This window comes from Mus musculus, chromosome 12, assembly GCF_000001635.26.
Source record: "Mus musculus strain C57BL/6J chromosome 12, GRCm38.p6 C57BL/6J".
Taxonomy (NCBI): domain Eukaryota; kingdom Metazoa; phylum Chordata; class Mammalia; order Rodentia; family Muridae; genus Mus; species Mus musculus.
The window spans coordinates 78,674,274-78,735,221 of record NC_000078.6 but is presented as its reverse complement, the minus strand read 5'-3'; the positions used below and the strand labels follow the sequence as shown (position 1 = coordinate 78,735,221).

General features: G+C 39.9%; 2 protein-coding genes across 54 annotated transcripts in view; both read right to left on the bottom strand.

The window, feature by feature from the left end:
* Positions 1-702: 702 nt before the first annotated feature.
* Fam71d (family with sequence similarity 71, member D) lies at positions 703-43,738 on the bottom strand. Of its 31 annotated transcripts, none has more exons than XR_001780483.1 (11): positions 43,430-43,733; positions 39,179-39,383; positions 36,004-36,069; positions 24,796-24,952; positions 22,959-23,158; positions 19,723-20,302; positions 15,589-15,827; positions 12,950-13,092; positions 11,270-11,412; positions 1,017-1,051; positions 706-916 (listed from the first exon to the last, which is right to left on the bottom strand). XR_001780483.1 is itself a non-coding variant. In XM_011244172.1 (11 exons), exons 5-11 carry the CDS (start codon positions 24,949-24,951, stop codon positions 833-835), a joined length of 1,323 nt encoding a protein of 440 aa, XP_011242474.1. In that variant the 5' UTR covers position 24,952; positions 36,004-36,069; positions 37,325-37,429; positions 39,179-39,383; positions 43,430-43,734; the 3' UTR covers positions 706-832. The 31 variants fall into 31 exon arrangements, 19 of the variants coding, with proteins under 19 accessions (NP_083345.1, NP_081873.2, XP_011242474.1 ...); XR_001780484.2 differs by having other exon boundaries at positions 706-913; XM_011244172.1 differs by lacking the exons at positions 11,270-11,412; positions 12,950-13,092 and adding exons at positions 6,958-6,986; positions 37,325-37,429 and having other exon boundaries at positions 43,430-43,734.
* Positions 43,739-50,449: 6,711 nt separating this feature from the next.
* Gphn (gephyrin) overlaps positions 50,450-60,948 on the bottom strand; it is a 467,448-nt gene continuing 456,949 nt past the window's right edge. For 19 of the 23 annotated variants that reach the window (XM_006515899.4, XM_017315079.2, XM_006515903.4 and 16 more), the window contains 3 exons: positions 54,828-54,931; positions 52,408-52,504; positions 50,458-51,444 (listed from right to left, as the gene is read on the bottom strand). In XM_006515899.4, coding sequence (XP_006515962.1) covers positions 51,311-51,444; positions 52,408-52,504; positions 54,828-54,931 — 335 coding nt within the window. In that variant the 3' untranslated portion in view covers positions 50,458-51,310. Of the gene's footprint in view, positions 51,445-52,407; positions 52,505-54,827; positions 54,932-60,948 lie in introns of all 23 variants that reach the window. The other 4 variants (XM_006515901.4, NM_145965.2, NM_172952.3 and 1 more) reach the window with 1 other exon arrangement.

Below are 60,948 nucleotides of genomic sequence, written 5' to 3'. Positions count from 1 at the left end.
CTGGGCTGCCTTGTATGGCCTCAGTGGAAGAAGATGAACTTATTCCTGATACAACTTGATGTACCAGGGAGGGTTGGTACAAGGGGTGGGGGGAATAGGACAAGGCGGGTGGTAGGATGGAACTGGGAGGAGGAGGGGAGGCTGCAATCAGGGTGTAAAGTGAATAAAGGGAAAAATACTCCCTTGTACCACTTTGCAGTCATTGCCCTCCTAGCCAACTGTGCCACAGATAGCCACTGACCTATCTTATAAACGAGTTGTTTTCTTTAGGTATTCTTTGACTATTTGGCTTCTTTCAACATGTTTCTATGATTGCAGTGTTGAAGTATTTATTAGTAGTTTGTTTCTTTTGGTTACTAAGTGCTATTGCTCTAAGAACATACCACAATTTGTTTAACCATTCATCTGTTGATGGGTAATTGGGTTGTGTCCAAGTTTTTTCTGCTACAAACAAACCAGTATAATCATTTGTGTGTGAGCCTTGTTTTGAACTTACATCTTGTTGTGGATGTGCTTTTCATTTTTCTTTGGTCATCTGATAAGAATGTCTTAGGTTTGTAAGAGTTTTCTGACCCATTTCTAAGGTCCTGTTCAGTTGCCTTTTGAAGGACCCTTACTAGTAATAACACGTCATAGTTAAGAGTGTCTTTCCTAGTTTGTCACAGATAATCTATAGCAAAGAAATAGTTTATAAAAGAGAAGTCATTTCCAAATTGCAAAATGTTTATTTGTACTTCAGATTTTAACACATCACCAGTAGTAAGTAGTCTCTTGCTGATGCCATGGGAGTCTTTTTCTTGATGTGGAGGTAGGAAAGAAATTCTTTCCATCTTTAGAGCAGCAGGTGAAGGAAGACAAATCCCCTGGGCAGTGAGCCAAGAGAGTGGATAAAGGATTGTTCTCTAGAGGAGCACTGCTAAACAAAAATATGCATGAGTTTGTGAGTTATAGTTTAGCTTGGCTATAAGCTCTTATGTTCAAATCCCGTTTCCACCATTTTCTAGAGATTCATATACCTTGTGCAAATATCTTCCAAGCTTCAGTTCACCATCTGCAATGAAGGGAGACAACGGTACTCTATGGATTGCTGTGCAGATTAACTGAGATAGTATATGAAAAGCATGCTGTAGAATGACCAGCTGGTTTTAAAACAATTTAGTAGTAGTTTTATTTTTAACGTGTAGTAGTGTTTTGTCTGAACACATGTATTTATGTGTTCTGCATACATGCCTGGTTGCTCATGGAGGCCAGAAGAGGGTTTCACATCCTTTGGTACTGAAGTTACATATGGTTGTTAGTTACTGTGTGGTACTGGGAACTGAACTCAGGTCCTCTGCACGAACAGCAAGTTCTCTGAACTAAAGAGCCATCTCTCTAGTCCTTAAGTGGTAACTTTAACAACTCTTCAGGCAAGGATTGTCTGTAGTTTCCTGGTTTTCCTTTTTGGCTTTGGGGTTGCTGTGTGTTAATGTCAGGGTCTTACACATGCCAGGACAGGCAGGTGCTCCTCCAGTGACCCACATGCCCAGACCTATAGTTTCCTTTAAATGAATTTCTTATAAATCTGTTTGCAAATGACACTCAGTAAATTGTCACTTAGAATCATGTGTTGCCAAATTATGGACTCAATAAATACTCCTTTAGCACCAAGTATTCAGCTAGGACACAAATATCTAAAGAACTCAGTCCTCACCACCAGGGACCCCAAAACAAACAACGCAGGAGACAGAGCGGGGCTGGTATTACAGGAAAGACACAGAGAAGAGCAATTTGTCCTAACAAGCCCAGATCAAAGATACCTTATAAACTGAGTTTGTAAATTGAAATCCTTTTAATTTTCATAGCTCTGTAGCTTCTTTTAAAATACATATCCACAAACAAGGAAAAAAACATCTAAAATAGAATTTTAGAAAATTAGATTGGCATGGGTTTGCATGGAGTGATTAGCCTTTATTTCTGCCACACAAAAGCTTTGCTGTTTTCCTCTTGCAGAGATTGCCTTTTTCTGAGTTGGGTTTTGTTTTTAGTTTAGTAGTTTGTACTGATCTGACAAAAACCAAAAAAGTCACATTATTTCAAAGGTCTGAAATACAAAATATATTCTTACATACAAAGTAGCCTAAAAGGTTTTACTTTGAAGAATAACACTACAAATTAATACAAATAAGCAATTAAAAAGTAAAATTAGAAGTGGGAAGACACCTTAGCTGTTATGAGCTTGCTGCTCTTGCACAGGACCTGGGTTCAGTTCCCGGCACTCCCATAGCAGTTCATAACTATACTATACAGTAAATAGTACTATCTACTGTACTATAGTCCAGGTCCAGGCAATTTGATGTCTTCATCCAACCTTCAAAGGCATGTACATAGTACCCATACAAGCAGGCAAAACACTCGTACACAAAAAAAGTATAAGTAAGTCTAAAAAATATTAAAAGAAAAAAATAAAAGAAAAATCTTGGTATGTAGATCAGTAGTAGTACAGCGCTAATGCGTAAGGTCCTGCATTCATCCTCAAATGCTACTGAAAATAAAAGTAATGCTAAAAATAAAAAAGAAAACTATTTATAATGAGGCTTTTGTTTATAACTAAGGATCTATGCACAGGCAATGTGGCTTAGGTAAGGTGCTTGCTGGTAAGCCTGACAACCTGTGTTCAGTCCCTGGGACCAGATAGTATAAAGAGAGATATAACTCCCATGTAGTAGCAATAGTATGTAATCCTCTTCCAGTGCCCCACCCAAAGCCCCCTCTGTTCTGCCTCCTGCTGGAAGTGCCATCTGGCCTATGGTAAGAGTCTAGAGAGGCGTCCACAACAAAGCTCTCCACATTATGTCCTACCTCTTTATCTGCAATCGCACCTCTTTTGTTACTACAGAAAACATAATGAGATTTATGGTGAGTCAACTTTTTAGTTTTCTGAAGGTGTCTCATCTTCCATTTAAATCTACAGAGACCAATATTGAAAACTCACCTTTAGGCCATCCAACAGGTTTTTCCAATGTGACCTTTTCTGTTTTACTAGACTTGTGTGCACTCCCCCTGAGAAAGGGGGAGACAGATGGGGTACGAGGTTGGGGAATTAGAAGAGGGCTTGGAATGAGGAGAGCCAAAGCGGAAGAGGAGCTCCAGTACAGGCAAATGGAAGAGCTCATTGGAGAAAACGTGGGAGAGAAGGACGGCCCACGGCAAGAGAGAAAGGGGCATAAAAAAATCTGGGTCTCAAATTCAAACGATGTTCTAAACACCGCAGCAAGTTATCTACATTCTTTACAGCGGAGCTCACTGCTGGTTCACACACCTGGTCCCTTCTACGGGCTTCCCTCTTTTCTTTTCAGTTTGGGTTAAACAATCAGGGAGAGATGTGGCTGCTTAGAGCTTGATTTGTAGTGTTGAACAGGAAGATAAAAGAAACTGGTGGGGTGGGAAGGAAACAGTATTTCATGTATGATTTTTCCTCTCTCTCATTTCTTGAACCATTGTCTTTGGTCTCACTCTTTGTCATGTAGGAAGAATACTGTGGCATCATAGGAAAGCCTATGCCCTGGGCTCACTACAAAGAAATCAGAAAGGTCGAGGAGAAGAATAAAGCCTTGAAACGTGGGAAATTAAAAGTCAAGGAAGGAGAGAAGTGACTTGGGTCCAGAGACACAGGTCTAGCTTGGTATCTGCCATGTCATTACGTGGCCTTGCTTATAGGAGCAGTGTATTTGAAGTGCTGCTTTCCACAAAACATTGCATAGAAACCCCTTCAGCTGCAGAGGTGTGTGGGAGGCAAACCACATAATTTTGTCCTTAACTACCATTGCCTAGGAGGCTGGGAGCTCCCCACAGAGATTGCTCTTCCCCCAGCTTTGGGCAGCATTACTATTCTGGCTTTACCTAGAAATTAGAATTACAGAGGCGTTTTTAGTCTTTGTTTAGACTGAATTTAATAGAATGAGGGTTTAGGATGGGGTAGCCTTTGCTCTCTTGAGGTAAAGAGAATTACCATGAGTGTGTGAGAGGGAAAAATCTTATTCAAAGGAGGGTGAAGATGGGGAAAGAAATGCTAATCAGGGGGAAAACTGAGAAACTATACAAGCCTAAGAAAAATGGGAAGACACAGGAGAAGAAAGAAGAAGAAACAGGGAAACATGAAAGAGAACAAACAGGGAAAATGGTTAATGCCTTGTGGCAACCTGCATGCCACATCCCACACTGTGTCATGCCTGCGGTTCAGCCGGCTCCGCGTGCACCTTCGCTACTCCTTTGCTGTATCTGTGGTTAGTCCCTGATGCCCAGGACACCCACTTCAAACTGCCTGCTAGCCTTCCAGAAATGGGACATCAGCAGCACAGAATATCAGCTTTTAGAATTAATCACTGTTAAAATGCCTTCCTCCCAACAGCCTAGCCACATACAGAGGAAGTGAAATGGCATGTTCATGTAATGGAGAAAGTTGGGTTAGAACTAAAGCCTGAGGCCTCTGACTCAACATCAGTGTTCATTTGCCTTTTTCAACATTGCCATATCTCCTCTGGCTCCCTTTCCCAGGTGGCTTCACCGATTTATATATCCCAGTCATGCTGTTTCCCAAATCGTCTTCCTTTGTCTTGTTCCTACAAGTAGACTTACAATAATTATGCATGTGTGTGCATGCATATGTGGTGGGTGCACATGTATGTAAGTGTGTGTGTGTGTGTACAGTTACCCATGTGGAGGCCAGAGAACAATCTTAGGTGTCTCCTCAGAACATGTCTACTTTGATTTCTGAGACATGGACTCTCATGGCCTGAGGCTTGCAGATTCAGCTAGGCTGTTCCATGGCCACCAACGCTCCTCTGTCTCTGCCTAGTGCCGAGATTACTAGTGTGTGTTACTACACTCAGCTTTCTCTATGAGTGCTGGGGATTGACTTGATAGGCTCATGCTTCAGCATTTTAGTGCCTGACCTACCTCTCCAGGCCCTGTCAATAAGTCATCATCATCTTTGTCATCTTCGCCATCACCCTGCCGTCATTGTTAGTATATATCAACTGTGTAAAATTGTGAGTAACTCTTTCTGACCATACGTACACATCCCTCTGACTGCTTCTTATCTCCACCTTGACTGTTAGAAAAGCTTCCTACCTGCTCTTTCTGTGTCTGGCATCCTCCAGCTTCTCTTACAGATTTAGTCAGTAGAGGAGCCATTTTAAAACCTGACACTAAGTTACCACTTCTTTTTCCTCCAGTGGATTTTCTTCGGCTAATTCACAGACTTATGGCAAGTAGCTTGCTTCATATTTTTGTCTAATCTCTCCCAAGTCTGCCAAAGTGCTTCATATAAAATATATGCTTGAAGTTGTACCAGAAGACAGGTGGACCTATTAGTCGCAGATAATATAAAGACAACCATATTGGTACCCTGCATGAACTGGACATCCACAGCTAACTAAATGAATCGTAGTTCTATCTCTGTGTTGTGACAAGTCATTAGCAGTCAGGCTGCCGTTGGATGGATCCTTGCCTTTGGCAAACATGGAGGGCATTTGTTTGGGTTACTGGTACTGGGTAACTCTGGAGCTTCTAAGCCTTTAGTGTCATGACCTCTTTATAAATACTGTTTGTGGTAGAAGTTGATGGGTGAAAATCCTACAAACTAAAAAGGAGGTCTTGAATCTTCTTTTAAAAAGATTTTCTTTTTAATCATGTGTATATATGTATGTGTGTATGTGTGTGTGTGTGTGTATGTGTGTGTGTATGAGAGTATGGTCATGTGTGTGTGGTTGTGCATGGAGGCCAGAGGTGTCAGATACCCTATAGCCTGAGTCACCTGGCATTTTCTTTATTGAAGCACTTTTTTATATGGTGGTCTCAGGTTCAGCTCTGCTGATCATAATGCAGATCTCACATGTGGTGAAGGTCAGCGGGTAATTTGGATACTGATTCCCAATGAGCAGATATAAAGACAAATCACATTTGTGTAAAACTCTAGTAGTATTGGGCTGGAGAGGGGCTAGGTGGTTAAGAACACTTGCTATTTCAGCTCCCAGCACTCACTCAATGGCTCACAACTGTTTGTATCTCCAGTTCCAGGGCATCTGATGCCCTCTTCTGACCTTTCCCAGTATCATGTACACACATGGTGCACTTACATACATGCATACAAAGCACTCATACACATAAAAAAACAAATTGTAAAAAAAAAGTGTTATGTTTACCATATAATCTTCTTTTCTCTTTCCTATTTTGGGGGATGGGTGGGTGGGTTTTTTGTTTGTTTTTGTTTTTTTGTTTTGGTGGAACTGACTTTTAAATATGACTATAAGTGTCTTCAAATATTCTTGTTTTTCTTGGGCATTTTTTTTTGTACTTTTTTCCTCTTCACTTAAACTAAGTTAAATATTCCTCTGTGTTCTTCCCATAGTATTCATTTATAAGTGGCATGTAGCCAAAGCTTATTCCAGCTCACAGGTTAGAGAGTAGCTAGGAGTGAGTGAGCAGTCAGCAAAAGGCAAGGTTTCTAATGGCCTGTATGACAGTCTCCTCAGTTACATGTTTGTTGTTAGAAATTGAAGATTCTTTAAGACATGAGAATACATAAATAAGAAATCCCCATACCCAAACATTAACTAAGTCACCCCACAGTGAATGTTAGGCTAAAGATGTAAGTGGGAAGAGCAGAGGAACTACGTGACTTTAATTTACCAAAAATATTCCCCATACAAATGTTCAAGGATAGCAGGTCCTGTTGCTGCTGTGGTGGGATCCACTTTTAGAGCTCATCTTGGAGTGGTTCATGCCTAATAGATTAGACTCAGGGTCTGAAGATGGTCTTGGAAGAGTCTCTCCAGTGTGGCGTGTTTAGAATTTTGGGAAGGCAACAGAAGGCCTAGCTGGAACCCTTTGTTCCTAACCATCTATAGTTAGAACTCTGAGTAACTCTTGTCTACTGAAGAGCACAAAAAATGTGTCTTGGAATTTATTCCTTACCTGAAATGTCTGAATCAGTTCTTGTACTCCTGTAAAAATAAACAGCAGAGTTCCAAGAGTTGCCACCTTTACCACAGATATTTAGAAAAAAATAGCTGGGTCTGAGATAACCAGTCATTTTCCAAACACTCTGTGACTGGTAATGGATTGTGCTTAGCAAGCCTAGACTGTATTAATTGTACAGAGTAAGGTTGTTTATTTACGGGTTATTCAGCTTGGAAAAGCCACAAATCAGATTGCATGCAATGGCATACCATCTTCTGTTATTGCATTTCTCACAGTCACAGGCTGCTGGCGTCTCCACTCATGGCTGCTCAGCCCTCCCCTCTTGCTGGAGTGCAAGAGAATCTGGTGAAGAGTGAGTGACCTTTAGATTTCCCTGCCCAGGCCTCCTACAGAGGCGGCTATGATTCCTGCAAGGGGTTGGGAAGATACAGTCATTTCAGGGTCGACAGTGGGTCTTTCAGGAACTTAAAGTAGTAATTCTTTGGAATTTTCTAAAAATGGATTCTCATAGCTGTGCCAATAGGTCTCAGGATTTAAACTCAAGGTTGAGATTAATGGTAAAAATTATTGAGAGACCAGGCAACACAAAGAAAATGTGTCCAACAAAACAGGCGCAAATTAAAACAGAGCCTGATATCCTGGTCGGACCAAAGGTTCAGAGCGGTACTGCTCTGTCTGTGAGGGAGTGTAACTGAAGTAAGTTCTTCATTACTCTGAGAGCCCCCATGACAGTGGAGAAAAGCTCCATTCCTTCATCTTTATCCCATATAGATTTAAGTTGCTTATTTTGCATTTTAAATGGTAGTACCTAGAGAAGCACAATATTCAGCAGGGTCATGTTTGGCTTTTTAACATTTTTGCATTCTAAACAAACAATTATAAAGTGTCCCTGAAATTAATAGTCTTAGGAAAGAAAAATAACATATAGGATGTATTCATCTACTTTACCTTCCTGGATAAATCCTACAAATGCCCCAGGAATAAAGCTTAGGTTCCATTCTGTTCTTAAAATATTATATCTTTCTTTTTTAATTAGCATTCTCAAATTAGGAACAAGCTACTAATTATGTTCCCAGTGTAAACAGGAAGCTAAAAGGAGCCCATGGTTTACTAAGCCAACTATTTCCCATACAAATATGTCCCATGGGACAGACCTCAAGAGGCTTACTTAGAATAAAAATTTAGTTTTGTTTTTCTTTTTTCATTTATTTCTTCCTTGTAGTTAGGAGATTAATGGCATAGAAAGCTAACAGGGAAAGCCTTAAAGAATTTAAGATTTGCTAAATTACAATATTTTTGTATTTTAAAATTCCATTATTTTTCTGCTTATGTAGTGACACACATCATTTCGAATGATCATATAGTGAATCTGACAAAACCTAGACTCTACAGAGAACTTTTCGATCTGTTAGATTTGTAATTTTTATTATTAAAAACAACAACAATAACAAAAAACAGAAACAAACCAAACCCCTAGCCAGGCTATGGTGGTGGGTGCCTTTAATCCTGCTCAGCACTGAGAGGCAGGGTTAGGCAGGTGTCTGAGTTTGAGGCCAGCCTGGTTTATATAGTAAGTTACAGGACAATTAGGGATGCATAGTGAAACCCTGTCTCAAAAACAAAATGAGAGAGAGGGGGTGGGGGAGAGATTGTGTAGTAAGTGTTCTTGCTCAGCTCCCTTGGGGACAGGTGATATGGCTCCCGGGTTACGAGCATTGGCTGGAGAACCTTGGGAGACTCACAGCCATTTGTAATTTCAGGTCTAGGGAATGCAAAGCTCTCTTTACTCCATCAAGGGCCCAGCTGTTCCCATTTTCCTCTCATACTCTTAGCCTTCAAGTACAGGATCCAAGCCAGGTGGGAGGCAGAGGCAGTCTGATCTTAGAGTTTAAGGTCATCCTGATTTACAAAGTGAATTTCAGGACAGCCAGGGCTACACAGAGAAACCCTGTCTCAAAAACCAACCAGTCAACCAACCAACCAACCAACCAACCAACCAACCAACCAAGCCCAACCAACCAACAGAAAAACAAATAAAAGCAACCAACCAACAACAACAACAAACTAAGTGTGCTGGTGAGATGATCCAGAGGGTAAAGGGTACTTGCTATTAACCTGAAAAACTTGAGTTTGATCCCCAGACCCCACATGGTAGAAGGAGAAAACCAATTCCCACAAGTTGTCCTCTGACCTGCACACATGCATCCTGATACATTCATCCCCCCAACCCCACCTCCACTAAGTGAATGGATAAATGAATGAATGAATGAATGAATGAATGAATAAATAAATAAAAATGTAAAAATCATTTTAAAACAAAACAAAAATAATGTTGGGTGTGGTGGTTTGGGCTTTAATCCAGAACTTGAGAGGCACACAGAGGTCAATCTCTGTAGAGTTCAGGGCTACCGAGTCTACATAGCAAGTTCTAAACTAGTCAGAGACTCTGTCTTAAAACAAACTAAACCAACCGACAAACAAACAAAAATTTACAAGAACAAAACAATGTACAGCACTTGTCTAGCATATACAAAGTCTTATGTTTAATCCCCAGAATTAAAAAAAAAAATAAAAGCATTTGTGGAAAGGAGAGATGACGACTCAGAGGTTAAGACCTCTGTCTGCTCTTCTAGAGGTCCTGAGTTCGATTCCCAGCAACCACATGGTGGCTCACAACCATCCGTAATGGGATATGTTTCCCTCTTCTGGCTTACAGACATACATGCAGGCAGAATGCTGTATACAAAATAAATAGGTAGATAAATAAATACATCTTTTTAAAAAACCTGATATTAAAAGCTAATATAGGGAACTAGAGAGATGGCTCAAGAATTAAGATCTCATACCACTCTTCCTAAGGACCTGAGTTTGGTTCACAGCAGTCCAGCTCCAAGGAATCAAGAACCTTCTGCTGGCTCCATGGGCAACGGCACTCACATGCAATAACCTTACATAGACTCACATGCATACACATAGCTAGAAGTATCTTAAAAAAGAGTTAATGTAATGCTAGAGCAATGAAATGATTTTGTGAACATGTAACAAAAGGTACATGCTACATACATTCATCAAACCCCATAGAATTTCATACTATGAAGTATGACCCTTTATGTTATAAACTGTAAAGTACAGCTATTTCATAACAACACATCAATATTGGTGCACTGATTATAGCACGTGAGTGAGGAAGCTGGAGTGGGGAAGGGCAGTGGCTGTGGCTGCTCGCTTACTCCATACATTGAAAGCTACACTGAGAAGTAAAGCGTGTCCTCATTTTTCTGGGCATGCAATGGTTTTCGTTGTGAAAGAAGATGCTGATTTAAACAGTTAACCTCAGGAGTTTAGATTCTAATTCATGGTGTGATTGTAGAATGTTATTACTGGCAATATTGTGTTGTGAGGATGAGATAAACTAGAAGGTGGTTTCAGAGTATCCCCACCTGACCAATTTACATAGACAAAATGGATGGATTCATTTACATCATTACAGGAAGACAGCTGAGGATTTTCTATTGAGCCCACACTGCTGAGTAGTAGTGAACACTGTTCCTCACTGGCGGGCACCTGCATTTTTACCTTCCTTTTCTGTTTCTGACCAGTGGTTTCTGTGTCTCTCTTCTTTATTATCCATTCTCCTGTTTGTTTGTTCTCTTTTGTTGTAAACTTTCTTCCTGTATCCTTTAGCTCACCAGAGCTAGTGGTAGCAGTTCTGGTCATTATTTAATTCCACTGAGATAATGCAGATTACCACCAATAACAGATCAGACAAACTGGGCAATAGTGGTTCACACCTGTAATCCCAGTGATTTAGGAGGCAGAGGCTATAGGATTGAGAATATGAGCCAGGTTGGGCCATATAATAAGTCCCAGGCCAACCTGACCTGTGTATTGAGACTTTGTGCTAAAAATACAAAATTTTAAAAGGTTAGGGACATAGCTTAGGCAGAGTGCTTGCCCAGCATGGAGACCTGACCTCGAGTCAGCCCCACTATACATGAGGTGGTGGGACACAATGCTATCAGTCATCTGGGGGACATTTATTTGTTTTAATTGTATCTCCATCTCTAATAGGGCAGTAGAATTTCCTGTGAGTGGTAATAGCATTTCTCACAGTGAGTCATAAGAATGTATACCTAGCTCCTAGTCTAGGTGAATTCCTACAAGGAAACTCATGTGTTTGAGTTGACAGTTTTTCCTTTGACTGAAAAATACACATACGTTCTCTACCCACACACTAAACAAATGTACAAACAAGTGTAATTGAAAAAATTAAACACTCAAATATTTAGTGCTAAGAGAATTATACCTAAAGTCTTCAAGATGGGAAGCGTCCCACAGTGGTAAAGTGTGCTGTTAACATGTGTGGGTCTCTTGCTTCAATCGTCAGTGCTCTTTCCCCACAAATCATCAGCACAAAGTCTAACATTTATCAAATAGATTCAGATTGATCTGAGTTCAAAAGAATAGGGAAGCAAAAAGAAATGTTAGTCAAAGATTTATTCTGTACCAACAAAATAAGATGGGAAAGAATTATTTTTAAAACGAAAATAAGCTAGAAGAAAAGAAAATCATATCATTTCCTCAGTTCCACAGGAAAGTTCATTTGTTTTGTTCATTGAGGCAACAAAAAATAATTTTCAATGGTAGAGTGTGATGCATTTGCTCGATAATATTTACCAGTCACCTTGTGTGCATTAGGAACAAGGGAATAAACAGTAAAAAAAAAAAAAAAAAAAAAAAAAAAAATCAAGTCCCTGTCCTTTGACTTGCTTTATTCCAGTGGAAGAGGCAGATCAGAAACAAAATATATTATGCCAACCAGGATGTGCTGAGGTTAAATCTGAGATGATGGGGAGGGATGGAGGGAGACAAAGTAGTGATCTGAGGAAGGGGAAAAGGAACAGTATGTGTGTGTGTGTGTGTGTGTGTGTGTGTGAGTGTGTGTGTGTGAGTGTGTGAGTGTGGGGGGAGGCATTTGAACAGACAGCTAAAGTGTATAACTCTGAGAAAATAGAGTTCCAAGCTGCCTAATATTTATAAATATCTGCCAAATAAACAATTTTATTTATGGACACATGCATAATATATGTATATATATAAACATAATGGGAAAAGAAAATAGACTATCTTTCTAAATGATTGATGGAAATTCATAAAATTTCCAATTAAGTTATTTCAAGACAGAAATAGTAAATTGACTTCAGGAAATAGACATATGCTTGGAAATTGTGTTTTGGGTCTGCAAGATGGCTCAGCCTGTTAAGGCACTTGCCACCAGCCCTTGGGACCTACAAGATGAAAGGCTAGAACTTATTTTTATGAGTGTACTCTGACTTCTGTACATGTACATACAAGCACAGGACAAACAAATTAATGTGAAAACAATTAGGCAAAACAACAACAACCAAAAAAAAAAAAAACAAAAACAAAAAAACAAAAAACAAAACCCCAGAAGTTAAGCAGTTTCCCGTTGCTTCTCATTGGATGTCTGTCATATTCATGATGTCCTTCTATGTGGTGGCCAGCTTTACTGACAACAGTTAATCAACCAACTGGCCATCCACACAACAAATAACTACCCCTTAACTTGTAGAAATACATAGAAAAGAAAGGACACAAAGAAGAAGGTAATTCAGTGGAAGGCAGTGTTTTGTAGTTAAAGCCCACAGGTGATCCACATGACCCCTGAAGAAGGGCTAACCAGGAAGCTGGCTGCTTTAGTGACATAGCAGGCACTCACTAGGAGAAGCGCATATGCAGAGCTGAGGACTTACAAGCCAGAAGAGGAACTTCCAAAGACATATATACAGTGAGGATTTATTTCTACAGCAGGGTGTGAGAAAGCCAAAGTTTGAACATAGCTCATAATTAAAGAAATTGATATTTGCTATAGCTATTGATATTTATTTTTTTAAAGATTTGTTTCATTTATTTTTAAATTATGTATATGTGGAGGAGGGGGTCATGTACATGTAAATTCAGGTACCTTCACAATCCGGAAGAGAGCATTCCACAAGGTGTCACTATGTAGCCCTGGCTAGCCTGTTTAGACCAGGCTGCTACAAAGTCACAAAGATGTGCCTGCCTTTATTTCCTGCGCGCAGGGATGAAAGATGTGTATCCATGTGCCTGGCAATTAAAAATTTTATTATGCTTTTTAATATTTCTTTGTTCTAGTATAGTTGGTAGAACTTATAAAGTATATAGAAAATATTAATGGAAACATTCTTAATTTGTTTTAAATTTTAAATTAAGCTTTATTATTATCATTGTGTGTGTGTACATATATGACATATGTATGAGTGTGGGCATGCCTGTGCCACAGTGTATGTATGGAGGTCAGAAATAACGTTCTGGAGTCAGGTCTTCCCCTACCCCATCAATCTGGGAATCTAACTCATGCTATCAGGCTTGTAGAGCAAGCACTTTTATTTGGTGAGGCATCTCTCTAGAATTGCTTTACTTTGTTTTTTTTTTAAAGATTTATTTATTTTATATATGTGAGTACATTGTCACTGTCTTCAGACACACAAGAAGAGAGCATTAGATCCCATTACAGTTGGTTGTGAGCCACCATGTGGTTGTTGGGAATTGAACTCAGGACCTCTGGAAGATTAGTCAGTGCTCTTAACTGCTGAGCCATCTCTCCAGCTAGAATCTCTTAAAAAAAAATACTGTAGGTGTAGTGGACAAAATTACAGTGTGGACAAAATGCCATGACTACTCTGTTTTTCTCTCTGTGTGGGAATAGCATTAACCCTCTTTAGTATTATACTGAGCTTGCTACATTTTGCCTACAGAAACTCTAAGACATTAGAAATCTAAGACCTTTATTGTCACAAGTAGAATTAACTCAGAATAATCTTTATTGTGTTGTTTTTGTCTGGGTTAGCAAAAGCAAGAAGTTTTGAGAAATAAGATACATTTTATAATTTATGAGAAAATGGCATAAACAAAATATAAATCAGAGTTATAATTAATACTGTCCAGAAAAAAAATTGAAAGTGCTCTTTTTCTTTAATGAGAACTTTGATAACTCCTGTTTCTTCAAGTGTTCAATTTATGATTGCTTTAAGTTTTTCACTTTGCATTTTATCAAAAGTCATGTACTTAATTTATTATCTCTAAGGTTTTCTCTAAAAAAGATTTACTTAGTAATATTGGTTATACAAGACAGGTTTTTTTCTATGTAGTTCTGGGTGTCCTGGAACTAGCTTTATAGACTAGGCTGGCATCGATTTCAGAGATCCTCCTGCCTCTGCCTCCCGAGTGCTGGAATTAAAGGTGTGCACCACCATGCTTTTACTTATATCTATTTTAACTTCATGTGTGTGTGTCAACGCCTGCACAAATGTATGTACACCTTGTGCATGGTTGGTACCACCAGATGCCAGGATGTTGACTCTCTGGTAGGGGTCTATTGGTAGTTATGGGCTGCCCCATGTGGGTGCTAGAACCTAAATCAGGTCCTCTTTAAAGCCCCAAGTGCTCTTTAGTGCTGAGATATCTCTCTAGCTCCTAATCTCTCCAGGTTTTAAAGGAAAACATTTATAGACTCTCTCAATAACATTTACTATTCTATCTATTATTAAATAGTTTATATGACACTTTTAAGTTTTCAGTTTTACTTTTTTCAGTAAGTAGCCATTACAATGGTTTACTATTTTGTTCCTTTTGGAATAAAAACAAATTTCTTTTTAGCACTTCAAGTTACTTAACAAATTCTAGTTAATTTCATTCCAAGTTAATTTTCTTATCCTGTGTTTGTGTGTACAGTAATATAACTCTCCCCGTGCCGCACCCCCCCCCCCCAACTACACGCTTAGCATCAAATCCAGGGCCTGTGTTTTCTAAGCATGTAGTCTGTCATTGAGCTACCCCCCAATTCCTCTTTTAATATATTTATTTAAAAGACAGACAGAATTGTACCGGCACCATTTTTTTTTTAACTAACATAAATTGTTTAAGGTGGGGTTCAACTATGCTCCTCGGATTGATCTGGAACTCCTGGGCTGAGGGGATTTTCCTGCATTAGCCTCCAGAGTAGCTGAGACTACAGGCATGTGCTACATAGGCTAATGTAAGCATTTTGATCTGGGTTCTCTTTAAGTCTTACCCTAGAATTAGTGTATCAACTTGCTTGCACCTCTATCACTACAACATTCACCCCCATTCAGTCTGCAATCAGCTTTGCAACAGAGGTATTAAAATAATGGAAATAGGTTGTTTTCTCATATTACTGCAAGTACAGAGATATGTAAAGGGTAAATAGAGTCTCTGTGGACAAGAACACAGATAAGCATAGCCATAAACGCACACACAACCTTTCCAAATGTCAACACTCCAGCTCCCAAATGTGAGCCCTGAGCGTCTGTTAATTCTCTAAACCCCATGCTCTTAGCATTAATCCAATGGCAGCAATTCCAGATGAGCAGCACAAGAAACTGGTGTGGAAATAAAAAACTAGCCAAGGCTGACCCCAAAATGGATGGCTAAGAGGTGCCTATGTCATTGTTCTGTCACACTGTCAGAATCTTTAGAGACAAATGCATGAGTTGCCAGGAAGCAGGCATACATCTTCTGCTGCACACACTAGAATGCACAGTGTTTCCCCATGCTACTGACCTGGATTCCGTGGCCTTTAAATGTATGTTTTGAAGACGAATCATATTTTCTTCAGAAGTTTCATCACATATTTCTTTGTATATGTCTTCCTTGCTTTTTACAGGAGTCTGAGTAGTCTGAAAACACCCTTCATCTTGCAAAGCCAGGGCTATGTTTGACATGGTGACAGGATTTGGGGAATCTTGGTAGTCACTCTTAGTTTTTGTATCTTGTAGACTCCTATGTTTCAGGGTATATTCCTTGGGAAAGAACAAGTAATGGGAAATCAGAAGACAGAAGGACAGCATGTACAAACAGTGTTTATGGAGCAGTTTCTAGTCCTTTCTTTCATACTTACTTGAGTGCTCACTTGTCCGGGGACGGGGAGTAAGGCACAGTGTTGCCTGACTATGGAGAAGAGCCTTGTCTGGTGTGAAGTCTGGTGGCATAGGAACAAAGGCCTGTACCACTGCAGCCTAATCCACGATATTCAGGTCAGAGTGATGAACCCCAGGGTCACCTCACCCAAGATGAGTAGGGTCTTATTACAACACTTGTCTTTGAATTACAGGTTAAGGAAGGTTTTCTAGAAATAGCTTGCCATGGAGTCTTTAGTCAGGTTGCTTGTAGGAGCATCTGATAGGTAGTGGGGGCTCAGGCTTCATAACAACAACAACAACAACAACAACAACAACAACAACAACAACACCACTTTTATCTTTCAAGACTCTAAAATGCAGTTCTCGAAAGCCTTTCCTCTGCTTTTAATTGTCTCCCTGCCACATGGCAGCTCTCCAGGTCTCTCTGTGACTGTATCAAAAAGTGGTCAGACTGCCTCAGTATAGTCAGTCAGAGAATTCATTACCTGTGTCCCTAACATTCTCCATGTCGGCCCTTCTTCCTCCCATGGCAACCACCTGGTCCATCCTGGTACTGTTGGACCTAGGCACACATGCCTGCAGTTCCAGCACAGGGGGAACTGAGGCTGGAGGATGGCAAATTCTAGGTCAGTCTGTCCTAGTATAGCAAGACCATGTCTCAAAACAAAACAAAACACCCCCAAAAGAATGTGTCGTAATCTTGGTCCCTAAAGAGAAAACTCCATTTTTTTTCTTACAATGAAAATAATGTGTAAGATAGACAATTTAAGATGCTGTAAGGGAAGTCTGGAGAGACAATGGTTCAGGACACCAGTGGCTCTGTCAGAGAACCCAGGTTTGATTCCCAGCTCCCACATGTGGCTCACAACTGTAATTTTAGTCCCTGGAGATCCAATGTTATCTTCTGGCCTCAGTAGGCACTGAGCACATGTGGTGTCTAAACACCATGTAAGGAAAACATCTATACACATGAAAAGATCCTCCGAGGACTAACGTGGGAGTTAGGAAGTGCTTCCTCGCATGGCAGCACTGCTCCTTGGCTCCTCGGGCACACTTAGTTTCCCGCCTCCTTCAGACTGTTTTGTAAAGATGTGTTTTGTGCTCACTCTGAAGCCATTGCAACATTTCTAGTCTAGCATTCACCATTTGTGTGTTTACTGAAGCACTGAGAACTGGCTCAGGCTAATTGGCTGCTGTACCGGTGCTGCACCACCCAGCCCTTTTTCTACTTTCATTCTTGAGATGAGGTCTCACTAAGTTCTCAGGTTGGCCTAGAGTGTGTTCTGTGGTCTGTGCAGGCCTCAGATTCACAGGCTTCTGTCACTCTCGTCAGTAGCTGTGGTCTTGGGCTTGTGCCACCAGGCCTGGGTAAAATTACCACCAGAATGTCCTTCCTGTCATTATGAACTGTGAAAAACTATTTGGATATTACCTATATAAACTATTTACCTCTAGTATGGGAAACACTTCAGAGGCATAAATAAGGGTCAAACTACACTTATTCCCTCCATTCAGAGACAAATTGCTACTCACAGATGGTGTTGTTTCTTCTCTATGTATGTGTGGTGCACATTTGTGCTCAAGTGTATGTCCATGTGTGTGCACACGCGCTTGTGGAGGCCAGAAGTCCACACAGGAGTCTTCCCTCTCTAACTCTCCACCTTATTTTTTGAAACAGTATTTCTCAATGGAACTTGAGGCTCACTAAATAAGTTAGGCTTGTTAGGCAGTGAGCCCTAATGATCTATCTCTGCCTCTGTGGCACTGGGATTTCAAGTGCATGCCACCATGCCCAGCTTTTTGTGTGGGTTCTGGAGATCAGCCTCTGGTCGTCATGCTTGTGTAGCAAGCAGTGTATCAATGGAGCTAGCTCCCCAGCCCCTAGTTTTTCTTTTAGTGTATATGTATCTAAGAGATTAATTATTCTTTCTCCCTCTCAATGTATATAATGAACATCTTTTCAGGCTAAGAAATACTTTTGAATGATTCTAACAACTACATTACACTAATTCATTTAACAAGCTTTTGCTATGGGCTTGACAGATACTATGGGAACCCCTAAACAAGATGAGCATGGCACTTGCTCTCATAGATCTGTGTTTGCTTGGTTATTCTTGGCAAGCATTTAGGCTGTTCTCATGCTTTCATTAATTTGTTGTTATAAGCATGGGATAGGTATGGGATGATTAACGTGTTGTGTGTGTGTGGTGCAGTGGGTTAGACCTAAATAAAGCTTTGTGTGCACAAGCATACATTGAATCACTGAGCTATGTTCCCAACCCATGATTCACATATTTGTAGTTAATTCTTCATTCCTGTTAGAGGGTATAAATATGTATTTTTAATTTCATGTGCATTAGTGTTTTGCCTGCATGCATGTCTGTGTGAGGTTTAGGATCTCCTGGAACTGGAGTTACAGGCAACTCTGAGATGCCATGTGTTTGCTGGAAATTGGACTTGGCTCCTCTGGAAGAGAAGCCAGTGTTCTTAATTGCTGAGCCACCTCTCTAGTCCCAGGCATAAGTATTTTTAAGGTTCTTGCTTCATAATCATTTTAAGAATGTTTGACGAATTCTCACCCATATTGTAGATCTCTCCAAACCTCTACTTTACTATACCTTTATTACCATTCCTACTTTTATCCCATACAGTTTTACTACTGTACCAACAAGGAGCAACATCTTATGTGTTTCACAGCACACTGACTGTAGACACAGACGAAAGATATATAACTTCTTCCTGCTATAATTTATGAGTGGTTTCTTTTGTGAAGTGTCTGTCCTCTATCATCACTTCTTTTGTATCATGGATCCAGTGGACATTGCTTACTAGTCTTCAAACTATCTTTATAGTCCATTATGCCACCCAGATTAATATATATATTTAAGTATTTTTATTTCTCTCTCTCTCTGTGTCTGTGTGTGTGTGTGTGAGAGAGAGAGAGAGAGAGAGAGAGAGAGAGAGAGAGAGAGAGAGAGGCAGGAAGGGGGAGAGAGAGAGAGGAAGGGAGGGGGGAGGGGGAAAGAGAGGGGGGAGGGGAGGGGGAAGGGGAGAGAGAGTGTGCAGGCATCAGATCCCCTGGAGGTAGAGATAGCAGTTGTGAGCTGTGGGCTGGGAACTGAACTCAGGTCTTCTAGAAGAACAGGAAGTGCTCTCTATTGCTGAGCCATCTCTTCAACCCACTAGTTTGATCTGTAAAAAGTTCAGTACCTTAATTCAAAGTTTGCTAAGTCCTCATTTCCTAATGTTTGAGAGTGACCTTCATAGTTCTTTCTCTCTCCTCTCGCTCTCCTTTTTATTTTATTTTATTTTATTTTATTTTATTTTATTTTATTTTTTACTTTCTGGCATTTTTAAAAGTCAATAACTTTTTTATTTTCTGATTTCTGCCCTCACCTTTTCTTATTAAAGCTTCAGCCCATCTTTATATTTAAGTAATAAAATAACCATTTTGTTATATTAATAGTCTCATTTTAGGGGTGATGACACCACAGCTTGTGTTTGGCGATTTAGCCAGTCATGTATATAATCCATAGAAGGATAAGATTCTAACCTAGGCCTTCTTTCTGTCACACAGCTGCTTCTGATACTGGAAGGATGGTCACTATTTCAGGGAATACTTTATCATTTATACTGATCTTAGGGATTGAGTCAATTGTTAAAATCATGTTACTGTGAGTTGTTTCCACAGCATTTTCATCATGAGTGTTAACAAAGACTTGGCTACAGCTCCCATGTTTGATTATTAAAAAATGAAGTGTCTCATAACACATACCTTTTCCTCCTGCTTGGTCTTTATTATATCATCGTTTTCAAATACTATTTTGACCCCTGAGATGTTTGTGGCCATTTTGACGTCTGAGACTTCTGAGACTTCTGTGACTTCTGTGACTTCTGTGACTTCTGTGACTTCTGTGACAATTTTTATATCTTGAACATCTGTGATCCCGTTGTCCAGCATATCGGTGACATCAGTGACATCTGTGACATCAGTGACATCTGTATATTCTGAGAAGTCTGCACTTTCCATGATGTTACAAGGGTATCTGTGTGTTTTCGGGTGCCTGGGCCGCAGTTCTCTGAAAGCAGTGATGTCCGTGATGTCCATCGAGCCTGCGATGTCCGTGCTGTTTGTGAGTTCTGAAAGGCTCGAGACCTCGGAGACTTTGGTATTTTTGATTTTCTCCTGATTCAGGAGGGGGATGAGGTCTACCCACTGAGAAAATATGATATCCTGTTTATACACAGGAGCACAGAGCTGTAAGTAGTAGGAGCGGCCGTTGATCAGCTTCACCTTGAGACGCATGTTCTTAGCACTGTGCACAGAGAGAGTCACAAACTGCAGAGGGATAAACCTGAAGACAAAGGCAAAGGTAACATTAGCCAAAGACCTAGTTGCAGAGCTATGAAGACTTTTTGAGCTTGGAGAATGAGGCAGTCAATGGTCTTGAGTCCCAGATAGGTGTGGGTGGGAGCTCCTGACAGCCATCTCATCTTAATCATGCGTCTAAGATTCTGGTGATAAAAAATGATGAGAATGTCATTTATTATGAAAAACTGTCCATCCTAAATAAGCATGAAAGTGAGGTTTAGGGCTGGTGAGATGGCTTATCCTGTGAAGGCACCTAGAGTCAACCTCAATTACCTGAGTTTAATTCCACATGGTGAAGGACATACTGAGTTTACAAACTTGTCTTTTGATACTGGACTTGTGGATGCACACACACAAACACATATGCACATGAAAATAAATTGTAATCAAAGTTGAGGCTTAGCTATCTAGAAATTCAAATAAGACTACATTGAGATTTTTATGATCAGTTGGAATGGTTACTACCATGAAGAAAAGACAGATGCTGGCAATGCTGTGGGAAGGAAATATATACTATTGATGGAAGTGTAAGGTAGGGTATGGAAACCAGCGTGGAGACTCCTTAAAAAATTAAAACCTGTACTATCATATGACCCAGCAACACCTCTCCTGGGTATGTATATCTAAAGGAATTTGTGTCAGCATACAAGAGGGTTACCTGTTTACCCATAGTAAGCAGGGCACTTGTCACAACAGGCACGTTATGGAACCAGACCAGGGACTATGAACAGATGAACAGATAAAGAAACAAATATACCCATACAATGGAGCTTATTCACCCATAAAGAATAACGAAATATTTTTTACTTTATTTATTTTAATTTTTAATGAGATGTTATCTGCAGGAAAAATGTCTGAAACTAGAGATCATGTTAAGTAAAATAAGCCAGATTCAGAAAGATATAAGTAAACATGTCTTCTCTCATGAGGAATCTGGATTTTTAAAATGAAGGTGGGAGATAAAGTGCTTGCTAGGTTATGTAAGCCTGATAAGCTGACTTTGGAAGCTCCAGAACCAGCTGGCCTGGTGTACACAGCAGTGCGCAGGAGAGACCCAGCCTCTGAGCAAGGGAGAGGCTTGATAACGGACACCTGCCGTTGTCCTCTGCCTTCCACATGTACAGCATGACATCTCCCATATTGTTCTCTCTCTCTCTCTCTCTCTCTCTCTCTCTCTCTCTCTCTCTCTCTCTCTCATACACACACACACACACACACACACACACACACACACACGATTACACAAACATAAAAGACATGAAGGTATAAAGGGACTATCTGAGATGAGGAGGCCTGATGGTGTGAAGTTGGGGGGAAAAAAGGGTAATGAAGGATGAATATGTCAAGGAAGTTAATGCACATATATGGAAATATACACATATTCCATATGTACATGTATGAAAATGTTATAATGAAACTCTATCTGTACAATAAACACTAGTGATAAAACTGTCAAAAAGTGAGGCTTAAATTAAGTTACTTGCTCAAGACTGTAGACCGAGTCAGTGGCTAAGATGAGTCCAGAATTGGGCAGTGAGGCTGTTGTGGGGAGGACAAGCATGCACTTTAGATGAAGTTTATCAAGTCTTATCACATTAGATAGGATTTTTAAATTTAATTGTCATTTCAACTGCCTTTGTTTTTTTTACATAATCTAAAATTTAATGTAATGTAACTAAATTATAAATGCATGTGTGAGCTACCTTCCTCTAACATTATAGAAACAAAAGTCTTACATTTAATAAAAGTATACAGAATGTATAAAAGCTCTAATCACACATAGACCACCAAGTATAAATGACATAATGTGAGGTTTTCATATGAAGACACCCTATTCAGAAAGAAATCAATCTGCAGTAAACCCAGTAACACACATATTGCAAAGGTACACAAAATGTTTATCATTTACCATTGTACATAGGTTAAAAACTGTAAAAATTAATATCAGCATCTTAATAAGAGACAATATAGTGACCAGTCTAAGTACACTTTACTTTTGGAGCATAAATAGCAGAGGTTAAAGAAATTAAATAATGTATGAGTGAGAAAACATACAATGTACCGTAACGAGGAGTTAGAAAACGGAATATTGTGGAAAAGGTTTATTAATCTATACAGGTTGGTTTTTAATAAACTAGTAGCTACTTTTACAGTAACTCATCAACAATCTCACTGCAACAACCTCTCCTCGCCAGTCAGAATTTGGAACAATACACCTTTCTCAAACTGTCATTTAGTGTTTTCCTTCCCCATCTTCAAATAACAAAAATATGTTGTGAATAGCAACTAGCCATTTACGGAAGCCATAAGATACAGACAGTCATTACACAACAGGTTACAACTGAGGCACCCAGACAAACACTACCAACACTTGTGAAAAAACATGTTGGTTTTAAAAGTGGAAGAATTAAAGGAGCTATAATATTCTGTTCATGTTCTTCTGAAACCTAAATGGCGGAAAGCCTGCCAGATGCCATGTAACCAAAACATCACACAAGATCATGAAAAGACACACCTGTGCCATTTGAGAAAGCAATGCACCTCAAGAGCTCCTCTGGGACACTTGCCATCTTTCCTTTGGCCATACGGGGCTATGGTGTGCTGGTAGAGATCACTATCTTCCTGACCTTGTGACTCACCTGGTGAGCACCAGAGTCCCTGAAGAGGAAGACTTCAGAAGGGTTTTAAAGAGGGGTTCTGGTTCTTTTCGAGCTTCTGGTGTCAGATGTGCCAACAGCATCATATTGGGGGTCTTGAAGATGGGATTGGAAGAACAGATGCCTACGGTCACCCAGTTTGCTCGGTTATGCAGGTAAATAGATTCACCTCTCCTATTGACCTGGATGTAGAGAACAGGAAAGGGGTTGCTATCTGACATTTGGTAAAAGGTATAGATCTAGCACCTTTGCTTGCCAGAGCAGAAAACAAGAGGTAATGAGGCGTGGCACCTCCATCCTTGGCATGTTCATGTTTTGGAGATAGCATAATGAATAACTACAGTCTCTGGTTTCTGTGGGGTCTATGAGAGAAGGCCAGTGCAAACAGCTGAAGTAACTACTAGTACTTTAGGATCCTATGGGGCATGCAGCTGAGGGATTGGCTTAGGTAGGGATGGAACTGGTGATGTGTTAGCACACATTTAAAAGTTTAAGTGAGCAAGTGCTCTGGGTGCTTTCTAGGATGCTTTTATTCCCTCACTTGAACCTCTAGAGTCAGGAATGTTGGTAGTTTGCTGCCAAATACAAACCAGGAAAAACTGGGGACTTTGGAGACTATGTTTGCAGTCATTTGGGACTGTGGCTAATCATCTGACTACAAACTTTCCCCTCTCCATGTGGGGCCAGGGCTACGCAATTAGAGTGTGCAAGAGCTAATATGAACAAGGTATGGGAAGAAAGGTGAAAATCAAAGATTATTAGCAGAAAAAAGTAACCGAAAGCCAAAAAACATTAAATTTTGGCATCACGTGTTCTAAGGCATAACCTTAAACATGTTCTAGAGCCTTCACTCCTCTCTGAGGGGTATGCGGGGCACAGAGTAGTCACACTAGTCCTCTGGTATCAGCTACAGAACACATTTATGAAGCATGAGGTCTCCTTATCATTGATATGTCTGTCTCCCTCCTTGCCATACTCTGGGAGCAGGAAAGTGCATTGGCTCTGTGCTTGTTCAGCACCACACACTGCCATGACACTTCCGTGAGGGACAGGCATGGTCTTTGCCTGAACAGTGTAGTGTTGAGTATTGGGAGTAAAGCCAGCACAACGCCCAACTGCTCTGTGTCTTCATTCAGAATTCGGGTGCATTCTCACGAGAAAGTTTGTTTCTGAAACCATATAACATGTATTTCCCCTTCAGAACCAACATATCAGGTTTATTTTAATTCTTAGATTTTCTTAGGTAGTTGTTTATTTACTTGGGCACCAGGGCTTCATACATGTTAAGCAAGGGCTCTTCAAATGAGCTCATCTCTAGCCTCAGGTGTTTTTCTTTAAAATATAGGACTAGGGGCTAGAGAGATAGCTGCTCAGCTGTTAAGAGCACTTGCTGTTCTTACATAGGACTTGGGTTCAGTTACTAACATCCACATGGTGTCTCATAACCTTCTATCTATAGGCACAACCATACATGCAGGCAAAACATAAAACAAATACATGCATTTTAAAATGAAAAAAACTCTAAGAAAGAAATTATCTGAATACCTTATTGCCACAGTATGTTGTAAAAATCATTTTGTGTAACAATAAGATTACGTGAGAATGGCAATTCTAGTAGAGATAGGACAGAACTCCTGCCTCTGGGTTTGTTGAGAATATCTGAAGTGAATTTCCCTGCTTAAAGTTACAAAACTGTTCCCTTTAGTTACACTGCACTGTCCCTCATCGCATTAAAAACAATCTCTTCTCAATCTTTCAGTGTCTTTGAAAAAATGAAGTATAGCAGTTACTAGAACCTAATTGAGGGTGTATTATTTACCTGAATAAAATTGCTCTCCAGTATAGGAGGAGATACATAAGGGGCATACTCTCCTCCATCCAATATGTTCTTAAGATGCCCGAGTCTGTAATAGTGTGGGATAAAGAGGGCTTCTTGCTTATTCATTGCCTTCTTGTTCCTGTTCTTCTTCATCATGCTGATAGGAGACATCAGAAAATCGAGAGAATGGAAATAAATTAATGAACAAATGGAGGCAGTCAGTTACGCTGCCACTTTTAGTTACTAACTGAGCAAGTTTTTATCAAAATCTGTAACATGCATGACTCCATGGCAGACATTGCAGGTTCATACAAACCAGCAGTTTATAACTTTAGGGGTTGACAGACAGCAAACAGAAAATTTGTCTGCTAGCACTGACACCAGGCATAAAGAATGACAGAGGTGGATGGCTGGAAATGCTTACTGAGGTGGGAAGGAAGGTGACACATGCCTCCTACCCCAAACCATTATTTTTATCTTCCTAATTAATTAATCATGGAGGGATGTAAGATTATCAAAACTGCATTAAAGGATACTCCACACTTCACACATGAAGTAAATGGTGAGCTATTTATCTAATCAATGACAATTCAATCCCCACAACTCAGGCTCTTCTGCTCTGAAGACAGCTTCAACAGAAAACAGTGATTCTATGCCATTGATTTCACATTTTGATTGTAGTTGTAAAATGATTGTAAGAAACGAAGAAACAGAACCGAGAGATTTATGTGTATACATGTTCAAAAGATTATTCTTTCTACTTAAATATGTATTTCTGTAAGGAATTTATGCAAATGGTCAAAAGCTAAAAGATATCAACAATCACTGGGAATTGAGGATACGTAAGTCACAACTACAGTCATTCCTCAGAGACCCCCCTTTCTTCAGAGTCCACAAAAATGTTAAGTCCTACAAATGTCTCAGTGTGCTTCCAGCCAGGGCTCTACCTCCCATAAATCCACAGCTGTGGACACAGCAAGATGTGCAATTCCAATTCTTAGCACAGTTCTTCTGCTAGACTTTCTACTGTTAGCAGTTCAATGGCTCCATTAGTAGTTTCTTAAGATATGTGATATCTTCATGGTGAAGATAAAATTGGTCTTCTTCCAGTCTGGGCCAGTGCCCTGAGCAGACCTTGGGCCAGAACTTTGCAGCCAGTCCCACAACACCCAGAAGAAGCTGCACTTACAGGTGCTCTAACACACCCAGGATCTCAGGATCACAGAGACAGTTCTGACACAACCAGCATCACAGGAAGGACAGGCTCCAGTCAGATACAGTGAGGGCAGGTAGTACTAATGATAATCAGATGGCAGGAGGCAAGCATAAGAACAGAAGCAACAGAAACCAAGGTTACTTGGCATCATCAGAACTAAACTCTCACACCATAGCAAGTCCTGGATACATCATCACACTGGAAAAGCAAGATTAGGATCTAAAATCACTTCTCATGATAATGATGTGCATTTGGACTTTAAGGTGCATTCTCACGAGGACTTTAAGAAGGACGTAAATAACTCCCTTAAAGAAATACAGGAGAACACAGGTAAAGAGCTAGAAGCCCTTAAAGAGGAAACACAAACATCCCTTAAAGAATTACAGGAAAACACAATCAAACAGGCAAAGGAAATGAACAAAACCATCCACGATCTAAAAATGGAAATAGAAACAAACAAACAAACAAAAATCACAAAGGGAGACAGCCCTGGAGCTAGAAAACCTAGGAAAAAGATCAGGAGTCATAGATGAAAGCATCACCAACAGAATACAAGAGATAGAAGAGAGAATCTCAGGTGCAGAAGATACCATAGAAAACATTGACACAACAGTCAAAGAAAATGCAAAAAGCAAAAAGCTCCTAACCCAAAACATCCAGGAAATCCAGGATACAAAGAGAAGACCAAACCTAAGGATAATTGGTATAGAAGAGAACAAAGAGTCCCAGCTTTAAGGGCCAGTCAATATCGTCAACAAAATTGTAGAAGAAAACTTCACTAACCTAAAGAAAGAGATGGCCATAAACATACAAGAAGCCTACAGAACTCCAAATAGACTGGACCAGAAAAGAAGTTCCTTCTGTCACATAATAATAAAAATACCAAATGCACTAATCAAAGAAAAAATTTTAAAAGCAGTAAGGGGAAAAGGTCAAGTAACATATAAAGGCAGACCTATCAGAATTACACCAGACTTCTCACCAGAGACTATGAAAGCTAGAAGATCCTGGGCAGATCTCATATAGACCCCAAGAAAACACAAATGCCAGCTGAGGCTACTATACTCAGAAAAACTCTCATTACCATAGATGGAGAAACCAAGATATTCCATGACAAAAACCAAATTTATACAATATCTTTCCATAAATCCAGTCTTACAAAAGGATAATGTACTGGCTAGTTTTGTGTTAACTTGACACAGCTGGAGTTATCACAGAGAAAGGAGCTTCAGTTGAGGAAATGCCTCCATGAGATCCAACTGTAAGGCATTTTCTCAATTAGTGATCAAGGGGGAAAGGCCCCTTGTGGGTGGGACCATCTCGGGCTGGTAGTCTTGGTTCTATAAGAGAGCAGGCTGAGCAAGCCAGTAAGGAGCATCCCTCCATGGCCTCTGCATCAGCTCCTGTTCCCTGACCTGCTTGAGTTCCAATCCTGACTTCTTTCAGTGATGAACAGCAATGTGGAAATGTAAGCTGAATAAACCCTTTTCTCTCCAACTTGCTTCTTGGTCATGATGTTTGTGCAGGAATAGAAACCCTGACTAAGACAGATAATATATGGAAAACACCAATACAAGGAGGGAAACTACACCCTAGAAAAAGCAAGAAGTAATTTTTTAACAAACCCAAAAGAACACAAATAAGAAGATACAAAAGAATAATAAAAGAAGATAGCCACACAAAGATACTTCGACCTCTAAAAACAAAAAAAGACATAGACTAACAGACTGGATACGTAAACAGGACCCAGCATTTTACTGCATACAGAAATAAAGAAAGAAATTAAAGGCTTTTTAGAATTTAATGAAAATGAAGACACATCATACCAAAACTTATGGGACACAATGAAAGCAGTGGTAAGAGGAAAACTCATAGCTCTAAGTGCCTCCAAAAAGAAACTGAAGAGAGCTTACACTAGCAGCTTAACAGCACACCTGAAAGCTCTAGAGCAAAAAGAAGCAAATACACCCAAGAGGAGTAGATGGCAGGAAATAAACACAGGGCTGAAATCAACCAAATAGAAACAAAAAGAACTATACAAAGCATCAACAGAAGCAGGGGCTAGTTGTTTGAGAAAATCAACAAGGTAGAGAAATCAACCAATAGAAACAAGAAGAACTATACAAAAAAAAAAAAAATCAACAGAAGCAGGGGCTGGTTCTTTGAGAAAAATCAACAAGATAGAGAAACCCTTAACCAGACTAACCAGAGGGCACAGAGACAATATCCAAATTAATAAAATCAGAAATGAAAAGGGAGACATAACAATGAACTATATCTGAAAATAATTATTCTGTTTGTCGAATATTAACAGTTGAAAATATTAAAATCATGTTCTACAATATCACGGAAATACTGATAATTTTCTCACTGTGCTTGAGATTAGTATTTTCTTAATGTTTAACTTCAAAGGATTTTTGCTATTTTGAAACGTTTAAAATATACTTACTTGCTATGCACACTCCAGTGAAGTCTGCTTGGCAGGCCGAGAGGCCTGGAAGCACTCACGAGGTAGAGAGTTTCAAGGAAACTCAACCTCCTGGAACCTTGGCATTCTCATAACCCGTATACTCATACCCTATCCACGTGCTCTCTTTTAGTATTATTTTATCATAAGTGCCTTTAAAGATTGAATTCTGACATACTAAGCCTTTGCCAGTGTTCCAACATCCTAGAAAATCCTTGAAGCCGACAAACTTGGAATTCAGTAAGAAGGTTATCTATTCAGTAACATTCAAATGTACTTCTAGTAGAGATGATGAAACTAATTAGGCATTACAAAGAACAGAGCTAGAATAGTTCAGGGCTAGTCTGCAGAGTGATTACTTAGGACAGCAGCCAGTCTCACCCAAGCAAGGGGATAGATACACAATGGCCTAGCTAATAGGTGGGTTTACCATGAAAGAGTTAGGGAATCCCACTGAGACAGGGATCTTCTCTACAGCCAGGTATAGCAGGCTACATTGCATATTAGAAGCAAGTTAGTGAATCCTTCTGACAAATGGAGATTCTCCACAGATACTTAAAAGAACAGACAAGTTACATTCATACAAGAGTTTATCAAGGCTTAGGAAATGGGGGGTTGTGGTATTGCATTATTCATGAGAAGGTCTGCTAGACCAGAACCCCCTGGTGCTAGCTTTCACAAGGCTCAAAGGAGTAGCACAAATTGTGACTAGGGTGTGAAATCCTTACCTGTCATTAGCTGACCCTAGGCAGGGCTGTTTTATCTTTACTGTAAATATTACCTGGTTCCTGTAAGCCCTTTTGAAGTCATTCCTTTGTTTTGTGTCAGGTAAGTTCAATGTACTTTGCCTGCTGTGACTCCCTACCCCTTTGTTTTCTGTATTATATAAGACTGGTGTTCACTTTGTGACAATACAATCAGATTCTACACAATCTCTTGTGTCACTTCTGTTTGTCATTTGCCGACTCCTTATCCACCTGCAACTAGAGACCCGTTCTACACAGAGAGGGACCAAAAAGGGTCTGTGGCACTTACTGATAAAATAATTTCTCTCCTAGAAGCACTGATAATCTTTTTTAAGTAAACTGATTGTTAGACAGTATACACAGATATATAATGTGTTTTAAATACTCTCCCATTATGTCAGGTGGTACCATATAAGGGCTTTTGAATATATTTCTTAATGACTTATTTTTAATATTTCATGCTCTTTTACTATGCTTAATTCCCAGAGAATATTTTGTATGATATGAAACAATTTAGTATTCAACATTAGATATAGGATCCTCAGTTATATAGAGTATTAAATATTCATTAATGATATTTTTAGGGTATGAAAGGATATGAATATAAAAGTTGAACAATTTTTTTGTGTATTGATTCTAAAAATACTCAATATTATTAATATGTTTGATGTATACAATGTATTTAAATAATAAAAAATTTTAAGAAAAAAAAAGATAAACACAGTCAAGATGAGGCAGAGATGGAAGAGATTGAAAGAATGAAATAACCCAGAAATTAACCACTGCACCATGGACCCAACACATCAGTCCATAGCAGCTAAACTGCAAAAAATAATGAGACTCTCAAAAAAAAGTGTATTCAGAAGAAAACTAAAACAAAATAAAAACAACAACAAAAACAAAGACAACCTCCACCATCACTTAAAATAGAGATGATGCTTGGCTCCGGGACTTTGAGGAGGGCAGGCTGCACGGGTGAGGGTGTGGAATACAGAGGCCAGCAGTTTCTGGGACGGGCGAGAGCCGGAGAGCTTCTGGGGCGGTGCCATCTTCGGCTCCAGACAACCGGCCACCTTCCCGGTGAGAGCACAGGGGTCCGCCCGGCCCGAGAGGTTTCTGCCTCAGGCTCCGGCAGGAGCCTCCTTGGCTCCGGAACTCCGAGGAGGGCAGGCTGCGCGGGTGAGGGTGTGGAATACAGAGGCCAGCCGTTTCTGGGACAGGAGAGAGCCAGAGAGCTTCTGAGGCGGCGCCATCTTCGGCTCCAGACAACCGGCCACCTTCCTGGCCAAAGCAACACAGCTTCTGGGAAAGATCCTGTTTTGGGCCTTCATCTTCAGCCAGGAGGAGGTCCAAACACCAGATAACTGTGCACCTTCCCTGAAAGAGGAGAGCTTGCCTGCAGAGACTGCTCTGACCACTGAAACTCAGAGGAGAGAGCTAGTCTCCCACGTCTGCTGCTAGAGGGTAACAAAATCACCAGAGGAACAATCTCTAAACAAAGACAACTATAACAACTAACTCCAGAGATTGCCAGATGGCGAAAGGTAAACGTAAGAATCCTACTAACAGAAACCAGGACCACTCACCATCATCAGAACCCAGAACGCCCACTTCGCCCAGTTCAGGGCACCCTAACACACCTGAAAAGGTAGACCTGGATTTAAAAGCATATCTCATGATGATGGTAGAGGACATAAAGAAGGAATTTAATAACTCACTTAAAGAAATACAGGAGAACACTGCTAAAGAGTTACAAGTCCTTAAAGAAAAACAGGAAAACACAACCAAACAGGTAGAAGTCCTTATAGAAAAAGAGGAAAAAACATCCAAACAGGTGATGGAAATGAACAAAACCATACTAGACCTAAAAAGGGAAGTAGACACAATAAAGAAAACCCAAAGTGAGGCAACGCTGGAGATAGAAACCCTAGGAAAGAAATCTGGAACCATAGATGCCAGCATCAGCAACAGAATACAAGAGATGGAAGAGAGAATCTCAGGTACAGAAGATTCCATAGAGAACATCGGCACAACAATCAAAGAAAATGGAAAATGCAAAAAGATCCTAACTCAAAACATCCAGGAAATCCAGGACACAATGAGAAGACTGAACCTACGGATAATAGGAGTGGATGAGAATGAAGATTTTCAACTCAAAGGACCAGCAAACATCTTCAACAAGATTATTGAAGAAAACTTCCCAAATCTAAAGAAAGAGATACCCATGAACATACAAGAAGCCTACAGAACTCCAAATAGACTGGACCAGAAAAGAAATTCCTCCCGACACATAATAATCAGAACAACAAATGCACTAAATAAAGATAGAATACTAAAAGCAGTAAGGGAAAAAGGTCAAGTAACATATAAAGGCAAGCCTATCAGAATTACACCAGATTTTTCACCAGAGACTATGAAAGCCAGAAGAGCCTGGACAGATGTTATACAGACACTAAGAGAACACAAATTCCAGCCCAGGCTACTATACCCAGTCAAACTCTCAATTACCATAGATGGAGAAACCAAAGTATTCCACGACAAAACTAAATTCACCCATTATCTCTCCACGAATCCAGCCCTTCAAAGGATAATAACAGAAAAAAAACCAATACAAGGACGGGAACCACGCCCTAGAAAAAACAAGAAGATAATCCCTCAACAAAACTAAAAGAAGACAGCCACAAGAACAGAATGCCAACTTTAACAACAAAAACAACAGGAAGCAACAATTACTTTTCCTTAATATCTCTTAATATCAATGGTCTCAACTCCCCAATAAAAAGACATAGACTAACAGATGGCTACACAAACAGGACCCAACATTCTGCTGCTTACAGGAAACCCATCTCAGGGAAAAAGACAGACACTACCTCAGAGTGAAAGGCTGGAAAACAATTTTCCAAGCAAACGGTCTGAAGAAACAAGCTGGAGTAGCCATTTTAATATCGGATAAAATCGACTTCCAACCCAAAGTTATTAAAAAAGACGAGGGACACTTCATACTCATCAAAGGTAAAATCCTCCAAGAGGAACTCTCAATTCTGAATATCTACGCTCCAAATGCAAGGGCAGCCACATTCATTAAAGACACTTTAGTAAAGCTCAAAGCACACGTTGCACCTCACACAATAATAGTGGGAGACTTCAACACACCACTTTCATCAATGGACAGATCGTGGAAACAGAAACTAAACAGGGACACAGTGAAACTAACAGAAGTTATGAAACAAATGGACCTGACAGATATCTACAGAACATTTTATCCTAAAACAAAAGGATATACCTTCTTCTCAGCACCTCACGGGACCTTCTCCAAAATTGACCATATAATTGGTCACAAAACAGGCCTCAACAGATACAAAAATATTGAAATTGTCCCATGTATCCTATCAGACCACCATGGCCTAAGACTGATCTTCAATAACAACATAAATAATGGAAAGCCAACATTCACATGGAAACTGAACAACACTCTTCTCAATGATACCTTGGTCAAGGAAGGAATAAAGAAAGAAATTAAAGACTTTTTAGAGTTTAATGAAAATGAAGCCACAACGTACCCAAACCTATGGGACACAATGAAAGCATTTCTAAGAGGGAAACTCATAGCTCTGAGTGCCTCCAAGAAGAAACGGGAGAGAGCACATACTAGCAGCTTGACAACACATCTAAAAGCTCTAGAAAAAAAGGAAGCAAATTCACCCAAGAGGAGTAGACGGCAGGAAATAATCAAACTCAGGGGTGAAATCAACCAAGTGGAAACAAGAAGAACTATTCAAAGAATTAACCAAACGAATAGTTGGTTCTTTGAAAAAAATCAACAAGATAGATAAACCCTTAGCTAGACTCACTAAAGGGCACAGGGACAAAATCCTAATTAACAAAATCAGAAATGAAAAGGGAGACATAACAACAGATCCTGAAGAAATCCAAAACACCATCAGATCCTTCTACAAAAGGCTATACTCAACAAAACTGGAAAACCTGGACGAAATGGACAAATTTCTGGACAGATACCAGGTACCAAAGTTGAATCAGGATCAAGTTGACCATCTAAACAGTCCCATATCACCTAAAGAAATAGAAGCAGTTATCAATAGTCTCCCAGCCAAAAAAAGCCCAGGACCAGACGGGTTTAGTGCAGAGTTCTATCAGACCTTCAAAGAAGATCTAATTCCAGTTCTGCACAAACTATTTCACAAAATAGAAGTAGAAGGTACTCTACCCAACTCATTTTATGAAGCCACTATTACTCTGATACCTAAACCACAGAAAGACCCAACAAAGATAGAGAACTTCAGACCAATTTCTCTTATGATTATCGATGCAAAAATCCTCAATAAAATTCTCGCTAACCGAATCCAAGAACACATTAAAGCAATCATCCATCCTGACCAAGTAGGTTTTATTCCAGGGATGCAGGGATGGTTTAATATACGAAAATCCATCATTGTAATCCATTATATAAACAAACTCAAAGACAAAAACCACATGATCATCTCGTTAGATGCAGAAATAGCATTTGACAAGATCCAACACCCATTCATGATAAAAGTGTTGGAAAGATCAGGAATTCAAGGCCCATACCTAAACATGATAAAAGCAATCTACAGCAAACCAGTAGCCAACATCAAAGTAAATGGTGAGAAGCTGGAAGCAATCCCACTAAAACCAGGGACTAGACAAGGTTGTCCACTCTCGCCCTACCTATTCAACATTGTACTTGAAGTCCTAGCCAGAGCAATTCGACAACAAAAGGAGATCAAGGGGATACAAATTGGAAAGGAAGAAGTCAAAATATCACTTTTTGCAGATGATATGATAGTATATATAAGTGACCCTAAAAATTCCATCAGAGAACTCCTAAACCTGATAAACAGCTTCAATAAAGTAGCTGGATATAAAATTAACTCAAACAAGTCAATGGCCTTTCTGTACACAAAGGATAAACAGGCTGAGAAAGAAATTAGGGAAACAACACCCTTCTCAATAGTCACAAATAATATAAAATACCTTGGCGTGACTCTAACTAAGGAAGTGAAAGATCTATATGATAAGAACTTCAAGTCTCTGAAGAAAGAAATTAAAGAAGATCTCAGAAGATGGAAAGATCTCCCATGCTCATGGATTGGCAGGATCAACATTGTAAAAATGGCTATCTTGCCAAAAGCAATCTACAGATTCAATGCAATCCCCATCAAAATTCCAACTCAATTCTTCAACGAAGAGGTAACCCAATCACAAAGGAACTTGCACAATATGTACTCACTGATAAGTGGATATTAGCCCAGAAACTTAGGATACACAAGATATAAGATACAATTTGCTAAACGCATGAAACTCAAGAAGAACGAAGACCAAAGTGTGGACACTTTGCCCCTTCTTAGAAATGGGAACAAAACACCCATGGAAGGAGTTACAGAGACAAAATTTGGAGCTGTGACGAAAGGATGGACCATCTAGTGATTGCCATATGCAGGGATCCATCCCATAATCAGCCTCCAAATGCTGACACCATTGCATACACTAGCAAGATTTTGCTGAAAGGACCCAGATATAGCTGTCTCTTGTGAGACTATGCCGGGGCCTAGCAAACACAGAAGTGGATGCTCACAGTCAGCTATTGGATGGGTCACTCGGCCCCCAATGGAGGAGCTAGAGAAAATACCCAAGGAGCTAAAGGGAACTGCAACCCTATAGGTGGAACAACAATATGAACTAACCAGTACCCGGGAGCTTTTGTCTTTAGCTGCATATGTATCAAAAGATGGCCTAGTCGGCCATCACTGCAAAGAGAGGCCCATTGGACTTGCAAACTTTATATGCCCCAGTACAGGGGAACGCCAGGGCCAAAAAGGGGGAGTGGGTAGGTAGGGGATGGGGGGGTGGGTATGGGGGACCTTTGGGATAGCATTGAAAATGTAAATGAGGAAAATACCTAATTAAAAAATAAATAAATAAAAGAGATGATGAGAAATAACTAAAAATTAGTGCTTTATAGGGTAAGTAATAGAGACTTCGCATGCTCCATCTCATTTAATTGAGACTACACTTACAGACCACACAGTTAAGGTTTAAAAAGGGAAAGTAACTTTGCCATCATCAGTTTGTACTTGATAAGCTACGACTTAGACCCTTATATCCTGCCTAGGTGCTTTTGGCTGTTACTCAAAGTCAATTCTGTGCTTATATGCTTGGAAAGATAGGTATTGGAGCTGTCAAGAATGAGAGAGCTTGGGATAGTAGGAAAAAAGGAAATAGGGCCAGAGCAAATAAGACAGAAAATATCCTGTTTTCTTCCTGTTCCCTTTGTGTCTTAAACAATTTGATCCTGATGCATTTGCAGGCAGCGAAGTAGGAGAAGGGGTGGGAATGCATCCCAAAGCCCAAGAAAGGAAGAGTAGTTCCAGGTCATTTGTCACCACCTACCAGCTCAAACTCTCAGTTCACATGTCTCTAATCTAGAAAAGTTAGTTAAGGGGCTGGTGAGTAAAGACACTTGCTGTCAGGCATGGCAGCCTGAGTTTTACCCTTAGCATCTATATGGTAGAAGGAGAGAACCAACTTCTACTAGTAGTGTTCTGGTTTTTGCACATAAATAAATAAAAGATTTTAAAGTTGATCATTGTGGAAAGTATGTTGGCACATGGAATCTTCAGAAGAAAGGGAGAGCTAGTGAAGGATAGTAGGGGGGAGGGATGTGGGGAGGACAGGAGGAGGAAGAGGGCCATGTGACCATGCAACTCACAGTCTCATCCATGAGAGCCATCAGATCTTACCTCACCTCAAGGCCAATGAAGTTTGTGACTCACTTCAGTTTGGGCTTCCTCCTTTTCATGATGTAGCTTTTGTGACAAATACAAATACAGAAAACAAGGGATTATACACTGGGCGCTAATGTCATTTCTATACATTCTGTTTCATAGGTTGAGGTCTAGAGTCTTGTAACTAAAACAGATGGGTTTTATGGTAGATGTTAAGTGTCTTCAATAGGATCATGTGTTAGAGGCGTAAAGATTGCACCATGAGAGCTTTGATCAATGAGTTCATTCACCAGTGAATTTATAGATGGCATTTCTGTGAAGTGGTGACAACTTTTAGAAGTAGGGCCAACTAGATGGAATAGACCACAGGGGACACATTAGGGGGTGCTCTTGTCCTGGGGTCTTTCTTGTTCTTTTTCTTTTTCTAACTACCATGAGTGGTGAGCATCTTTGCTCCATTACTACTACCATGTCTGGGAGTTGTCAGGATGGGGTATTTGAATCCAGTTGCTACTGCTGTTTCTCATTTACTGTGGTCTTCTTTGCATGTGTGTGCATATGCATTATTTGCTTATGTATGTGTTCATGTGTTCATGCATACGAGAAGGTATGTACATATGACAGGGTTTCTCACTGAAGGTGAAGCTCACTGATTCAGCTACACTGTCTTGTCAGCAAGCCTTAGCACAGCGGTTTTCAGCCTTCCTAATGGTGCGACCTTTTAATACAGTTCCTCATGTTGTGGTGACCTCCAGCCATATAATTATTTTGTTGTTACTTTGTAACTATAATTTTGCTACTGCTATGGATTATAATGTAAATATCTGGTATGCAGGCTATCTGATATGTGTCCACTCTCCAAAGGGCTCATGACTCACAGGTTGAGAAACACTCCCTTAGGCTCCGCTCTTCCTGTCTCTGTCTCCCTGGTACTGGGATTACAGGTACATGGCACTATGCCTGGCTCTTTACATGTGTTCTGGGGCTCTGAACTCAGATCTTCATGCTTTGTGTGTGGCATGTGCTAGACTGACTGAGCCCTCCTGAACATCTCATCATGGGATTATATGACTGGAATCCAAACTAATAATTGGTGTGACACTTCCTGTTTAGCCAAGGAAGGTACAAGGTGACAAGGCAAAGGAAGCAATACAGATTGTGCTACCTCGGTTGTACTTAGCGGCCATTAAAATTGTGTTCCTATGGCTACTTGAAGCATTTTGTTGACACTTTCTGTTAAGATTAAGAAAGCCTAGTACAAAAGTATCAGAATTATCAGAGACTTGGAAGGTCTCAGAGTAAGTGAGGTGGCTTAGCCACTAATGATGTTGACCACCTGAGTTGATTCCTGGGATCCTCATGGTAGAAGAAGAAAATTGACACCCACAAGTTTTCTTCTTATCCCTGTATGTACACCATGGTGAGTGTATATACACACAACCTGCATTAAATAATAAAACATTTTAAATGTGAAGATGATAGCACAGAAGAGCAATGAATAAATACTGGGTGGGGAAATTCAAAGTATTGGACTGCATAAGTACTATTTTTTTCTTTTTCTTTTTTTTTTCTTTTTCTTTTTCTTTTTGTGGCTTATAGTATTTTACAATATCTTAGACTTGAAATGCAGCACTCAACTCTTACTTATTTAGAGCTGGATGAGAATACACATCTATGAAACAAAATCATCTCAAGAAAGTGAAAACATCACTTGTTAGAGGTATGTCTTATATTTGTATTTACTTGCTTATCAATAGATTACATTGCCACTAGGACCAGGAATGTCCTTCCCCAGTGCAGTCACTGTGGCCTCTATGTCCCCTTAGTTTAAGGAGAAAGGCTCTATAGATGGCTCAATGGATGTGTAGTTGCTTACAATCTCTAGCATCTGGGAAAAAAGCTGGCCATAACATGGGGTTATATACTTATAACCCCAGTGTTGGGAGTCAAAGACAGGAAGATTTCCAGAGATTGCTGGCTAGCTAGCTTAGCTAAAATGGCAAGCTTCTGGTTCAGTGAGAAATCCTGTCTTAAAGGGACAAGGTAGAGAGATGTAGAGGAAGATACCTGACTTCTTCTCTAACATCTGCATGCACATACATGTGCTTAGACACCCATAAATCCACATGCATATCACAGAGACACATGTACACACACACACATAAAAATGAAAATCAATTTTAAAGCAACCCCACTTGATTGATGATATCCCAGAGGAACAAGCTTATCTAGGAATTCAGGACACAGAGAGGGGAAAGAGAACTGGGAGGCAGCCATAAGTGAGTCTTGCCTCTTCATAAAACCAAAGTGAGGTCAGCAATAGAGCAGCAAATGCCAGCCTCATTTACCATCTTTGAAGTCAAGCTTTTTTTTTTTCTTGGTTGTTGTTAAATTTTCACAAATCAATGCCTTTTTCTTTAATTATTATTGTTACATGAATATGAAATACAAATAGATGAATAAATATGTTGCAGAGTCTGTGTAAATGTTGCTTATATGTACATACTTTTAGGGCTGACCACATGATATTGGATAACCAGTTAGGAAGCTCAACCCTGGGGAAGGCTATCCTCCCTCTCTCAGTAGTCATTGCCTGTAGTTCTTCATCTAGGGGTAGGGCTCCATGAAATTTCCCACAAACAGATCGGCATGTCAACTAGTATTGCCATTGTTCTGGTCTTGTTTAGAAAGAGCTATGTTGTTTAGATTTCATGGGTGTAGTTTTCTTGTCATATCCAGAAGATACAGTCTCAAAGCAGATTGCATGGTCTTTGGCTACTCCCTCTTGCAAGATGTTCCCTGAACATTAGGTATAAAGATTGTTTTGTAGATGCATCGACTGAGGTGGGAATGGGTACCCCATGTCCCGTTGTTTTCTCCACTTAGACTAGTTGCGGTTTTCTGTAATGGTTTGCATGTGCTAAAAAGGAATTTCTTGGATGTGGGCTGAGAGGTACACTGATCTGTGGTGATAAGGAGGACTTAAATGCAGTTAAAACATACTCATTTAGGAAAGTGGCAGTAGTAGGTTCTTCTTGCAGATCCATGACTTCACTAATCATGAGTAGTTTGGTACATTTGCAATCTCAGCTGATTTCCTTCCTATTGACCAGGCCTTAAGTTCCAGTTAGACATTTGTTGATTACTGCCAAGATATTAGTGCCACTATTGTACCTTTAGGATATCTTACCATGCTAGTCATTGTGGTTCATAGACATCACTGATGGTAATACTATTGATTGTTATCCTCCCTTGAAAGCTTGCATATATAGCACCTTCTGCCACTAGGAAAGCTAGTCTTCAGGGCAGGGTTTGGGTTAGGTCCAGTTGGAGTCTTCTGAGTCCTGTATCCAACGTGCTTTGTATATTCAGCAACAGGGGCTTACCTTCAACTTCTGAGAGACAACCAAAGACAATAGCAATAGTCTATTATTTTAGGAGAATCATGGACTCCCCAGACCAACAACTGGTACAGAGGTTATCATACCCAGTACTGGGGGTTTTGTTAGTTTTTGCATCTTCTTGGGGAACATCCTATGTGGCATGACTCCATTTAAAACACAGACATATACACAAAGACACACACACACACACAAACACACACATGCATTGCATATTTTTTTAGGAAAATATGATTCTCTATGTTTTTTCTCAAACATCTCTAGTATTATTTTTAATACCATTAAAAATACTTTATGTATATGAGTGTTTTGCCTACACATAATTATATACACCATGTGCATGTCTTATGCCTATAAAGGTCAGAAGAGGGCATTGGATACCCTGGAGTTGTGAGCCACAACACCAATCAAACCCAGGCAACCAAACCCAGGTCCCCTGCAAGAGCAACAAGAGCTCTTAACTACAGAGCCATTTCTCTAGCTAGAATTTTGACTAGTTTTATTGTGCACTGTTATTTGATACTATCTGCAACCTGTATTCTACAACCTCTTCAATAGGACTAATGGGATGACAAAGGAATGGCCTCTGAAGACAGTTTGGCCTCCCTCTCCAATACTAGTACACACTATTTACAAGGGACACTCTCAGTACCTGGAGATGCAGTAAGATTTTGGCCTCCAGTTTTACAAATAGGTCTTTACTTAGTTACATATGATAATAAAATTTTCTCCATAACATTAAGCATTGAAAAGTAGTAGTTACCAATCACAGTGCAGAGCTATTTGGAGCATCATAATCTCATGTAAGATATGCCCAACATAATGATGCCTAGTGGTTAAATAGAGGACTGAGAAGTGATTTTCCCATAAAGACAATCAGATGGTTCAGGGTTCTACTCCTATACATTTCCTGTACTCTCTTCTGCTTCCTTGTGGTGGGGTTACCTTGCAAGAGAAACCTGGCCTCTTAGCCATAGCCTTTGCCAAGTATTATTCATTTTGGTGGTTTGAAACAACTTTTTGTTTTGCCATTGGATGTGGTGGTGTAATCCTAGCACTACTGAGAAGCGTGCAGAGGGAACATGAGCACATAGCCAGCCTGGGCTACAGTAAGACTTTGTTACAAAATAACCAAAAAAATTTCCAGAATATTTCTAAATTGTATGGAATTAAATGCTAATGATGGTTTTATTTTCATAATAGTTTTATCTCTAGATGACTTTGTTATCACTTTTGAGGGATAGTTTCCACATTGATAATCTCCTGAATCCAAGTTTTCCTTCTACTTAACGTTCCTGGGGTTGGGATTACAGACACATCCCTGTACACTGCTTGCTTTAGTTTTAAGAATGGCTTATTTAAAGGTTACAAGTGCAATGACTTTTAGTATAGTTATAGTTTGTCACAATCACTATAATTTAATTTAGAAAAATGTCATCATTATTTATGGTGTCATTATTATGGTATTATTATTTTTAGTAAGTATAAGTGAAATATGAATCATGCCTCTATGTCTGTGATCATTGCTTGCCAAAGGGTTGGGGTGACCACAGTCTTTCTGTTGACAGTCTGGAAGAGAGTTTTGACCAGTAAAATCTGCAACATTATTTATGATCATGGGCTACTCATTTATAGGTTTCAAAAGCATTTTAAACAATAAAATAAACATATTCAAATAAATTATTTGCTAGAGTTCAACAGTATCACATTTATAGATTTCAAAAGCATTTTAAACAATAAAATAAACCTATTCAAATAAATTATTTGCTAGAGTTCAACAGTATCATTTTATTGACATTATAGTTGTGGAAATCTAGAATATAAAACAAAAATAAACATTAACATTAGAGTTTAACATGTTAACCACTGGTTAATGTATATAATTCTAATACCCTTGTGCTAAGTAATGTGTAATTAAAACAGAGCAGGTAAGTAGAGGTCACTGTGAATGCTTCATGGATGTACAGACTCATCTGTTCTAATTTGCTCTTCTAGAGTTGTGCATATTATGTGTGGAGGTGCATTCCTGTAACACAGCTCTTGGAAGGTAGAGAATCAGGAATAAAAATGTCCTCAACCATATAACAAGTTTGAAGTCAGCCTGGGCTATATGAACTGTCTCAAAAAACTCCAGCCAAATCCAAGACACAGATTTTCTCAATTATAGTTTATATTTTTCTAACAATTTATGAATTTTGCTAGGCCTTCCTACTTCCCTGAGCACTGCATTAAGCAGGCAGAAGCATAGCAGTACTTACTGCAGGCCAGGCCTTCGCAACACTGCAGCACTGCACAGGCATCCAGTTCCTAATTCCTCTGGCACTAGCAAGTCCTCTCCAGACTTTGCCCTTTCTCTTACCCAGTGACTCCCTCTCACATGTCTGTTTCCAGTTCCAGTTGGATGGAGACCCATCCCATCAGCAGCTCTTTATCAGACTGTTCTTTTCTATAAAACTGCACTGTAATTTTCAGAGAGGTTCCATATTATATCCAATTATAGGCCAGAAACCACTGCCAGTCATGTAAGTGGGACAAGAAGTTCACAGGACGATAGTGTGTGTTAGCACCAGCCAGGATGGCCTCAGCTTTGTCATACAGGAACTTGCTGTCAGGGATGACCGAGGCCCAGGACGATGAAGGACAGAATGAACAGAGGCATCCCTGTGCTGTGCTGGTGTTGTTTTCCTAGGAGAAAATGTACTTGTCTGGATCTTTTAGAAGTGTGGCAGCTTGAGTGTTAATGAAACAGCAGAAAGGAAGAGGGTGAGAGGCCTAGGAAGTGTTTTGGTTGAGTTTTCTAACTAATACAAGAAGATGCCCAAACATGTTTAATGTTGTCTATAAATACTGTCTACTTACCATTCTCAATCAGTCTTTTCCCTCTATTATTTAAAAGTAATTTTCAAACATAGCAAAGTTGAAAGAACTCTATAGACCTGAGACTCATATTCTCCTGTGGTCTTTTTCTTTTACTGTGCTATTACTTTTATTTAATTACATATTAGCTCTTAAATAGCCTTTGTCTGTCACTCATTAAGATTCTTCTTGATGATACCAGATGGCCTTGAACTCTTGACCCTCCCACTCCTGCTTCCTGAGTAGCCAGGACTATATATGCGCATCAGCAAACTCAGCCTCTGCCATTTCTAATGCAGTACCAGATATATTTTAAAGCCAGGTCTATCACGGTTGCAGTTTGCTATTTCAGTTGCAGCTCTGAGAAGTTATGACTGTGGTGGCCTCCTCTCCTTTTCTTGACGATGCTCCCCATCTCAGCTTTGCAGCTTTGAACACTGGACTCTGTATTAGGGTCTCCTCTCCCACTTGAATAATTACAAATGAGTCTGCTAATGAACTCAATTCTATTCTATTCTCAGTCACCAACAGAACAAAATTGGAATAGTGATATAAAAACTCTAAAAGCAACACAGAAAGCTTGCTTTCATTTTAAATGTAAACTATCAATGAAGGGTATGTGTGTTTTTGTGTATACAAGTGCATGTGCAAGTATGTACATTGTGTGTGGGTGTGTGTGTGTGTGTGTGTGAGAGAGAGAGAGAGAGAGAGAGAGAGAGAGAAGGCTAGAAGACAATTTTGGCTGTTGTTCTTTAGATGCCATCCATCCATCTGGTTAGGTACAAGGTCTCTCATTGGCACAGAACTTGCCAAGCAGGCAAGGTTGCTGGCCAATGAACCCTTGGGTTCTGCTCATCTCCGTCTTCCCAGTGTTAGGGTTATAAGCAGGTGCTGTTGTATCCATCTTTAGATGTAGGTTCTAGGGATTGAACTCAGGACCCACTGTATTCACTGAACTATCTCCACGGGCCCAGTGAGATTAGTTTTAAGGAAAAGAACTTCAGTCACCAACTAGTCTCTAAGCCTCTAACTCTTCTAGTTGAGGTACATTGATACGAAACCAGGGGAAAAGAGGAAGAGGGAAAGAAAGACACTCTAGCCACAGATAACCAGTACTAATCAAGCTATCCATTTCTCTGCTCTTCAGGTTCATATTCAGGTTTCTGTAAGCGACCCAAACTTACATAGAATCTGCTGAAATAGATCTTTGGAAACCTCCTGGATGTCAAACAGGAGAATTGTTTCCAAATAGCACGTTTCTGCTTCTTTCACATTTCTTTAGCAGAGGTGTTTCTGTGTGCTGGACAGGCAACTAAGTCCCTGGTGAAGGGCAGCCTGGCATTATTTCACTGCTCCTGCATCACAATGTGCTGACATAGCTCTGAAGTAAGAAGAGCATTGGGCAGGAGCAGCTGAAAGACCAAACAGCCCCTGAGATGGCTGCTGCCAGCATTCCTGAGAAGCTCAGACAGGGGCAGCTGGAAGTTCTGAGGCTCTATGAAGTAACAGAGCTTTTTTTTTTTTTTTTTTTTTTTTTTTTTTTTTTAAAGTGAAAAGCCATCTTGATGATGGTGTGGCTGAAAAAGATATAATAAAAATTGAAAATACATTAATCATTCAGCTGCCCTATATCCTGGTTTTTGGAGACTTCCAAAGCATTTTGAGCCATTTGAAGAAAAAAACTTCAAGTTGTGCAAGGTGGTTCACACCTGAAATTCCAGTACTTATGAGGCAGAGGCAGGGGGATTTCAATGAATTTGAAACAAGCCTAGGATATACAGTAAGTCTGAGGTCAGCCTGTAAGTTCCTATCAAAAACAAAACAAAAGCAAACAACTGTTTCCCATCCCCACCAAAGCAAAACCAAGAGACAAAACCTAAAATTTCAAAGATTCCAACAAAGATAACATTCCTACAGGCCAACAGTGTTTGGAAACTGAGGGCCTGGTGTCTGGCCTGATTCTTTTACCTTTTTATCTTCATCTGTTGTGTTTGGGACACACGCTAAGTGGGCACCCAGTAAGTTGTTGGATGAATGAATAACATAAACAAACATGTGCCGTCCCCCTCTGCCCTTGCTCTCTGTGCTTAGGAGATTTTCTGCATCCCATCATACTTTAATGTTTTGCTCATGTGCTGGAGATACACACCTGTGTTGGTACTTTCTTGCTACAAGTGAGGATGAAGGACACAAAGGGATGATGGCTGAAGAGAGAGGCTGATACCTTGGTGAATTCACTTCACTCAGGTCCCTAAGTTCTAGATTCAAGTGCTTGGTTTGGACAGGGTCCAAAGAGTATTTTGGCTCCTCAGAATAAACACAAAGTGTCTGATTCTATAATGAGAATAGTAACTGGCTTTGGAGACTAGGTGTAGATGTGTTGGCAATGCATAGGAAAGGCATCAGGATACTTATACAGAAGCAGAGCTTAGGGTCATACTTAGCTAGAATGTGTGCACAGGCTCTGGGAACGGGGGTTGCATCTAACTGGTCGTTTTCAGGAAAAAAGAGACTGTGTATAGGCCCAAGCAGGTGCCTTGGGTGCTCTGTTGCATTTTTTTTTTTATTTCGAGTGCCATTTTCATATGGATAGATTTATTTTTCAATAGGATCTTGCTATGGACTTCAGGTTAGCCTCAAACTTTTAGCAATGTGTTGCTTCAGCCTCCAGAGTTTTGGGATTACAGGAATGTGCTACCATGCCTGGCTCTAATGGACAATTTCTCATCTGTTCATAGCTCTAGCACACTGTCCATCCCTCACACAGCATGTTGATTTCATGATCACTACTTACCCATGATCCTGTTCAGGAAACGTTTTTGGATAAATCTGATTTCCTCATTGTTGATGTCATTAATTCTGAAGCAGCTGGGTGAAATCCTTTGGTATTACTTTCATATTTTTTTGACATTACTGATACATTATACACTTAAAACATATCAAGAGAGAAATATAAATTAATGGCATGATTTCAATATTTACCTTTATATTTACCACTAACATGCACAAAAGATATTTATGACTTGGTATAAGCTTGGATTTGAAGTACCTGGTCAAAGATGTATGACCTGTTAGTTCTCTGTTTTTGCCTTTATATGACAGGCTTCTGCTTGAAGTCCTCTCAACAGTGATGGAAGCTTGAAGTATTAAAATTTCTTCCTATGTTGACCCTGACTCCTTGGTGAAGCTATACAATGTCAGTTCTGTTGATCAGTTCATTGTTGAGCTCCTGCTGCTGAAGGCACCAACCTATGCTGGGCTAACAAGACAAGCAGAATCTGCCCTAAGAGAACTTGTCATCAAAAGTGGCCCATGACCAGACTGATTCAGTGTGATACAGCCATCAGAGGGTGCGTGAAGGACATTGGGGACATGACTGAGGGGCACTTTGTTCTATGTGAGGCTTCAGGGATATTCCCTTGGAAGATGTAATGCTTAAGCTAAAGCTTGCTTATTTCATTTTGCTTTTCTCTGCTCTGTCTCTCTGTCTTTCATGTTGTGGGAGAGCAAGCCCAGGGCCTTGTGCATGGCAGACAAGTGCTCTGCCACTGAGCCACACTTTTAAATCCCCCTGAGAAATATTGAAAGATTAATAATCAGCCTGGACAAAGGCAGGAGGCATCAAGTGACAGGATTTGAGGGAGCAGCTGCTTGCTTGGGGAAGTGGTGTGGAGAGCTTCAAATGCTCTAACTTGGTTCTGGAATCATCAGCTGTAGAGGTTTTCCACATTTACAATCTGGTTTGGTCACTCCAATAGCAATGTAAAGAAAAGATTTGCGGAGAGCAACTCTGCAGGCTGAGACCAATGAAGGGGTAGAGGGAAAGAAAAGGAGGGGGTTAATTTGGGAACTTTGAGTAGAGACAGAATTTGGTGACTCACTGAATACGTGGGAGCTGAGAAAGATGCAAGATGACAAAAGTTTTGGCTCTGCGTACTGGGTTCATGCTGGTGCCCTTGACTAGGGAACAAAATATGAGCAGAGGAACAGGTGTGCGAGACAGAATGCACTGTTTGCAGGAACCTTTGTTTAGTATGATGATGCCTTGCATTCAGTTGGTGTTGACTGACTTCTTTCTTAAACCGTCAGAATCTTCAGGTGCTCTTGGTGATAGATGCTGTAGGCTGGAGATGAACTGAGTACTAAACCCCGAAGCCTTCACACTGTGGAGGCAGGCAGTCAGCTCCATGTGCTGCTGGTCCAAAGCTCAGAATATACCCCCATCCCTCTTGCACGGAGGCTTTCCTTCCTGAAGTTCCTGTCCTTTGTCCTTTCCGCTCTGAAATCCCTCCCTCTGCACTTCTCACTTGGGGCTTATTTTCATTTCTCAGAAATCAGCTCAGATGTCACCTGTTGAAGGTGAGCGAGGTGCTGTGTCTCCAAATCTTCCATGGTGACTGCTCTGTGGTATGCTGGAGCTCTCTGACAAGTGCATTGCTTTCTTCATCCGGCTGGCTTTGTTAGACTCCATGAGAGGTTGCATTAGACCAGAGGGAACTTGGGAATGAGTAGGAGAGAGGACTTGTGCCTTCCTGTTGCCTTGTTTTTGTCAGCGTTACCTTGACAACAACCGCCTGCACTATTTTTTAGTATTTCGTTTTGTTCTAACTCCTTGCGTTGTCCAAACCTGAAGCTTTGCTGGATTCTCTCCCTGGATATTGAGCCCTGTTCCAAAGAGTCTGAGTCGCTAGGTCGGATCTCTCTAAATCTCCCTTGAAGTTCTCTCTCCCCAGCCCTAGTTTTTGTACTTGTTTCCTCTCATTGTTACTTCTAGTACCTTCTCTTTTGTGCCTTCACCAACATTTTGTTTTTCCCTCTACTACTGTCTCCCTGTGGGATTACTAAGTGTGATTTCTGCCTTTCATAAAATGTTTGCATCTTGACTGTACTTGAGAGCCTGACTTACTCATTCTTTTAATGAACCATGCATTGGCTATAATATACATACGTACATACATACGTACATACATACATACATTCCCTTTCTCATACTTTGCCATTGGTTACAAGGAAGGCCTTATTAATCCTCATTCCCTTGGTGCCTACCATGGAGCCTAGCATCTTGTATGAACTTAGTTAATTTTTCTTAAATGAACTGAATTATTGTAAAAGACTAAATACATGAGGCAGGTATTGTGCATACATGTGTACTCCTAGTGCTCAGAAGCAGGAGAATTATTGCAAACCTGCGACGATTAGTCTGATCTAATACTAAGTTCCCACCCAGCCAAGGCTACATTAAAAAAAATTTTTTTTAATAGACAAAACAAAGACAAAGGAGAACAAAGAAAGAAGGCCAGAATTGAGAAAGTATTTCATCTTTAAGTTTTATGCTAATTTATGTGTGGCCTCTGTAGAATGTAATCCTCTCAGAGAGTCCAGCACAGTACTTACTGATAAGCACGTCAGGATACAATATGTTACTTAGCTCTAGAACAATCGTAAGTGGAGTCACAGGGCACAGTCTGCTGCTTTGATTCTGTAAGGCCATGCACTACTTTCCATAACTGAGGGGAGATGCTTACTTACCTTGGTAGAGTTTCTTGAAGACCACGATTGGTAATGGTTAGAGCTGCAAAGCTTTGTTTGTTAGCCAAGAATTTAAAAAATGTAAATCATTCAAAGGATCTACTCACAACATCACCTAACAGCATTCACTTGGAAATGACTGTTTATGTTCTCTGTTTCACTGTGTGATGTGGTTCACAATATGAGAGCAGAGAGCTCCGGTTAACTTCTGTACAGCAATAACAATCTGAAAGTACCATTTAGCCTTTTAAATTTACTAAGACAAACAGACTTGAATATAGTGTGTATGCTTAATTCTTAGCTTTGGTCATTTAATGTGAGTAGATTAAATGGCACTGATCAATAGATTAAACAGAGTAAAGTAGAACCATTTCACCATCCATAACTTTCAAAGTTCCCTGTAGCCACTTCAAATGTCTTATTTTCCCCATTTTCTAATTCTGAAAGAAAAATGTCTTTTCTTTTCCAGGTTTCTTGGGCTACTGGGGTCATTAGACTCAGATCTTCTTTCACTGTCTTCCTCATATAGAGATCTGTTAACTTTTAATGTACCCACAGCTGCTGTTTCTCCCTACTCAAACCCTGCTTTCACACCGCCATCAGTTTGAAGTAGCATGTTTTCTCACACCAAAGCATTTATTTTCAATTTGTAATTTTTAATGAGTTTCATTGTCACTATTTTAATTCTACTCTTACAGTTCATAAATGACAACCTAATTAACATTTTTTTTATTTCATTCATATTCTTGGGACTTCATTCTTATTTCTTTTGTGCCTGGCAGTTGGTTCCCTTTCCTTGATAGAAGCTCCTGTCCCTGTCTTCTACAAGTATTTTTCATTCCAGTCTTCCTCCCATACCCTGAGGCCCTGTCCACTTGGCTTATTGTTAATTCACCTTCTTGGGGGAATTATATGAATGCACTCCTGAGCTGTCCATTTCCAGCCAGGACATTTTTGAACTAACCAGAACTTCTAAATATTTTTCTACAAAATGAAACTCTTCTGATTTTTCTCATTAGTTGTCTTCCCATTGTTTTCTCCAGCAGTGAGCTCACCTGTGCCTCTTCCTTATCAGCCACTCTAGCCAGCACAACCTCATTTTTCTCCCAATTGGTGTCTTCTACCTCCTTCTAGTTTAACTGGATCTTCTTGAAGCTTCCAGAACATTGGTCCTAAATGTGCAGCTCTGCTCATACATCCTTGATTAAGGGTCTCAGTTTTTGTCCCTAGAATAAATCCAGATGCCTTCACTTGGCATTCAAGAACTTTACAGTCTGAGTCTTAAAGATGTTACCCCCACCCCCACTCTGGTGAGGTCTCATATCAACCTGTTTCCATAGTTCAGTGGACTCTGGGGCCATGGCTGCAAGTTTGAACCTTGTTGTTTTTCTGTGCTAGCTATGTGACTATGAACACATTTCTGCCCTTGTTTATCTGTAGTCGTTTCCTGTGAAAGTAAGCAGGAAGTGTGTTGAACTATGCCTGGCATACAGTAAGTGCTTATGGGCTGTTTCACTGTACACATTTACTAAGGCTAGACATGTGGACCTCCATATGCCATAAATTCTATGGACTGCAGGCTATGAGTGAGCTCTGGAGCTATTTAGCCCTTTAGGTCTGTATGATGGCATTTGTCACAGTTAGCAGACTCTTGCATGCATTATGAAAGATACAAATATAGTTCCTTGAACAGCTTTTGTTTATTCCCTGTTGGAGTACAGCTACAGCTGCTTCATTTTGTTTCTGGGAGTATTGGTAGCATGGCATATTTTGTACCCACACACATAGTAGGTGCTTATTTCTTACATGAACATAAAGAACTATGTATTTTCATCAGCTCTATTAACTCATCTTTTCTTCAGCTGTAAACACAGAAGAAAAACAATAGAACATTTAACTTTAACCCTGATAATAGCAATTGTCATTAAAGTACAAGGTTTTCCTTGCCTTTGATATTGTGATCTGTTACTTTGTTTTTTAGTCTGATTTACTAAGCATACTCTACAGAAAATAGTGTCTTTCTGTTAACATGGTTTGAAAAATATCTCCATGTTTTTATTAAAAGAGATATCTCAAAGTGTACTTTTAAAGGGCAACACAAAACCTCCACATTTCTATTTTTTTCAAACATTATTTAATAAATTTCTAATGCCAGCTGTGGTGGAACACCCCTTCAATTTCATCACGTGGATGGTGGAGGCAGGTGAATCTTGTTCCAGGGCAACCAGGGAGAATCTGCCTGAAGAAACCAAACCAAACCAAACCAAACCAAACCAAACCAAACCAAACCAAACCAAACCAGGCACTCATCTGACATTATCTGATCTATAACTTATTTTTTCCTTTACTTCAAAGAACTATTCATATCCAAAGTTGATAACTAAGAGAAGAATTTTTTCCTAAACAATAAATCATCTTTCCTCTAGCTATGCTTACTGTTTATGCAGCCATCACCAGTAAAGCCAGAAGATGGGCAGTTCTCTTACTTACTAACAGACTCCAATACTTTTCTTTTCCCTAAAGACCTAAAATACAATGTTGTATCAGACCATAATTTCAATCTCTCATACTGTGAAACCTTGTTAGGGTATTTTAAGTATTCTCTTACCTAGGCAGACTTCTGTCAGGATGGAGCAACATTCTTCTCTTTCTAAATAACAAGGCCGCACAATACATTTTTAAATAATGATCAAGGATTTTTTTTTTATTCATTAAGTTTCATTATCATTACAGAAAATGTTATGGTACAGAGTTGTTTAACATTATTTTGTTTTTGCTCTTGATTTCCACATGAATGCTGGTAACACTAATATCTGTACAAGATCAGTCTTTGATTTTATTTTTGTTCTGTACAATTTTAAATGTGTTGGTTAAAAAGGCTGTCAGCACTTAAGGAAGCATTTCCCCCAGTTTGTTTGTTCAAATAAAAGGTATCCAGTTACTGCCTGCCAGTACTGTGCCTGAGGCTGCTAGGGTGAGTCCTTCCCTGGGTGCTCAGCAGGGAAGGTTCTAGTGGCAGGATGGGGCCTCCGCGCAGTCTCCTCTTTTGGCATGGTGCACATAAACACGAGATACATGATAAAGAACAAGCAAAAGCTCTCTGTAAAGCAGTTATGAAGCATACTAAGAAGGGAAATCCAAGTGTTGCCTACACTAGTATAAAGAAGCAGACAGCCTTGATTAAGAGCATAAGTAGTTGTATTTAAAGATGAGAAAAACACAAGTTCTGCAGGCACCTACCGCTGTCTACTAAAAGCTATCGCTATCAGACCTAGCATTGAACACACAAAGCAATTTGCAAGAAAGGAAAATTTTGCTTTGATATAATCAGAATAGAGTTGTCTGTTGAGATTTATTCTTAGGTGTTTTTTTTTTCTTTAAAAGGTATTTAAATTTCATTTGAAATATAGTTCAAGATGTTGACTATACAGATCAACTTTTATCCAGATCAGAAAAACTAGCTGTGCCGTTGCATATTACAGGATACAGTCAATGATATGTGGACATGCATCAAAACTTTCTCCTGTTGGTCACCATCATAGCCGTCCAATGACCATGACATCTACCACCTCGCCTTTGTGAAGTTCCACGTACTGCTCTGTCTTTGGAGGTAGCATCAATAATCCATTGGCACTGCGCATGCTCATCAGACGGCTGCTCATCTGATTACCTGGAATGAAATACGCTCATTACTGCAGCACAGTCACCAGGAAGTGTACATGTGGCCAGGCCAGCAAATGGAAGTGCAGGGCTCCAAGACGGAGGGAGAGAGATGCTCTATCTCTTTAGTACCTTTTCCAGGTGAAATTTATGTCCTAGATCCTCCACTTCATCAAAACTTTAAAAACAAATGCTATAGATTTAAAAAGAATTAAATAGGGTTTTATAGCATCATACAAAATGCCACAGAAATTCTCACGTCAGGGTGAATTTACATTTATAAAAATAAAGCCTTTTATAAACTTAAGGACAGCAATAATAGTAGCTACCATTTAGGTGCCAGACAAACTACAAGTCACTTTATAAACTCTCTTATTTAACTCTTACAGGATGCAAAAGATCTGAGGCACACCGGCCAGCTTGTACAGGGCAAGGCTCATGAATTGGATCACTGTTGATATTTGCAGTTTATACAGAAGCTTCTATTAAAAGGTAACAGTTTTTGTGGAGTTCAATCAAAACTGGAGCAAACTAGAAAAGTTGGGGATAAAGGTTTAATTAATATGGAGAGCTCTTTTTTCAGAGCTAGAACTCTGAAATATCAACACAGGCTTCTCTGTCCTTAAGATTTACCAGCACCTAGAATATAGTAGAGTCTAAAAAGATTATATTATAAATTCTGCTTTCTCCTCACATTTCAGGATAACACATACTATGCTCTCCTTTTGTACCCAGCCATCATGTTCAAAGGGCTGCTTGAATTAATAGGTCAAAATATACTTTATTTCATATTTCAAATGTTTATCTAGAAAATATGGCTCAGTGAAATAAGTAAACATTGCTTAAGAATAATTTATTTCACCAAACCTTTCAAAAAGAGAAGTAAACAATTACTCATTTGGTTACCACCAGGGAAAAGACTGACACAGCTGGAACTGTGGTCCCCAGTGGTGTGCAGGTGTGAACGACTGACCTGTACTCTGGGCCCAGGGCAGTGGTTCTTGGTGATGCCAAGTCAGTATACACCGGTGGTATTCTGGGCGAGGGTCCAGTTTTACATCACACGATAACTACAGTATGAAGAGGGAAAGAGATGTGAATTGGTCCCCTGATCAATTCTCAGAACTACAGAAAATAGAGTGAGCATAGGTAATATCCTTGTCATTCTACTATCTCTGTCATTTCCACCTTATTTTTAATACAGGAAGTCCAGGGGCTGGTTGCTATGGTAAAAAAGAATGTTAAGAAGCCAGTGTTTATTCTGGAGGAAAGGACAGATGAAAAAGTCCCTTGTTACGTGTTGTAAGGACCCTGACCTATAAGACAGGAAACTGACGCAATATCTTCACACTGAAAGGAGGTAGCTCTCACAAGCACATTCCATCTCCATCCACCCAGCAATATTCATAGCAGATTTAATGTACGCTGGGCATTACTCAGCTCTCTATCTACAGAATGATTTTCAATAGGCTTTTTTTTGTATCGCTTATATTTTCTTTGCTGGAAGCATAGTTTCCCAGTGCTCCTAAATTATTTTGCACTTCTCTCTTAATTTATTTGTGTGTTTGTTCCCCAGTACTAAATTTCAGTAGCCACGTACATGGCTGTTACGTAGCCAGTTTTAAGGAGGTGGATGTTAAAATGAGAAATAAACGTAGTGTTGGATAAGTCATGGTGCTCTTAGAACCATGTGGATATTTTCCCCTGCTTCCTCAGTTTAGCAAGTGTGAATATAATGAATTATCCATTACTGGGTTTGCTGTATAAATCTGACTGTTCAAACTTTGACTTTTTGATCGGATCATAGTTTTTCATTCATGGCTGGCCTTCCTATCCTCCTTTCTTCTTTCCTCCCTCTCCCTCCATCTCTGTTTCTTACCTTGTTAAACATTCCAGGTATTATCTTCTTGTGATTACTCAAAGAAAGGTCTTTCTGGGGGAGGGGTGATCGACACAGGACACTATGCCCAGGTAGTTGAATTTAAGTGATATTTTAGGGAAACAAGATGGTCTTATCTTCTTTCATCCACAAATCTCCAGTAATAAAAGTATCAATGTTATTCCTGTTGACAGCCTAGTGTTTCAGAAACATTTTTTAATTTCTGTGTATGTGTCCATCTGCACATGCAAGTGCCACAGCATACATGTTTGTGTGAGGTGGCTGGTCAAAGGACAACTTCCAGGAAGTCATGTGGTCCCAGGGTCTCAGGTTGTCAGGCTTGCAGCAAATGCCTTTACCTGCCAAGCTATCCTGCCAGCTGTCTTATATGTTTTTATATTATGTGTCTTGAGTAACATTTTATTATTTCCTCTTCTATGTTTTATATTCCTTTGTTCAACTAATCATAGAATTGTGTCACTTTAAAAGTTACTTTTAAAGTATTGAGAATTACCTTGGTTCTGTAGTATATGATGTCAATAAATTCATTCACAAATACTACAGAATTGTCTGATTATCTGGGTAGCAAGTTAGACTAGTAGTGCTGGTAGAGAAAGGCTCTCTAACTTCCACGTGACTTGCTGCAGTACTTGGCTCCTGTTTGACCAGTGCTGTTTAAACAGTATGTCTATCTTTTCCTCCTGAAGTGCCTGATTCTTTTGGTCCTTTGACTGCCCTTTCTAAATTTTTTTTTTTTTTTTTTTTTGGTTTTTTGAGACAGGGTTTCTCTGTGTAGCCCTGGCTGTCCTGGAACTCACTCTGTAGACCAGGTTGGCCTCGAACTCAGAGATCCACCTGCCTTTGCCTCCCGAGTGCTGGGATCAAAGGTGTGCACCACCATGCCCAGCTCCCCTTTCTGAATTTTTTGAAAAGCAATTGCATAAAAGCAGGCAGGCCAACTTCTGTCCTCTATGAACTTCCCAGGGAAAATGATCTCTCACCTCTTATTCCATACAGGTCTATCTAATGAGTGGAGTCAGCTAATTTCTGTTTGCTGGTTTGTTCCCACTAGAAGAACCCACTAGAAGTTTGAAGCCTTGTTCTCTGGATTCTTTTAAGTATGTTTAAACCTTAAAATATTTCATTTATTTTTATGTGTGTTTTGCCTGTGTATGTCTGTATGCCATGTGTATACCCTGTCTGAGGAGACGATCAGAAGAGGGTATCATACTCCCTGGGACACAGTTACAGACAGTTGTGAGCTGTTGTGTGGGTGCTGGGAATCAAATCTATGTCCTCTGGAAGAACAGCCAGTAATTTTTTGACTTCTGAGATATTTCTCCTTATGTTGGAGGAAAATAAAAGTGAATTTCCCTTTCTAGTTTCTACTACAAAGGAGAGAATATTAATACATTTATGATAAAAACAAATCTAAAATCCTAGGTATTTATTTTTGCCAATTGGCAGTTGTTATCAGGCTTCAGTTTTGGTTTATGGTCATTAGGAGACATTACCCTGGCTTTGATGATGGTTGGCCGAGGATCCAAGATACCCTGCATCTTTCTCAGTGCAGGTACAACAAAGAGGTTGCAGGTGACCACAGCTGATACAGGATTCCCTGAAAGTCAACCAAGTAGTTATTTATATTATACCACATAAAAATTTGTCAGATAATTATATCTGCTTATACATTCAGGCATGATAGAAGTGATTGACAGTAAGTCTACTTCTGAGTCACTCTGAATCCAACAGAATGATACAGCAGACTAGCTGGGTGGTATGCACCTTTAATCCCAGGACTCAGGAGGCAGAGGCAGGGAATCTCTTGAGTCCAAGGCCAGCCTGATCTACAGAATGAGTTCCAGGTCAGTCAGGGCTACACAGTGACACCTTGTCTCAAAACCAAACCAAACCAAACCAAACCACCACAACAAAAAAAGACAGAATAGAGGTCCAGTTAACCATATCACATGCTACAGAGGATATGAACTGAACCTTTTGGTCATCCATGGAAATATAAAAAGATCTGATACTCAACTTTTAATACAATTTCTGCTATCCTGAGTGCCTTGCACTAGAAGCCATTGCCAACTAATACTCTCTCTCTCTCTGTGTCTGTGTGTGTGTATGTGTGTGTGTGTGTTATGGGTGAAGTGGACTGGTAGACACTGAACCCTGGACTGCCTGCATGTGAACATGTGCAGCACATACTTTTTGTTTGTTTGTTTGTTTTTGGAGACAGGGTTTCTCTGTGTAGCCCTGGCTGTCCTGGAACTCACTTTGTAGACCAGGCTGGCCTCAAACTCAGAAATCCGCCTGCCTCTGCCTCCCAAGTGCTGGGATTAAAGGCGTGAGCCACCACCGCCTGGCAAAATGTGTAGCCCAGGCTGGCCTCGAACTTGTGATCCTCCTGCCTCTGCCTCCTTCAGCAAATCCTACCATCGTGCACCACCACAACCGGCGCATACACTCTTATACTGGGTATCAATCCTTTTTTTTTTTTTTTTCTTCTGTTTTTTTCAGACATGGCTTCTTTGTCCTGGAACTCACTCTGTAGACCCACTATGCTAGCCTGGAACTCACTGAGATCCATCTACCTAAGTCTCCTGAGTGCTGGGATTAAAGACTTGTGCCACCATTACCTAACCAACTCCGGCTTAAATTAAATATTTTTAATGTATCTTGCTATTTTTAAAACAATTCTACTATAGAAAGATGGTATTAATAAAAGAAAATATAGACAAGAAACTCGATAATCATCCAGACACATCTTTACATTTTAAAAATGGCATCAAATAACTCAACTTGTAAAGACTTGAAGATGAAAAAGATTATGGTAGGAACTTTGACTTCCTCAATTCCCACAAGGAAGCTCTAGCACTCAGTGTATCTGAAGCACAGGGCTCTGATGACTCAGAGTCAGTGAGGACATAAGATTGGGCCCTAATGAGGTAGAACTGGTGTCCTTATAAACAGAAGAGTCACCAGCAGTATGCTTGTCAGAGACAAGGCCATGGGACTCAGAAGGCAGGAAGAGGCACCAGAGAGCAGCACTGCTGCCACCTTAGAACTCTGAGGAAATAATTCTGGGGTGCACGTATGGCAGCTGGATCAGACTGTGACAAATACCAAGTTCTTTAAAGTTATCTGAAGAATATCAGAAATTTATCATTCCTCTCCAGGAGAAATAAGCCTGGGTGTGCCTTGTATTTCAAAGGGAAGGAGGGTAGCTATGAAAAACAATAAAAGGGCTACAAAAAAGAGATATTTGTTGTTTGTGTGGTGTCCTTAGGTAAAGATCAAGCTGTACTCGAGCTGGGCAACTGTGATAACCCCCAAACTTTGTTTTATTTTAGTATCAGGCTGTCCTTGCATTTAAGACAAACTCAGCCTCCCAAGTGCTGGTATTATAGTTGTGCACCACCAACCCTATTAGTCTAACTAAACACATTCACAGAACTTCATTGTTTTCTTTAGCAAGTTCTAAAATGCCAATTCTGTTGAATTCTGTTATACGGTGGCATGTGATGATGTGTGTTGCTATGGTAATGGGGAACGCACTGTCTTAGTTTAGGTTCCCTTTCATCGAATGCCGCTAATAGATAAAACCACACCTTCATTTCTCTTGTACCAGTAGCTAAGAGATTTTTATCATCTATTGGCACATTTACACTCTACAGAAGAGTGGGATGGTTTATGACATTTTCATACATGTTTGATTATACTCTCCTGATCACTGCTCTCTTCTCTCTCTCCCCATTCCTGCTGTTTCCTTCTTCTTTAATGTCTAGATTTAATTCTAGATTATGCATACAGAGAAAATATATTATATATATATATATATATCTCCTCTCATAATCTGGCTTATTTTAGTTATCATAGTGATATCTGACTTTATTGAGCTTTCGAAAAATGAAAATTTATTCTTTGTGTTCAAATATCATTCCATTGTACAATATATGTCACGTTTTCTCTGCCAGCTCATTTGCTGATGAACTTCAAGACTGAGTCCATAACTTGGCTCCCATGAATCGTGTTTTTATAGTGAATATGGTTGTAAAGGAGCTCTGTTTCATGCTGACTTAGATTCTGGGTTATATGCTATTTTTATTTTTCCATCTCTCTCTTTCAGAACCTCCACACTGATTTTTTACTGTAGCCGGGCTAACTTATATCTTTGATTACATTTGTTTTTTACTTTCTTGGTGACAGCCATTCTGACTGGGATGAATGGATTATCAATGCCGTCTTCCTTCCTTCCTTCCAGAGACAGGGTTTCTTTGTGATTCCCTGGCTGTCTTGGAAATCACTCTGTAGACCAGGATGGCCTCAAACTCACAAAGATTTGCCTGCCTCTGCCTCCCAAGTGCTGGCATTAAAGGCATGAGCCACCACTGCTAGGCTCAATGCAATTTTTTTTTTCATTTCTCTGATGGCTGGGTATGTTGAACATTTTTTCCCCCTATTTACCTTCTTTTGAGAATTGTCTGTGCAATTCATTTGCCCATTTGCTGACTGGATTATTTTGGCATTTTGAGTTATTTACATATCAGTTCCCTGTCAGATGCTACTCTGTTGTTTCTTTTGCTGTCTTCTTGCCTTTTAATTCCATGCAAACCCGTATATCAATTCATGCTATTATTTCCTGTGTTGTAGGCATCCTAGTCATAAAGTCATTTCCCATGCCTGTATCTTGAATTGTTTCCCATAGCAGTTTTAAAGTTTTAGGTCTTCCATTAAGGCTTCTGATCTGTTTTGTACTGACATTTGTGCCGGAATCTACATTCTACATATAGATATCCAGTTTTTCAGAACCATTTGTTGAAGAGGCCCTTCTTCCTCCAACTTATGTTTTTGGGACCGTTTGTCACAATTTAGTTGACTGTAGGGCTGGGGAGACAGCTCAGTGGTTAAGAGCATGTACTTCTCTTTCAGAGGACTGAAGTTTGGTTCCTAGCACCCACACCAGAAAGCTCACAGTAGTCTGTAACTCCAGCTCCAGCAGATCAGACACCTCTGGTCTCTGACAGCTGCATTCACAGTGCCCATATCCATATGCACACACACTTGTTTACACATAATTTAAAGTAATAGAATAAATCAATTGGCTGTAGCTCTATGTACTCTTGAGTCCTCTATGTTATTCTATTGTTCTATGTATCTAGGCTCTTTTTGTCTTGTTCTTTTTATGTAGAGTGTATGTGTGTATAAATGTATGCTTGTATATTTGGGGGAACACATATGTACATTAATAAGTGTGTGTGTAGGCCTGAGATTGTTACCAGGAACCTTCTTTAGTAAATTTTCCACTGGTTTCTTAACCAAAGCCTGTGGCTGGTCTCAACAGCCAGCATGCTCTAGTGATCTCATCTGTCTTATGAGGCTGGAATTACAGGTGAGCTGCACATCTACTAGGCAGTTATTGTGTTTTAGGGATCTGAACTCTGGTTTTGATTATGTGGTAAGTGCTTAAACTGCCAAGCCATCTTCCTAGCCCTGCGTGTCTGTCTTTGATGCCAGGATGATGGCATTACTATGGCTCTGTATTGTAATTTGAAATCATGTATAATGTGATATCTCCAACCTTGCTCTTTTGGCTTAGGATTGCTTTGGGTATTTGAAGTTTCTATTTCCATTTAAACTTTAGGACACCCCCCTCTCCTCATATTCTGTGAAGAATGTCATTGGAATTCAATGAAAATTGCATTTACTATGTAGGTCACTTTCAGTAACATGGGGATTTTCTCTGTCAATCAATGAACATGGGCTGTTTTTCCACCTTCTAATGTTTTCAATTTCCTTCTTCAGTGCTCCAAAGTTTTCATTGTGGAGGTCTTTCATTGTCCTAGCTATGCTTAATTCCTAGGTGTGTGTGTGTGATCTTTGGAAGCAAGTGTGAATGTATTTTTTTCTTCTGATTTCTTTCTCAGCATATTCATTAAAGTACATAGTAAGTATAGATATTTGTATCCTACTTTGCTGAATTTACCAGGGTCAAGAGTTTTCAAGTGGAGCCCTTAGGGTGTTTAAGTATAGGGACATTTTCATCTACAAACCAGGTTAATTTGATTCCCTTATTTCCAATTTGTATCACTTTTCTTTCTTTCTCCTGCCTCTGCTCTGGCTAAAACTTCCAAGCAGTATGATGAATAAGAGTGGATACCTTGTCTCATTCTGGAGTTAAGAGCATACTTTAGCTTTAATCCACTTCGTAGAATGTTGACTATAGACTTGTCATATATTGACATATTTTTCTTCTTCCTAATCTCATGGCTTTTCTCATACTAGCTTTGTTAAAGGCCTTTTCTATAACTATTTAAACAGTCACTATAATGCAAGTTTTCACACTGTTTCTTAGTGATCCTCTGGATTTCACCAGCATCTATATATCTGGTTTTATCCACCTCTTCTGGCCTGTGAAGGCACCTGAAAACATACGTAACATACACACACAGCCTCAGTGATGGAAGATAAGCCTAACCCTCGAGAGACTTGAGGCCCCAGGGAGTGGGGAGGTCTAGTGGGGTGGAGTGGGGACATCCTCTTGTAGGCAGGGGGGAGGGGGAATGGGAAAAGGAACTGTGGGAGGGTGGACTGGGAGGGACTGGACTGTAAAAAAATAAAATTATGAAATGATTGTAAAATTGCTATAATTCTTTAGTTTTATAATTAAAAATTACATTTCTTTATTTAATCAGTGTGTGAGAGCACATGTGCACCCATGTTCTGATGTGCACATGGAGGTCAGAGGACAAGTTGGAGGAGTTGGTTCTCTCCAGCTAACATGTAGGTCTGGGGGATTGAAGTCAGGTTGTCATGGCTGGCAGCAGGTACCTTTATCTGCTGAGCCATCTCACCAGCTATAATATTTTAAAAATGAATTGTTCCATAGAATAAATATAATCGGACAGATTAATAATTAGTAAAATGTGATTGTTTCTGATTGGTAGTTGTGATAATAAATAACATTTCTTTATCCTTATCTATATTTTCTAAGTTTTTATAAAGAAGTTTTAAATTTTAACTTAATTTATGAGAGAGAAAGAAAGTATGTATGAGTGTGTGTATGTGCGTACGTGCATGCATTCACTCATGTACCAGTGTGCCATAATACACACATTAAGGTCACAGGACAACTTGTCGGAATTGTCTCTCTTTCTCTCTCTTGAGTTGATTGTCATGCTTTGTTGCAGGTGCCTTAATGCACTAAGCCGTTTTGCCAGCCCCAATTTCCAATTTTTTTACTTACTGCACATGTAATTTTAAAAAGTTAAAAAATTAGAATATGTAAAACTATAAAATTGGCTATAACTTGTTAAGACTGGTGAAGAACTGTGGGGAGCAGGTGTGGCGGCAGTCCCAAAAGTGCCAGGCACTGCAGCTAAGTCTTATGACTTGCACCTGACTTCCTCATATAAGCCACAAACATCTTGAGAGCTGCACAGGTGTACCAGGATACTGGTGAATCCATTTTGATGGAGATATGCCCCTGCTGCCCTGATTAGCTGAAGCTGTGTGCCTGGTGAGGTGGCGTGGCCTGCTGTGCGTGGATGTGAACTGAGAGTATATAAGAGTGAGAGGCCCGGGTTAGAGGGAGGATTATTATTCGAGAGAGGATTACTATTAGGGGGGAGA

Coding starts and splice junctions, on each gene's coding strand:
- Fam71d (XM_011244172.1), bottom strand. CDS start 24,951: ATGATGAAGAAGAACAGGAACAAGAAGGCAATGAATAAGCAAGAAGCC. Junction 15,828..19,722: donor AGACCAAGCAGGAGGAAAAG/GTATGTGTTATG, acceptor TTCTTTCCCAAG/GAATATACCCTGAAACATAG. Junction 917..1,016: donor TTGGAAGATATTTGCACAAG/GTATATGAATCT, acceptor ATTTTTGTTTAG/CAGTGCTCCTCTAGAGAACA.